Raw genomic sequence first — 72089 nt, 5'->3', positions numbered from 1 at the left:
CATCGATAGGTCGTGTGGATAACCAAAGTGTTTAGGATCTTTGGTAGTGTTAACGCGGGCAGAGGGGAGTCTGGCTGGGGTGGTGCAGTGGAGCAGGTGTGTTGTGTGACGCTCCCGCGAGTTGCCGCGCTTTCGGTGTTGGGCAGCATGTAATTGCGCTCGATTTGCTGTGATAGTTTCTGACACGGTGTCGCGGACGGGAAGCATTAGCTGGCGCACATCAAGAGCCCATTTCGCCTGGTGACCGTGTCGAGAAGAAGGCGCGCCAACATCCAGCTTCTGCAACAGCGATGGCCGACAATGAGTGACTGTCGCCACCTCCTCGATCGACGGCTTCAAACCTTCAATCAACCAACAAGGAAGACTGGAAGCACGTAAAGTTTTAGAACTGTATGGCAGACCTCAGCTTTTCAAATTACAGCAACATAGCATGAACCTTTGTTGATCATTGCCCCAATTGCATTACCAAGCAGGGTCCCTTCCTTTTCCTGAATGAACCCGAGTGTCGTTGAAATTCAAACGCCAGCATCATTCGATTTTATTGCTTTAATTTCAAAGTTCAGTTAAGGTATTCATAGCTGGCTACAATATTTAGATTACACAAGCACAAATTAAGAGTGCGAGTTTTGTTACCGTATTTTAGCTTACCCGTGACTGCAGCTCAGCTTGGTACGTACTAAATTTGACTATTGTTAATTGTTCAGAATCATTTAATTCAAGTTCAAAGTTAAATCTCTTATTTCTAAATTGCGTAGATTCAAGTAGCTTTTGAAATGATTGTTGAGGTAGTCCAAGAATAACCGTATTTTACTGAATTTCGATGTGCTTCAGAAAGAAAGCTCACTATTAACTTCAGTCACTAAATTAACTTTCAATTTTCCGGTTTTATTAATTCTTTTGCTAAATTAAGTCAGAGTGTAGCGAAATTTATTACTTCTGACAAATTTTCAGTTTTAACACTACACGTGTCAACCTTCAGTTGCCACGCTTCTAGTGCGAATTATATGTGTAATAACCTTCCTTTTTCAGTTACTATAGTAATTGTCCATAGGACTGGCGACCGTAATTTCCCCCAAATCTCAAATATCTAATTACCGCTAGTTAATTGTTAACGTAACGGCCGCACATTTACTTTCTTTATTAACTTTACCCCCTATCAAAATTAATTTCCACCAGTTTCATTTGCATTTTTCCATTCATTTAGATGTAACCCTTTCCTCCCTCTTTACCGACAGATTAACTTCGGTGACGATTGCTTTTCCCAAATTTCCATTAGGTACACGCGGTTTGATTTTTCACTGTCATTAAGGTCGATAAGTGAGGGGGAGGTTACATGATGACAAAAAAATTGTAAAGTTTTGTTAGGTTCCTGACTTGTCGTTACGCTCCGGTATGTGTATGGCGGCGTGGGACTGTAACACAGGCCTCAGTGTGCATTCCAGTTACAGACTGTCAACATGGATCAGGTCACGATGAGCAGGGCCCTAAACGTAAAACTATCAAAGACTCTCAAAAGTGTTGCTGCACTTGGCGAGTATCGACGCGTTACAGGAATATGGCCCTCTTCCCACACCGGTGTGGAAGAACGTGATTCGGAAGTTAGAATTAACTGGCTGTTCTTTGCTCTTTAAGCAGAGCACAAGTTGTGTCACGACAGCTGGACATTCCACTGTCTACCGTTAGAAAACTACTGGTGCATCCAGTGCGGCTCCAGGCTGTTGTGAATGAAGATGGTCGTCACACTGAGCAACGTTGGTAAATTGGAACGTAAACACGCTGCCCAATTAACGAAAGTTACCGTCTGATGTAGAAATTAAAATCTGTTTGTCTCAATGATTTGTTTGTTACTTCTCTTCGAAATGTGTTTACGAATGTTTCCACAGAGTTTCACTGTCCTACGATCACTCCTTTCTCACGGGCCCCTCTCAAGTAGCGAAAGTTTAAATACAACCAACGTGTACATCCACCACTTTTCAGCTCCGTTTAAGAGGTCTCTCGTAATTTTTTAGTGTGAAGGCTCGCAGTGTGGCTTTACGTGCCAGCGAAGTAGCCAGATATCTACACTCAACGCCGAGGCCTCTCTCTTCCGTCAGTGCCCATTAAAAGTGAACGCTTAATACAGCCCCCGCGCGGCTGTTAGCGAAACGGCGACGAGTGCATTTCCGGGAGGAGAAAAAAAAAAAAAAGAGGGGAGTGGAAGAAGGAAAAAATAATCCTTAGTGGAGCGTTAGAGGTAAAGGAGCTAAGTCGCGCGGAAGGGAGGGCAAACTAATTGCCGGGCTATCCATTGCGGAGGATTAGGGCGGCACCGGCTGGTCCGGCGGCAGACGACGCGCGCCCTCTCCGCTCCCGACTGGCTTAGCGGGCGCTGCCGGCAATTTTGCGCGTAAACACAGCCCAGCGGCGAAAACACACGCAGCGGCCGCGCGTTTATCGCGCTGACAACAAGTGTCTGCAGGGGCGAGGGCACGCAGTCATTAGCTGCGCGGCTCCCCGTCCTCGAAAACGCAGATTCGTTAATCTCCGGTGCTGTTCACAACGTTTAACTACAGGGTTTTAACTCAACCGTGACTTCTGTTCACTTATTTTATTTTCTCTGCTGTAGTTTCAGACAGCTCAACCGAACTATAACCACGACAAGATTTCTGACAGTCAGCTAAGTTATTGCAGCAGGTTTAACTCCGGGAATTTCTTTGATTTGACGCAGCTCTCCGCGATGATGTATCCTGCGCAAGCTTCTACGTTGCCAGTGTGAGCGATCCACTTGTACGTGGAGCCCGATGTTGTAATATAATTCAAGAAAAATGACCTGAAACGATTGTCGCATGCCGGCCAGAGTGACCGAGCGGTTCTGGGCACTACAGTCTGGAACCGCACGACTGCTACGGTCGCAGGTTCGAATCCTGCCTCGGGCATGGATGTGTGTGATGTCCTTAGGTTAGTTAGGTTAAAGTAGTTCTAAGTTCTAGGGGACTGATGACCTCAGCAGTTAAGTCCCATAGTGCTCAGAGCCATTTGAACCATTTGATTGTCATGTCTACAAGACATTGTATTTTTGACACCACTAAACCAAAGATGTTGCTTGAGTGGCAGAATCGATTGTACTGTATGTAGGCGAGCACGGAGCGCAGTCGCAGTTCTGTTATAGGTAGGATGTAAGACATAAAGCTAGTGGCTAGCTGTGAGAAATTTGTTATTGGTCTATGGGCACAGCATAAGACAGTTTTTATAAAATGAAGTGATTAATGATACTGTAACTCAAAGGGAAAGGAACTGGAAGAAATTTGTAAGAACCAGTGTACCGAAGTCTCATTGTATCAGTGAAATTTTGGTATCTATTTTGTCAAACGAAGTCAGACTTTTTCTTATGTAACAATCCAAGTGTTGGTCATAAAGTGAGAATTGTAAAACAGTTTAGAAGTTGACTGATTTTGAAGTTAATGTTAAATGTTCCATATCAGATTTTGTGAAGGTGAAACCTTAATCTGAATAAAATTTTCAAACTGAGTCATTCGGTCTTAGCATATCAACTTACCACTTCCTCATCCTTTTCCATTCCTGTTTATTTTAATTCTATGAATATTTTTTAAGAGAAATGATTTTTCAATCAGAGGAAAAAAAATTAATGTCCCAGAATCAGAAAAGTATTAATGTTTGTAACAGTTCCAATGCGGGGGGCATTGTACAGCACTGAGCCAATACCGAATATTTTCACTGAACATTTACAAGGTTATTCATGTAGCAGCCAATATACTGATATTATTTGTTAGAAGTTATTTTACGGCCGGCAATGCACTTCACCGTGCCAAGATTGAATATTTTCTATGCCCACTGTGGAAAGAACAGAATACCAAGATTACATCCGTTGCTACTCCCGAGCTAAAGAAAATTTAATTGCACAGGTTGCTTGGTCCTTTTTTTTTTTTTTTTTTTTTTTTTTGTACGAGTCATGGAACTCGGTACTCACGAGACTGAGTAAATGTCGGAGGTATTGATTTCATTATGAAAACTGCAGATTAAGTCATTTGCTCAACAACACATCACACAGTAAATTTCCGTAAGACAAACATTACTCATTGCATATTCGTTGGCAAACAAAACCAAAAATTTTTTAATTAACAACGTTAGACAAAGAAACTGCTGCAGCGTATATTCACAGGAACATTTTACTGTAATGAATCCTTGGTCTCCCTCTACAATTGTTACCAGTTACAGTTCTCTCTAACACGTTAAATAACTGTTCCGCACGAATTTATTTACAAATAAGGAACCAACAATAATCAATGAAACAAATGCTTGTTTATCGGTCAATTTCGGTTTGGAAAAAAGCATGTTTAGTTGTGGAACTGAGTGGAATATTTCCGCTTTAGATCCTGTATTTTCATGAGGTGCCGATAGGTGGCGGCGCTTTACGAAGCCTTCAGAAAGGTGTGTGGAAGAGAGGCGAGTTCCAAATTGAAAGCTCTCATTCAGTTTCTTAAGGCGGAAAACCAGAGGATCGCAAATATGTGTAGGCGTTTGCAGAATGTTACGGAAGCATGACAGTGAACGAAAGCACGGTGAAGCGCTGACATAATCGCAACAAGGTGGCGCAAACGTTCCGATCTGCTGCGTGCCGGCTAGCTGCCCACGGCCGTGACTTCTGCAAAGTGTTTGTCGGCACAAAAAGACAAAAGAACTTCTCCTTCTCCATGACTGTGCAAGTTCTCGCACAAGTCTGCAAAGCCGAAAGGGGCCGCGCGAGATTAGCCGAGCGGTCTAGGGCGCTGCAGTCATTGACTGTTCTGCTGGTCCCAGCGGAGGTTCGAGTCCTCCCTCGGGCATGGGTGTGTGTGTTTGTCCTTAGGATAATTTAGGTTAAGTAGTGAGTAAGCTTAGGAACTGATGACCTTAGCAGTTAACCCCCATAAGATTTCACACACATTTGAACACCCGAGAGGAGCTCACAAAACTTCACTGGACTGTTCTTCCTCATGCAGCCTACAGCCCGATATTGCAACTTCAGGCTTTCATCTGTCTGGCCCGAAGAAGGACGGACTCCGCGGGAAGCAGTACGTGGAAGATGGGGGGGGGGGGGTTATTAATGCAGCAAGAACATTGACTCCGACGTCAATCAATGGGGTGTTGTAATCCGGCCATACATTCCCTCCCGGTAAGGTGGCGTAAGGCTGTTCCACCAAATGGAGGTTATGTTGAGTAACAGCTCCTGTATTCAAAAGAGTGGGACATAATTTTGTATACTAGAATGAAACCAACCTACCATTAGGGGAAAAAACGTGTTGCAGAACTTAGTGAACGATGGTTCAAATGGCTCTGAGCACTATGCGACCCAACTTCTGAGGTCATCAGTCGCCTAGAACTTAGAACTAATTAAACCTAACTAACCTAAGGACATCACACACATCCAAGCCCGAGGCAGGATTCGAACCTGCGACCGTAGCGGTCGCTCGGTTCCAGACTGTAGCGCCCAGAACCGCACGGCCACTCCGGCCGGCTCTTAGTGAACGACTCTCGTATTTTAAGTGATGTACTGTGATGTCATACTGTCAGTGGAGATTAGGTGATGCATTGCTTATGTTCTTTTATTTTTTTATATCTAATACCACACAAACAAATGAGCGTTTTCCAGTGACAATTACCAATTTAGACTAGGCAGTGTTCAGCTCAGGCTTTCAGTGTATAAATTTCAGAAACCAAAAATCACCATTAAATGCATAAAATGTCTCATATTCTTTTTGATTATTATGTGGCCAACGACTTGCAAGATTTTATACAGTGTTATTATGATTCTTCGTCTTCTGACTTTCAAAGCTGAAGAGACAACGAATTTTTATAAAATTCATAGAAAATTATCATGCTCCTTTTTATCACTTTGCAGCCAATTATTCGGCTGATCTTATAGACTTTATTACGATTCTTCGTCTCCCCTTTATGTCTATTGGTAATCTGAATATAACTACTCGTATGGTGACTGTAAGCAGGGTGGTCAGAAACAGTCCGAAAATCTGTTAAGGGTGTTGCAAGGAAAATTGCGCTGGGAAATATTTGTTAAGAAAAAAATTCGATACGCTGCGTATTTCCGATTTTATATGTATTGGAGTTAGCCAATCAGGTCGTTGCAAGCTCAAATTGAAGCGGCTGCCAAAGACTTTGTTACGAAACGTTCTCTTCGTTTGGTTTCACAGAACCGTACAAGAGAGCGATACAGAAACTGGACATGGGACGAGAGTAAGGATCGAACACGAGCCAAAGGCTGAGTAGTCTCATGCGCTATCATCTGCGTCATGTGAACAACGGACAATAATTTTATCTGGCGGGCTGCTTGAATCAGCGCCGGGCGCTGTGGCCGAGCGGTTCTAGGCGCTTCAGTCCGGAACGGCGCAACTGCTACGGTCGCAGGTTCGAATCCTGCCTCGGGCATGGATGTGTGTGATGTCGTTAGGTTAGTTAGGTTTAAGTAGTTCTAACTTTTAGGGGACTGATGACCTCAGATGTTAAGCCCCATAGTGCTCAGAGCCATTTGAACCATTTTTTTGCTTGAATCTGCGCTCGCAACGGCTTCATTGCCTAACTTCCCTGTAAACGGAGTAGCTATTTCTCACAACGTATACTGAAAATCTGTTACAAGATTTTCAGATTGTTTCTCACCACACGGTATACAAAAATGAATTTTCTTCACTGTTCTCTTACTGCTTCAGCTAATGAAAATCTCTGTTGAAGCAGAGACTACCTCATATCATAGATAAACCAGAGACAGGGAAACGTTTGGAATCAGGTCATGCATACATTACTTCGTTTGTTAGGAGAGGTAATGTGACGTCAGCGTCAGTTAGCGGAAATGTTCGCCAACTTTTTTGTGAAAACCATCACCATTTGACTTGTAAGTAGAGTAGGAAGACGACACATTCTTGGCGAGTTAAGTGTATCGCACTTTGAGCTGTAGACTTTGCAACAAAAGTCTTCTCCATCAGCCAGTCTGGCGGATGTAAATATTTGGTTTTCTCGCGAAAAGAGTAGTCTATTGCTGTCAGGTGCAAAGCTTCATCAGATAAAAAAAAATGGTTCAAATAGCTCTTAGCACTATGGGACTTAAAATCGGAGGTCATCAGTCCCCTATAACTTAGAACGACTTAAACCTAACCAACCTAAGGACATCACACGCATCCATGCCTGAGGCAGGATTTGAACCTGCGACCGTAGCGATCGCATGGTTCCAGACTGAAACGCCTAGAACCGCTCGGCGACAGTGGCCGGCTTCATCAGATACCATGATGTTTCATCATACACTATAATGTAGCTGTTATACAATAAATGAAATGCTCCATAACGTACCTAGAAAAGGCATATATTGTAACCGCAGTTTTTGAGTTCGCAAATGTATACATGATAGTGAGAAAGCGTCTTGCTTCAGTAGTCGATATAGGAACTGCTTTATATTATGTGATCTGATGATGCCATTGAACTGGTCTAAACTAGTAATGAATGTATCCTTCCTTGCAGTATGGGCAAATAAAAAGTTTTCCTAAAGAAGACTACAACAGGAATTTAGTGAAGGACTTACATTTTATTGAACCTCAAAAAGTTACTACTTTTTGCAAAAATTGTGAGTTAATTTTGCTCTCATCGTTTCCATGTGCAATTACGTGGGTTTTCCGGAGTTACTGTTAGGATTCTTTCGTGCATTACTTTGTTTCGTATGATTCTGAATTATGTCCAGCGGAACAACGAACTGTTGACCGTGTATATGTATTATATATAGATGTCAGTTTTTATTCATGTTGTATCCTGTTGGAGGCCAAGGCATCAGAGTACGTTTACTATCAAGCTCCGCAAACCACTGGCATTGTGACACTGACAGCTATTCAGCCGGACGATGGCATCGGCCATAAGGGAACCCATTAAGCATGAAGCGATGCAGGTGATCCACGATAATGTAACACAGGTTCTTTGAAGCCCGGGTGAATCTCTCAGGTAATGTAATCGTAGCCCCACTGATCTGTGGCCGTGGAGCCTGGATGACAGCTTATGCAGACACGGCCATGCGATTCATACGGATGTAGATGAAGCCGTGGTCATTGCAGTCATAAATGATAATGTTGCGGACTATGGCTCTGAGCACTATGGGACTTAACATCTATGGTCATCTGTCCCCTAGAACTTAGAACTACTTAAACCTAACTAACCTAAGGACATCACACAACACCCAGCCATCACGAGGCAGAGAAAATACCTGACCCCGCCGGGAATCGAACCCGGGAACCCGGGCGTGGGAAGCGAGAACGCTACCGCACGACCACGAGATGCGGGCGGTTGCGGACTCACAAGTTCAACATTGTGATCCTAACGGTGTCCTCCAAACCAACTGTGCGTGCATCAACATTATAACCTATCATTAGATATGAAGCAGGTTGGCGCCTTTACTACTTTCATGGGCGGGAAAGCCCCGGATCATCACGTTCTGCTATGGGGAGTCGACCTCTAGCAACTTTTCGCCTCATAGTATTTTCCCTATCTTCCTATTCTTCCCACAGACCATCACGACGATTGATGCAGCCGAAGAACTTCGATGGTTTCCATATACTCATTCCCAGGCGCCAGACTGTCACATTCAGTTCCTTGTCAATCAGCGGGATTCCCAATTTGTGGCCATTAATTCTTCCATCTTCTTTAATTACGGAGTTTGTACTGATAATCTCGAATCGAAAAGAATGCTACAGCTCGCAAAGGTAGAGTCCTTCACACAGATACGCATTAGTTATACGTTACATTTCGCGGGAAATTAATGTAGTGAAATTAAAGTCCACGTAGGTTAGTTACGTCATGTGCCATAAGCCATTTACAGAATATATTCGTAAAATAATTTGCAAACTGAGTCATTAGAAAAGCGTAAATCATATCGGTGAATGACGAATTCGTTAATAAAGACTCGTTAACAGGATAGTGGCCTAAAGAAAAGTTACCAAAATAGGTGTACAGCAACAGAACTGAGTTCAGAGCGGTTTCCTCTTTAGTGCTGTCGCGGTTATTCCACGTTCATCCACGCTGAAGAAATGAAGATTAAGGCAGAACATCGTAATGATTAGAGAGCACGGACTCGAGACTGAGGAACTAACTCCACCGTCCTTTTGCATGCAACCATCCCGGCCGATCATCTTAAGTGATTTAGGGAATACAATAAGAAACGTAAATAACGATCTCCATACGAAGATGTGAACCAACTCCACCCGAATGGGAGCCTTTTGTCAAATGCAGTGCAAAATACTTGAAAATAACAATTTCAGATAATTACCAGCACAAGGTAATAAATGAACTCGCCATCTAACCCCAGTTATAATGTACAAAAACATACCGTATACAGGGTGTTACAAAAAGGTACGGCCAAACTTTAAGGAAACATTCCTCACACACAAATAAGAAAATATGTTATGTGGACATGTGTGCGGAAACGCTTACTTTCCATGTTAGAGCTCATTTTATTACTTCTCTTCAAATCACATTAATCATAGTATGGAAACACACAGCAACAGAACGTACCAGCGTGACTTCAAACACTTTGTTACAGGAAATGTTCAAAATGTCCTCCGTTAGCGAGGATACATGCATCCACCCTCCGTCGCATGAAATCCCTGATGCGCTGATCCAGCCCTGGAGAATGGCGTATTGTATCACAACCGTCCACAATACGAGCACAAAGAGTCTCTACATTTGGTACCGGGGTTGCGAAGACAAGAGCTTTCAAATGCCCCCATAAATGAAAGTCAAGAGGGTTGAGGTCAGGAGAGCGTGGAGGCCATGGAATTGGTCCGCCTCTATCAATCCATCGGTCACCGAATCTGTTGTTGAGAAGCGTACGAACACTTCGACTGAAATGTGCAGGAGCTCCATCGTGCATGAACCACATGTTGTGTCGTACTTGCAAAGGCACGTGTTCTAGCAGCACAGGTAGAGTATCCCGTATTAAATCATGATAACGTGCTCCATTGAGCATAGGTCGAAGAACATGGGGCCCAATCATCACCAACAATGCATGCCCAAACGTTCACAGAAAATCTGTGTTGATGACGTGATTGCACAATCCTTCCTTCAATTGGGCCAACTGGCGGTGAATCGAGGAAGTACAGTACATACTGACGAAACTAAAATGAGCTCTAACATGAAAATTAAGCGTTTCCGGACACATGTCCACATAACATCTTTTCTTTATTTGTGTGTGAGGAATGTTTCCTGAAAGTTTGGCCGTACCTTTTTGTAACACCCTGTATAAATTAGATATCCTTTCTCCCACAATAACACTGATATATACTGCTCGTCAAGCTTTTCGTGGCCTCTGCATTGAGATAATTTGTTCTTAGTTTTTAGGATGCATTATATTACTGCTAAAACTTCTTTCTTCAGTGCTTAAACTCGGGACCTGCAAGTTTCGCAGGAGAGCTTGTGTGAAGTAAGGAAGGTAGTAGACGTTGTTCTGGCGGAAGTAAAGCTGTGAGGACGGGTCGTCAGTCGGGCTTGGGTAGCTCAGATGGCAGAGCACTTGCCCGCGAAAGGCAAAGAAAAGTCCCGAGTTCGAGCCTCGTCCCGCACATAGTTCTAATCTGCCAGGAAGTTCCATATCAGCGTACACTCAGCTGCAGAGTGAAAATCTCATTCTAGTGTGCTGTTGTTTTCCATTACGTATACCGGTGTAAGGCACTGTGTGGTTTACTACCACTGTTAGTACTACTATTACTCTCGCTACTGTTGTTTCTTTTGAAACGACTTTGAATTGAGTCTGAAGTTATGTTCATTTTACGTGCTATGAGGGAAAAATGCGGCTCATCTACAGCATTACCTAAACCACATTGCGTATGTTCACTTCTCCGTTTCCCCTCTAGTAGAGTATCTGTGACAGTGCATCCCGTTCCTGCGTGGTTGCAACCTATTTGAGAGTACTTCCACATCGCAAGCCTGTCTAGACTAAACTTGGAGGCTGAAGATTTATTACGACACATCTTGTCGGAACGAAACCAAAGAAATAATCGATTCAGTGGACTAATTTACATGCCAGTAATGGTCTATATATGATCAGAGTGCTGTATTAATTGTGATCTTCGCCGGCCGCGGTGGTCTCGCGATTCTAGGCGCACAGTCCGGAACCGTGCGACTGCTACGGTCGCAGGTTCGAATCCTGCCTCGGGCATGGATGTTTGTGATGTCCTTGGGTTAGTTAAGTTTAAGTATTTCTAAGTTCTAGGGAACTAATGACCACAGCAGTTGAGTCCCATAGTGCTCAGAGCCATTTGAACCAATTGTGATCTTCGCTGTTTACGTTTCGACATTGTCTATTGGCTACGCTACCAGGAGATGCATTATTACTTTTATGCTGTCCACAGCTTTATGTTCGTAATGTGGTGCAATCCACGAAGCCGGCCGGAGTGGCCGTGTGGTTCTAGGCGCTACAGTCTGGAACCGAGCGACCGCTACGGTCGCAGGTTCGAATCCTGCCTCGCGCATGGATGTGTGTGATGTCCTTAGGTTAGTTAGGTTTAATTAGTTCTAAGTTCTAGGCGACTGATGACCTCAGCAGTTAAGTCGCATAGTGCTCAGAGCCATTTGAACCATTTGCAATCCACGACTCTTCCTCGTTCGTATTGTTTCTATTTGCATCTCGTTTGGTGGTACGACGCGTCGTACACGAAATGGTCCCACATAAAAATGAAAAAATTTACAGCATAGGTGCCCGTGTTTCTTCGACAACCTATGGGATCTCACAACAACTTTCGTGCCTCTGTAGAGATGGATTTCTCTGAACGGCCCTTTGAGTAGTCGCTTTTGACCTTCTACTTCCCTTGTCATTTGTTCTATGACTTGTCGCACTATGTGCGAGTGTTGTTGTGTCCTCAGGGGTGGAAATTCGATTAATTCTCTTACTCTATCCTGGGAAGGCTCATTTCTGATCACTGTCACGGGGCTGTTTCCTGTTGACCCGTGTGGCATGCTATTTACGATGTCCTGAAAGTCACTCACGTACATCGCCCATTCTCTGTGATGCTTGTGGCAATGAATTCTGCATAGCCGTACTAACCCTTTTATAACCCTTTCTGCGGAGTTCGTGTTAGGCATGTATCTGGATATAAAGATCGGGGAAATATCCCGTCTCGCCAGAATAGGTTTCCACAGTCTGAATCTAAACTGCGATCCGTTGTCGGGGATGACTTTTCGAACATGCCCCACTTCTCGAAGGAAATACCGCACAACGGCTTCCGCGGCAGTCTTTGCTGTTGTCTTTGGTAACGGGGTGAAAGTTACAAATTTCGAGACGAGTTCAACAGTCACCAACACGTACCGATATCCATTAATTGACTCGGGAAGTGGCCCGAATATATCTGTGGCGGCCATCTTCTTTGACCATTTAGGAATTGTAGGGTTCAGTTGCCCTTTAAATGAGTATGTGGGTGGCCTGGGCCTCTGGCAAGTCCCCAGTCTGCTGAGGACGCGTTTTATGCGTCTACTCATATTTCGTATGTGCACGGATTCCTTTAGCTTGTCGCAACATTCAGGTGCACCGAAGTGTCCGTGGCTAAGCTGGTAATACCAAATGAGCCTGTTAGTTAACTCATCCGGCACTCATAAAAGCCAATCGGTCCCTGATTCCTTCTGCCTAAACAATACATCTTTCTTTAGCGTATAGTATTTGTGCAACGGTGAAGGCCTTCTTCCGAAACTGGTCTTTAATTGGTCCCCAAATTTCGTCGCTGTCTTGCCCCCTGGCAATGTTAAAGACTTCATTGCTGGCCGTGAATTCATACGGTGCCTGCCTAATGTACAGGAGGTTAAACCGGTGCTCGTTCATTTAATCATCTGCGCCATCCACTAAACCAACGGGATTCCGGGATAACGCGTCTGCTACGACGTCCTCCGGGCCGTGAATGTAAATGACCTTAAAACGGTACTGCTGCATGTAGAGGGCCCACCGCAGTAGCCTGCCGTGCGTCAACTTGGCTGTCAGGAACTGGAGAGCCTTGTGATCGGTGTAGACGTTCGAAAATCGCCCGAATATGTAACATTCGAACTTTGTGAAAGGCCACACGACCGCCAAAGCCTCCAACTCCATGACGGTGTAATTTCTCTCAGCCTTATTAAAACGCGACTGGCGAAAGCAATGGGTCTCGGAATAATTGTTCCGTCCTGTTCGTATTCTTGGAACAAGATTAAGCCCAATCCAGCCCGCGAGCTATTTGCACACAGACAGAATTCTCTGCTTAAGCAAGAGTGCGCAAGAAGTAGGACGGTGAACAGTAACGACTTTAATTGTCCGGATTCGGACTGGGCGACTTCGTCCCAGTTCCTGACAGTTTTCTTTCCTGTGAGAGTGCACAGCCGTGGAGTGGCAATGCATAGTATTTTATGGACTTTTTACAGAAATTACAGAGACCTAGAGAACCACGTGACTGACGTTACACCCTGGGCGTGGGGAAGTCTTGAATTGCTGTGATCTTTTTCCGGGTCTGGCCGAATTCCGTCTGCTGATGCAATGCGTCCGAGAAGTTGTAATTCCGTTCTTCCGAAATCGGATTTATTTAAATTAACAGTGACCCCTTTTTCGCTGAATGCCTTCAGGAGGACGTCAGGAATTGTGTTGTGTTCTTGCCAGGTCGTTTCGGCAATTATTACGTCGTTGACGTACAGGGTCATTCTTTTAAGGAGTGAATCGCGTATCACCGCGTTCAGTGCCAGTACAAATGCAGATGAGGCGATGGAAAGTCCAAACGGCAACTTTCGAAATTCCAAGCACCTCCCGAAGCACAAGAGGACTGTGTACTTTCGGCAGGAGGTGTCCAGTTCCACCTGCCAGAAGCTCCCTCGCAAGTCGACTGAGGTCAACACTCTCACCCCATGGAATTTGCGTAGGAGTTCGTCTAAACATTCGGGTCCGTCTGTCTCCGGCCAATCCGTTATTTTTGGCCACCCTTTTTCTGTATATTGCTGGTACGCCATTAGGTCGTACGACAAACGTTCGCTGCGGTTTTACACGGAACTTGTATTTGAAATCGCGAATCGTGCCCGTTCTGTCCGAAAACACTGCCTTGTTCTGTCGTAGAATCCTACGCAATCCTGGCTACGATTCTATGTGACCTGTTCTTTCTACTATTAGCGCATCTACGTCCTTTTTTGTGCTCTCTGTGTCTAGACGTACTTTTGAAGTGAGTCCTAGATTTTTCGGGTATTGGCCCGCCTCTGTGTCAAGGTGAAACAGATCAGTGCCCTTGTTCGAAATCTAGCCTGACATTCTCTCCTTCGAGAGTTAATGTTACGCAGTTTAGGCGGAAATCTATGCACGCTTGGTGTGCACACAGAAAGTCGATGCAGAGGATTACTTCCACAGCAAGCGACGGAACCACCAAGAAAACTGCTGTGAATGACCGTGACTGGCAGCTAAAGTCGATCTGTACCTGTCGCTTTACACCTACACATCTACTTTGTACTGCACCACGTACTTTCGTTGCGTTGCAACAGCAGTGACGGCCACTCGCGTTCTGTGAATCTTTGTAAAATATCTTCTCGGATGACTGAGCCCTGACTGCCTGAGTGTAGCACAGAGGGTACGGTGACGTTATTTATGTTAATGATCATTACTTGGCACTTTACGGATACTATCTCGTCCCCTTCTTCAAGCTCCCCTAATATCTTCAAAATTAAAGAAGAATATTCCAGTACTGTTTCCTACCTCCGTTCTTTCGCTTTCTATTCGATCCGTGCTTTCTATCAGTCATTGCTGCGCGTTTGTCTTCTCCTCTTGCGTTTCCTCATTGCACCGAGGATCGGGAGAGCGTACTTCGGCTACTTCTCGCGATTCGTGGTTTTCTGCAGGCGCCGCGCGTTCCGAATTTCGCGGTCTGATCCGTGACTCCACGTAATCCGTTTTGGCCTTCCCTTGACTGTTGTGCCTCTGCCAGTGGAGGCCGGGGTTCGTCTCTTCTACTTTGATTATTATTTTCTTGCATTCTAGGCTTACCTAGCTCTTGCAAGAAATGGAGGAAGGAGGTATTGTCGCGCAACCCTCTGCCTGCAATCGTTATCTCCCGCCGAAGTTTCGGAGGTAACTTTGTCATGCAGATCCTGATTAATTCCGGCGCTGGATATGGCGCGTCAAGATACTGGTTCCTTCGCACCAAGTCTCTGAAGAAGATGGTAGGATCAGGGTGCGTACAATCGTTGTAATCCGGTTGCATTTATATCGCGAATTTCGGTCTCTCTTGTTCTGTGGCAGACCAGAACTCTCTAATGAATGCAGCACGGAACTCCGCATACGTCTTACATAAGTTTAGCATTGGTTGCATCCTTATGGCTGCTTCATCTCTGAGATGATTGTACACAAAACGAATTCGGAGCGCCTCTCCCCATGAATCCGGTAGTGTGTGGTCGAATTGCGAAACCCACGCCTTGACATGTTGCGGATTTAAGGGGACGAGGAACGTGGAGTATTTCAGCAGCGAGACAAAGTGCTTCTTGCACTCTTCGTCATTCTCTGACGTGTTTTCGGTAATGCGCGTGGGAGCGGGGTCTGCGCCTGCTCTCCGCAGAGTGCATAAACGCTCCTGTAGTTTCCGTAATTCATCGTCTCCGTCTGTTGAGATCACGCTCGGTTCCGGTTGTTTTGCACGTCTCGCTCTGACATCGGAGCCTCATCTTCTTGAGGATCCACTCATTTATTGTAGTTTGCGTTTCTTTGAAACGCAACAAAGATTGCACTTCGTCGCTCTTGCCGCGCGATCCGAACTCTCTTCCACGCGTGAATTGCAATTTTCGACTGCTGAGGCGAGCACCCCTATTCTTTTTCGCACATCGCCCAACTGATTCTGCAGTGCTGTCTCACATTGTGTGACTTGCTGCCGCATCTCTTCGAGAGCTTGTTGTTGCTCTTCGCAAATAATATTTACTGTATTTTCTATGATCTCTGGGTAACTACAACTTCTTGCGTTTCTACGAGATCATGTTCTACCATGGCCGTAAGCTGCCCTGTTGGCCGTGTGGTCTAACCCACGGCTTTCCGGGCGGGAAGGAGCGCCTGGTCCCCGGCACGAATCCGCCCGGCGGATTCGTGTCTTTTAGATTAGATTAGATTAGATTACTTTTTCGTTCCATAGATCCGTGCTGAGGAGATTCTCGTGGATGTGGAACATGTAAATTTTTTTCTTTAAGCTGAAATAACAATACTAATAGTATGAATATATACAATACATCATTTGTTTCTATTAAAAAATTCGTCAATGGAGTAGAAGGAGTTGGCCACTAGTAAGTCTTTCAGGCTCCTTTTAAACTGATCTTTATTTGTAACTAAATTTTTTATGTTTACTGGCAAATTATTGAAGATGTGTGTTCCTGAGTAGTGGACCCCTTTTTGAACTAAAGTAAGTGCTTTTAAGTCCTTGTGCAGATCATTTTTGTTCCTGGTATTGTATCTATGAACTGAGCTGTTTGTTGGGAAAAGAGATATATTATTTAGGACGAATTTCATTAATGAGTAAATATACTGAGAGGCAGTAGTTAGTATACCCAGTTCTTTGAAGAGGTTTCTACAGGACGTCCGTGAATTTACTCCACAAATAATACGTATTACACGCTTTTGGACTCTGAAAACTTTTGTTTGACTTGAAGAGTTACCCCTAAATATTATACCATATGACATTATGGAATGAAAGAAGTGTCGAGGTCCGATGAGCCGGCCAGTCTGTGGATGGTTTTTAGGCGGTTTACCATCTGTCTCGGCGAATGCAGGCTGGTTCCCTTTATTCCGCCTCAATTACACTATGTCGGCGATTGCTGCGCAATCAAGTTCTCCACCTACGCGTACACCACCATTACCACTCAAACATAGGGGTTACACTCGTGTGGTGTGAGACGTTCCCTAGGGGGTCCACCGGGGGCCGAACCGCAGAATAACCCTGGGCTCGGTGTGGGGCGGCGGAGGGTTGAAGAGGACTGCGGTAGTCGTCGTGGGGTTGTGGACCACTGCGGCTGCGGCGGGGACGGAGCCTCTCCGTCGTTTCTAGGTCCCCGGTTAACATACAATACAAATCATACAATCGTAGCCATTCGTGTCTTTTTTCTTTCTGCGGCCTCGTTCACGCCTTTTCGCTCTTCCGTGAGCTCAGTTCGTACAACTTCATTGCTCATTTGATTAACCAGTACCAGCGCTCCCACTTGACTTTCAGGTTCTTGAAGCTTTCGTGACTGTTCGATCAGTTTTGTCTCGTGCTCGTTAAACCGAGCATCGAATGCTCCTTGGCGCGGGGGGGGGGGGGGGGGGGTTGTCTGTTCCTCCAAGTCATGTTTGATTTTCTTCCCTATCTGCTGTTTTAATTCGGCGAAACGTTCATCGTCCGTTTTGAAGCGTTCATGTTGCTCAGTAAAACGTTTGTCTTGGCGTTCCCCGAACGCAGTGAAACGTTCATTGAGCCGTTTCTTTTGCTCAGTGAGCAGTACCGTTAGTACGTCCATCGTTAGGCTGTTATTCGATGTGTCACGTGTAGCTTCTATGGTTCCTACGACTGTGTTGTTCATCAGTTATTCGTCTGGCACAGGGTTTGCCCAGCCCGCTCCACATTGCTCGTGCGAGGGTGCGGCTTCAGGGTTACCGCTGTTGTCCGAGACTGTCGCCATGCGTGAGGGAGTTCTTCCGGTGTTAATGGTTTCCGGTCCATTGAGGCACTGTGAGCTCTAGCACGCTGCCGGGTTCGGCCAAGCTGATGTTTCCTTAGACACCGTCTTCCATGTTTGCTAAGCTACGTGCTTCGGAGCGCGTCGTACGCACATCCTAATTTACTGTACTCGCTAAATGAGTAGCCACGTTGTAATTTACGCGCCTAACTATCCAAATAAAATCGCCTAATCTTTAACATACCATAATCTATTTGAATATTAATTCATGGCTGGTTTCTCAGAGTCTACCCGTATTTGCAAGAATACTGGGAAACGATACGCCAGATGAAAGTTAAGCGTACTGTGGGAATTAAACAAACTTTCTTACAATAAACCTCGCAGAAGACGCCAGATGAAAGTAAACCGTATTATTGGGGAGGAGAGAAAACTATCGTTTTAGCTGTACTTTCTTAAAACCCTCTGGCAACGCTCGTATTTCTGCTTTACGCAGCCTTTGTGATTTTTTGTGGATTTTCTAGTTTCTATACTGGTCCACAACAAGGCGGAAACCGACACCTGACATCGGCATTTATAAAAGAGGTAATCATTGCAATTAGCTCTGAATGTAAATGGTGTAGCGGATAATTTGGGGGAGGGGAACTTGTGAGCGCTACCTAGAGAAAAGAGCGTGTCCTATTTTGCACGTTACTAAGCAAGGGGTTGAAGGGGTCAAACGCTGATGTGTGGGTCCCTTTGTTGTACATTTTTTTATAACTCTCTTCCTTCTACAAACAAATTCTCTTTAAATTGACTTCACTGTGATTTCAGAGAATGTTAAAGAATGATATTCATTCATAACCTACTTATTTTGAACATAATTATTCCACTTTACAGCAATTACAGTAGTTATTCCACTTTACACAGATTACAGTTTTACACCGCATGGCTTGGCTACCTTGTAAGCTAATCTGCACGCACATTATTGTTTTACGGACAAGACGGAGCTGCGTTTGGCCAGAATGTGTGCCACCAAATTCTACCATTACTTTACAGGGGAGCGTTATTGGCGCGCCACTGAGGAGTGTTATGCGACCATTGCTATATACACTCCTGGAAATGGAAAAAAGAACACATTGACACCGGTGTGTCAGACCCACCATACTTGCTCCGGACACTGCGAGAGGGCTGTACAAGCAATGATCACACGCACGGCACAGCGGACACACCAGGAACCGCGGTGTTGGCCGTCGAATGGCGCTAGCTGCGCAGCATTTGTGCACCGCCGCCGTCAGTGTCAGCCAGTTTGCCGTGGCATACGGAGCTCCATCGCAGTCTTTAACACTGGTAGCATGCCGCGACAGCGTGGACGTGAACCGTATGTGCAGTTGACGGACTTTGAGCGAGGGCGTATAGTGGGCATGCGGGAGGCCGGGTGGACGTACCGCCGAATTGCTCAACACGTGGGGCGTGAGGTCTCCACAGTACATCGATGTTGTCGCCAGTGGTCGGCGGAAGGTGCACGTGCCCGTCGACCTGGGACCGGACCGCAGCGACGCACGGATGCACGCAAGACCGTAGGATCCTACGCAGTGCCGTAGGGGACCGCACCGCCACTTCCCAGCAAATTAGGGACACTGTTGCTCCTGGGGTATCGGCGAGGACCATTCGCAACCGTCTCCATGAAGCTGGGCTACGGTCCCGCACACCGTTAGGCCGTCTTCCGCTCACGCCCCAACATCGTGCAGCCCGCCTCCAGTGGTGTCGCGACAGGCGTGAATGGAGGGACGAATGGAGACGTGTCGTCTTCAGCGATGAGAGTCACTTCTGCCTTGGTGCCGATGATGGTCGTATGCGTGTTTGGCGCCGTGCAGGTGAGCGCCACAATCAGGACTGCATACGACCGAGGCACACAGGGCCAACACCCGGCATCATGGTGTGGGGAGCGATCTCCTACACTGGCCGTACACCACTGGTGATCGTCGAGGGGACACTGAATAGTGCACGGTACATCCAAACCGTCATCGAACCCATCGTTCTACCATTCCTAGACCGGCAAGGGAACTTGCTGTTCCAACAGGACAATGCACGTCCGCATGTATCCCGTGCCACCCAATGTGCTCTAGAAGGTGTAAGTCAACTACCCTGGCCAGCAAGATCTCCGGATCTGTCCCCCATTGAGCATGTTTGGGACTGGATGAAGCGTCGTCTCACGCGGTCTGCACGTCCAGCACGAACGCTGGTCCAACTGAGGCGCCAGGTGGAAATGGCATGGCAAGCCGTTCCACAGGACTACATCCAGCATCTCTACGATCGTCTCCATGGGAGAATAGCAGCCTGCATTGCTGCGAAAGGTGGATATACACTGTACTAGTGCCGACATTGTGCATGCTCTGTTGCCTGTGTCTATGTGCCTGTGGTTCTGTCAGTGTGATCATGTGATGTATCTGACCCCAGGAATGTGTCAATAAAGTTTCCCCTTCCTGGGACAATGAATTCACGGTGTTCTTATTTCAATTTCCAGGAGTGTATAAATGACCTAGTGTTGGAAGTTCGATGCGGCTTTTCGCGGATGATGCTGTAGTATACAGAGAAGTTGCAGAATTAGAAAATTGCAGCGAAGCGCAGGAAGATCTGCAGCGGATAGGCACTTGGTGCAGGGAGTGTCAACTGACCCTTAACATAGACAAATGTAACGTATTTCGAAAACATAGAAAGAAGGATACTTTATTGAATGGTTATATGATAGCGGAACAAACACTGGTAGTAGTTACTTCCGTAAAATATTTGGGAGTATGCGTACGGAGCGATTTGAAGTGGAATCATCATACAAAATTAATTGTTGCTAAGGCAGGTGCCAGATTGAGATTCATTGGGAGAATCCTTAGAAAATGTAGTCCATCAAAAAAGGAGGTGCCTTACAAAACACTCGTTCGACCTATACTTGAGTATTGCTCATCAGTGTGGGATCCGTACCAGGTCGGGTTGACAGAGGAGATAGAGAAGATAGAGAAGATCCAAAGAAGAGCGGCGCGTTTCGTCACACGGTTATTTGGCAAGCGTGATAGCAAAGTCAAGTGGCAGACTCTGCAAGAGAGGCGCTCTGTATCGCGGTGTAGCTTGCTGTCCAGGTTTCGAGATGGTGCGCTTCTGGAGGGGGTTACGAATATATTGCTTCCCCCTACTTATACCTCACGAGGAGATCACGAATGTAAGATTAGAGAGATTCGAGCGCGCACGGAGGCTTTCTGGCAGTCGTTCTTCCCGCGAACCATACGCGACTGGAACAGGAAAGGGAGGTAATGACAGGGCCACGTAAAGTGCCCACCGCCACACAGCGTTCGGTGGCTTGCGGAGTATAAATGTAGATGGAGATGTATGTTCAGAACATCCACTATGTGAGAGGAAGATAACGGATAAGCTGGGGACCAGACACATTAACACAGGGGGTCGAAGGAGTTTAGCGGAGCGATCTCTGTTTTTTCGCTATTTGAACTTGTGCCCTCCGCGCAAAGAACGATAGACCACGTGGAATTACAGTTCATCCAACTACAAAGGAAGTGGAAACGGCAATCAGTTTAACTATGCCGTGAGGCAGCGAATTACGATGTGACCGTTCGATGTTATAATTTGGCTACCAAATGATCAACCACGTTCACTATTACTAGCATGAGGAAAAACTACGTGCTCTAAGACCCCCTTCGCACAAAGAAACATTGTTACTGTTCAGTTTTCGACCAAAATAAATCTCTCACTTTTGAATATACTTCTTTGCACTCGATTTGCGCGATTAAATTTATACATTGGAACTATTGATGAGACTTGTAGCTTACGACACCACTTGACTTTGTACAAAGGATGGGAGCCTACTCTGTTTCCACACAAAATTTCCGAAATAAACGAGAAAGCACTCAGTGGGTAGATTCGTTTCCCTACATAATCTGAAACTGGAAATAAAATACAATCAGTACAAATATTCAAATAACTTTCTTCCGGTGAACACCGAGACAGATGCACTGAGGACACATCTGCTCACTTACCCGTCTTCTGTAGAACTCCTAGAATATGGCGGTCACCCGGAGGTCTTCCTGGGCCCCAGTGGAGGGGATGGCCGAACCACTTGGCCGTGACCAACCTCTCCACCCCAAACCTTATGATACTGAAACGTCTTTGACTTCGACCTGCCTGTGCCGCATTCTGATCTCTACCCAGCAGCAAGGTGGGCACTACTACACTACAGAACTACTTTTGCTGTTTACCAGTTAGTATTTGGCCACGCGTTTTGGAAAGGTGGGAGGAGGATTAGGAATGTTCACGTGCATGATTCACAAACAAGTACAAGTAATACATGATACATGACATATATAAATATGTATAATGAAGCCTAACACGTTCTCCATCAGTCCACATGGGGTTCCGCTGCACCAGCGGCCGGCCACGTCGTGGAATAAATTGGCGGTGGAGCCGCTTCAGTTTGTATTCCAGGTGTGAGCGAGCAGGGAAACCTGCTGCTTATGGAGCGGTAACTACTGTACCGTTTCAATAACGATGAATTAGATGTTAGAAAGGAATTAAGTACCGAACCAAGACAGTGCAAATTAGGCAAAGGTAAGTTAACGTAAGCTGTAAATAAAGCAACTATTAAGTAGGTACCCACTGAGATACACTACTGGCCATTAAAATAGCTACACCAACAAGAAATGCAGATGATAAACGGGTATTCTTTGGACAAATATATTATATTAGAACTGACATCTGATTACATTTTCACGCAATTTGGGTGCATAGATCCTGAGAAATCAGTAGCCAAAACAACCACCTCTGGCCGTAATAACGGCCTTGATACGCCTGGGCACTGAGTCAAACAAAGCTTGGGTGGCGTGTACAGGTACAGCTGCCCATGCAGCTTCAGCACGATACCACGGTTCATCAAGAGTAGTGACTGGCGTACTGTGACGAGCCAGTTGCTCGGCCACCATTGCCCAGACGTTTTCAATTGGTGAGAGATCTGGAGAATGTGCTGGTCAGGGCAGCAGTCGAACATTTTCTGTATCCAGAAAGACCGGTACAGGACATGCAAAATGCGTTCGTGGATTGTCCTACTGAAATGTAGTGTTTCGCAGCGATCGAATGAAGGGTAGAGCCACGGGTCGTAACACATCTGAAATGTAATGACCACTGTTCAAAGTGCCGTCAGTGCGAACAAGAGGTGACCGAGACGTGTAACCAATGGCACCCCACACCATCACGCAGGGTGATACGGCAGTATGGCGATGACGAAAGCACGCTTCCGATGTGCGTTCACCGCGATGTCCCCAAACACGGATGCGACCATCATGATGCTGTAAACAGAACCTGGACTAATCCGAGAAAATGGCGTATTACCATTCGTGCGCCCAGGTTCGTCGTTGAGTACACCATCGCAGGTGCTCCTGTCTGTGATGCAGAGTCAAGGGTAACCGTAGCCATGGTCTCCGAGCTGATAGTCTACGCTGCTGCAAACGTCGTCGAACTGTTCGTGCAGATGGTTGTTGTCTTGCAGACGTCCCGACCTGTTGACTTAGGGATCGAGACGTGGCTGCACGATCCGTTACAGCCATGCGGATAAGATGCCTGTCATCTCGACTGCTTGTGCTACAAGGCCGTTGGAATACAGCACCGCGTTCCGTATTACCTTCCTGAGCCCACCGATTCCATATTCTGCTAACAGTCATTGGATCTCGACCAACGCGAGCAGCAATGTCGCGCTACGATAAACCGCAATCACGATAGGCTACAAACCGACCTTTATCAAAGTCGGAAACGTGATGGTACGGATTGCTCCTCCTTACACAGGGCATTACAACAACGTTTCATCAAGCAAAGCCGGTCAACTGCTGTTTGTGTATGAGAAATCGGTTTGAAACTTTCCTCATATCAGCACGTTGTAGGTGTCGCCACCGGCGCCAACCTTGTGTGAATACTCTGAAAAGCTAATCATTTGTATATCTCAGCATCTTCTTCCTGTCGGTTATATTTCGCGTCTGTAGCACGTCATCTTGGTGGTGTAGCAATTTTAATGTCCAGTAGTGTAATTTGGGATACTGCAGCTCTCACGAGCCTATGACTCACAATTTTTTCATACAAGTTAGTCATAATAAGATCATGGTTTTGCCAGTTGAGATCTGTAGTGTTACTGGAGCTTTCGGAGTACAGACTATCAGATTTCAAATACAAGTGGGCGTATTTGTCAAGGAGGAAGAAGTAAAATGCAACTTCTTGGTCGTAAGAAAATTGGCCTTAGATTGTATCTGAAAATGGATTTTTCTCTGCGAGATGAGAGCAATAATATTCCTCGAGACAGGACATCGTTATGCAGAGGGTGAAGGTAAACGAATAAGACTGGATTTGGTGAAAAATCCGGAGGTGCATCGTAAATAATGCCAGCATATTAATGTACAACGAGTTGGATCTAAGTTGCTACACATCATGACTGATTTTTGTTCGGAAATTCAGGTCAAGAACATAGCGTACGAAATAAGGATAATTTCATTGGTAGCAAAGCAGCTGAATCAGAATATTTAACGCAAGGTCAACAGAAACAGTATACCACTTATTAAGTAGATAAATTGAGGTGTTTGCTGAAAAACCGGGGATAATATAAGACTGACATACTAAAACGTTAAGACCATTGCTCACCGCGAGGCTGAATGTCAACTGGTGGCGTTGCGGGAACGTGACACGGTGAGGGAAGTACAGAAGTGGATCAAAGATACGTTGGGAATAATTCTAGCGAAAACACAGCCTCTTAGTAGGGAAATCTACTGACATAAGAGAGTTTGACAAAGGAATTTTTAAAACGACAGAACTGGTTGAATGTCCACATGCTACTGCAGTGAGCATCCATGGAAAGTCGTAGAACGACAGTGAAACTACCACTGGATGATAAACTGGATTTTGAGGCTTACCGCTCAGTAAAGCACGATAGATGGCATCTCTGCCGAAAGAGCACAATGCTGGCACCCTCATAGTTGTTTCAGAACACATCGTACCTTCTTGGACATGGGGCTCCGCAGCAGACGACGCCAACGTGTTTACACGTTGGCCCAACGACATCGTCAGTAGGGATTGCAGTGGCCACGGGATTATTGAGATTGGACCCTGGATCAAAGGAAATGCGCCGCCTAAAGGTCGTTTCACAAACACCCTCGTCCGCGTAAACGGCGGTTGGAAATCTGAACCGCGTCAAGGCTGATGGGAGGAGTATTACGCTGTGGAGGACATTCTGTTGAGCTCACTTGGACGCTTTGGTAGTAATCGAAGACTTTTACCAGCTGTACACAGCCTGCACCTCTTCACACTTGACGTCTTGCCCGCAGCGATTCTATCTTCGAGAAGGATAACGGTCCATGTCCCAAAGCCAGAACCGTGCTACACTGGATTGGGCAACGTGATAGTGTACTCACGTTGATGTCTTGACCACGAAATCTGCTTATTGTGAACCCAGTGGAACCCATTTCAGTCGTTATTAGGCGTGTTCACCACGTACACAAATCAGTGGCCCGCTGTTTAAGGAAAATACATAATCTGCGCGGGGACATCTGGTGCGACATACATCCACGAAACAAACAACAAACTGACAAATCGATAATACGCAGAATCGGGTACGTATTGCATTCCAGAGGTCGACCGACAAGTTATTAAGCAGGTGATCATAATACACTACTGGCCATTAAAATTGCTACACCACGAAGATGACGTGCCACAGACGCGAAATTTAACCGTCAGGAAGAAGATGCTCTGACATGCAAATAATTAGCTTTCCAGAGCTCACACAAGGCTGGCGCCGGTGGCGGCAAGAGGAAAGTTTCCAACCGATCTCTCATACACAAACAGCAGTTGACCGGCGTTGCCTGGTGAAACGTTGTTGTGATGCCTCGTGTAAGGAGGAGAAATGCGTACCATCACGTTTCCGACTTTGATAAAGGTCGGATTGTAGCCTATTGCGATTGCGGCTGTATCACAGACAGGAGCGCCTGCGATAGTCCACTCAACGACGAACGTGGGTGCACGAATGGCAAAACGTCATTTTTTCGGATGAATCCAGGTACTGTTTACAGCATCATGATGGTCGCATCCGTGTTTGGCGAAATCGCGGGTGATGGTATGGGGTGCCATTGGTTACAAAAAAATGGTTCAAATGGCTCTGAGCACTATGGGACTTAACTGCTGTGGTCATCAGTCCCCTAGAACTTAGAACTACTTAAACCTAACTAACCTAAGGACATCACACACATCCACGCCCGAGGCAGGATTCGAACCTGCGACCGTAGCGGTCACGCGGTTCCAGACTGTAGCGCCTTTAACCGCTTGGCCACACCGGCCGGCCATTGGTTACACGTCTCGGTCATTTCTTATTAGCGTTGACGGCACTTTGAACAGTAGACGTCACATTTCAGATGTGTTACGACCCGTGGCTCTACACTTCATTCGATCCCTGCGAAACCCTACATTTCAGCAGGATAATGCACGACCGCATGTTGCAGGTCCTGTACGGGTCTTTCTGGATACAGAAATTGTTCGACTGTTGCCCTGGCCAGCTCATTCTCCAGATCTCTCACCAACTGAAAACGTCTGCTCAATGGTGGTCGAGCAACTGGTTCGTCACAATACGCCAGTCACTACACTTGATGAACTGTGGCATCGTGTTGAAGCTGCAACTTATGGACTGTGATTAGTAAAGTAAACTTTTATATATACTGCCCACAGTCTGGAGGGCTTTGCAACCACTCATTTTGTCGAAAAGAAATTTTAGTTTATAAATTTATTTATTACACACAGAAAAATTAATTTCAATGTGCATGAAACCAAGATTAATATTAAAGATCATTAAAATCACTAAGAGCCTGTAGGTATAAGGAATATGTAGCTGTAATAAGTACACTGTTTTCTTTCAGTATATATATTAATGTAAGATATAATTTCGGTTACTGTTACTGTCGCTGCTATTATTACAATAACTGCTGTTCATTCTTCTGAAACGACTTTGAATTGAGTCTGATGTTAACGTTCATTGTACGGGCTACGAGGGAAAAATGAACTAGTCTGAAGATAAAATTATTTTCTTTAAAGTAGTTCACGAGATACCTTAAAGTGACCAATTAAGTGAAGGTGATTTCAAATTTAGTTGGGGTGAGTTGCTTCTCTTCCCAATAATAGATATCTCTGGATCTCATTCCGGTACGCTATTCGCCTTTACTTAAATAAATTTCAATTGAAGGTTTAGAAATTTTGTACTCGACCAGCAGACAACAGATATTTAATTCAAATCTGATGCTCTTCCATATAAAGGATGAAAATGTAGCGTTTTATACGTTGGACAGCTTCCTACTGTAGAACTGTTTGTTGTTTAAATTCAGTATCAAAAAAATTCACAAAGACAACGGAATTCTGTCCTCCCTCCGTATAACATTAAAGAAAGATGACGTTATCGAAAACTGTATATCATTGTACAGCTCTCCTGTGGATACAACGAAAATGCAGCGTCCCTGAGATACACAATCGAAAAATGAATGTCTATGTAACAACTTAGAACGCATGCACGAGAGGAGACAGTACGGGCCACTACATTCGGTTCCTTATTGGGTGTCAAAGCAAGCGTCTGTTCACTGTATCGAACCTAATAGCGCTTGCTCATTGAATTAATTGCCTTATTCGTTTTATCCTTGTTTCTCGCCTTAATATACTGTTACAGTACCATGTGTCGTACAGGCAGGTGTTTGTTCTTTTATGATTGACTGACCCAACCTCCACGCATCAATGAAATAATAAATTATAATATCAGTGCCATTAGTCATGTCTTTACCTCGCTTTTAGAGCTTTAACCCACACTTCTTTTCGCACTTTTCCCACCCTTCCTGCCTGCAGTGTGTGGCACCTGATGGTGGAGCAACAAGCTTTCGAAACTAGTCGTGCGGGAAAACGATACATGATTTACCACTTCAGCGGATTTTCTATTCAGTGAACATTTTTATCAGTTGTGAAAGTTGTCAAAATCATATTTTATGCTTAATATCTTACCATACTAATGAAAAAATGTCACCTAATTTTTGTCACTGGGGTTGGTATTCTGAGCCATCAAAAACCATTTACTTTAAAATGAAGCACAGAGCTATCGTTTCTGTTTCGTTAGTCAATAAGATGACGCAGAGAGATTGGTCAATGTTTTGCTATTTAATCTAGTTAAATAATATCGCAAATATCTTTAACGATCAATAAGTTTCCTCGACGGGTTCCATGCTTCCTCGGGCGGTTAAGGTTTGGTTTATTTTCGTTCTATTTCACAATTTGGGCTTTAGGCCAGATTCTAGCACCAAGGAAAAAGTCTTTTTTTATGAAACACTGTTACATCTTTAGCTAACACTTTTTTAATTAAAAGTTAAAAGCAGTTTCTAAACAGGATATGTGTTTAATCGTGGCTCTGTTTCGCAAAGATCGTTTATTAAACTTGATGTCTTCATAGCCTTCAATAGCTTGACTTTGCTGCAAAGATAATACAGTGCCTGACTTTTTTAACCTGCATAAACAGTTCCTGTGATTTGTTTAAAAATTATACCACGCTTCCAGCTATTGTTAATTTGTGTTTTTCAACTATTTTACAATTTCGGGATGAAAGATGAAGTAAAGTTGAAATTGAGCAGTAGTACGAAAATAAAGTAAAAATAACATTACTGGCAGTGTCGAATCACTTGCAAGATTCTTAGCAACTGTAGACCCATAATCAATAAAACTCATAAAAAAAGGGTCTGTAAGAGGTCACAGTGAATTGCTTATTGGTAGCTGTCACGAAATTTAGCTGTGTATTACACGGAGTTGTCAAGCTGCTATGAACTGAAGGTACAGCGGGTAAATATTATTAGGCAATACGCACACCTTTGAGAGGAGAGTATAGCTCGGGGATGAAGCCTCTGGTGGTGGTTCTAGATACCCTCCGACGGCCTACATTTCACGCGGGTGCACGAACACTTTGCATAACGGTGGCGCCAGCGTATATTAAGTTGCCTACCCGCAGCACCGGGCCTTATAAATGCGGACGCTGGCGCTCATAATAAACGTTCAGCGAAATTAACAACAGTAAATAAAGTTGCGCCAGCAATATCGGATGCCCCGAAGCGCTGTCTGGAACACGGCCCCGCACTCTCGCGGAATAAGTCCGCAATCCGTTATCGTGGTTACGAGCCTGGTTTAAGAAAATGCAGCTACGGGGCTTGTCTCACACTTTTTTTTCTGGATGAAGAGATTCGCAAATCCTGATTCCTTATTCTCAGATTACGCTCTATGGACGAGACTATAGAATTACACTTCAGTGCTTCCGCGTATCGTCTCTTTCCCGAGGCAGAATAAGGAGGAGTAGACCGTGGAAAATAATTTTAGGGTGAAAATATCAACACTATGCTGTTTCAAAAGCTGGAGATTAATTTATATTCTGATGGTTTTTATCGTCAAGCTAAAGAAATTTTCTAATTTACATCTGAAAAAAATGCAATTTCTTATTATAACTGCTGCATCCTCCTGAAATCCCATTGTCATTGTTTGTTACTACATGTTCGTCATTGCCTACATGAGGCTAATACCACGTTGCCAGTTCACCTCCTTTCCAAAGTCCTCAGCGAAAACGTATGTAAATCCTAGTGAACTGGGCAGTTGTTTCCATCAGATCAAAAGGCACATCTGTTCCTACTTTTCATCGTATTTTCTTCCTCTTGAATGCGGTTATTTGTCTTACACATGGTCGACGTTTCTGGAGAGTTTCTTCTACTTTTTTCAGTTTCATGAGTCATCCTCTACCAGTTGTTTGTTCCCTCTGGTCCTCTCGAATGCAGCCCAATCATCCATTTTTAGGCCTTCCTCTTTCCCTGGAGCCTTCCAATGCCATTTCCATCACTCTCCTTCAAACATGAGTTTAGTCTCTTCTCATTATATGTGAAACCACTGGAGACTTCTCTCCTAAACTTTGCTGGACAGCTCAACAAACGTCACGGTATCTAAGATTTCCTCACGTTGCATCAGCTCCATTATAGTTACTCAACACATTCCTCTCAACGACACTGGACTCTTATTCGGGAGGACCACGGTTCAATCCCGCGTTCGGCCATCCTGATTTAGGTTTTCCGTGATTTCCCTAAATCGCTCCAGGCAAATTCCGGGATGGTTCCTTAGAAAGGGCACGGCCGACTTCCTTCCCCGTCCTTCCTTAGTCCGATGAGACCGATGGCCTCGCTGTTTGGCCTCTTCCCCCAAACAATCCAATCCAATTCAATCCTCTCAACGATACCATCTCAGCTACATCCAGTCTGTTTCACTGCTTGTGAGTTGTTGCCAATGTCTCTGTTCCATACAATGACGCTAGCCCTAAGGACGCCTTGTATGGTATTCTTTGAATTTGAGGTTACTGATGATGATGATGTCTGATTTGTGGTCAATAGCGCCTGTACAGAGCCCCACTTATTACACAGTCCAATTTTCCTACGCAGTCCAGTCTCGAAACTCTCAGGAATGATGGTGATTAGGAGGAGGACAACACGGATACTTATACATCTACATCTACATACATACTCCGCAAGGCACCATACGATGCGTGGCGGAGGGTACCTCGTAACACAACTAGCATCTTCTCTCCCTGTTCCACTCCCAAACAGAACGAGGGAGAAATGACTGCTTATGCCTCTGTACGAGCCCTAATCTCTCTTATCTTACCTTTGTGGTCTTTCGGCGAAATGTAAGTTGGCGGCAGTAAAATTGTACAGCAGTCAGCCTCAAATGCTGGTTCTCTACATTTCCTCTGTAGCGATTCACGAAAAGAACTCCTCCTTTCCTCTAGAGAATCCCACCCGAGTTCCTGAAGCATTTCCGTAACACTCGCGTGATGATCAAACCTACCAGTAACAAATCTAGCAGGCTGCCTCTGAATTGCTTCTATATCCTCCCTCAATCCGACCTGATAGGGATCCCAAACGCTCGAGCAGTACTCAAGAATAGGTCATATTCGTGTTTTATAAGCGGTCTCCTTTGCAGATGAACAACATCTTCCCAAAATTCTACCAATGAACCGAAGACGACTATCCGCCTTCCCCACAACTGCCATTATATGCTTGTCCCACTTCATACCGCTCTGCAATGTTACGCCCAAATATTTAATCGACGTGACTGTGTCAAGCGGTAGTGACTAATGGAGTATTCAAACATTACAGGATTCTTTTTCCTATTCATCTGCATTAATTTACATTTATCTACATTTACAGTCCGCGGGCAGAGAAAGTCCCCAACCCGGCTGGGAATCGAACCCGGGACCCCGTGATACAGAGGCAGCAACGCTGGCCCCTAGACCACGAGCTACGGGCTCTTGTCACAGGAAATTCAGACAATCTTTTTTAATTTCTCCATGGACAGTCCACTGCGTTATCCATCCCAGAATGCAGATTCCCATTACTCACCACAACTGATCTGAGCTGCTGGAAGCGATCTACTCTCTCCACACACTGTATGTACCACTTTCCTCAGATTTCCTTTCGATCGTTTTAAGTGCTCTGTTCTCCCGTGCCCACATCCAGTCTTTCAGGTTACACCCCACACCATATTTGCAGACGCTGCACCGAGCAATACCATCTGCAAACAACGTACACGCTGGGGCCTTATCTCGAATTCCTTCTGATACGTCGTCCACAACAACTGTCAACATGTTGGGAATAAGTGACGTTCCCTGCTTGTATTGTCTTTGCGGAACTTGTTCAGAGTAATCTATAGTAACTGAATGTAATAACCGAGGGTTTAGGTATAATTGTGCGGTTGTACAGAATTACATTGAAGCCAGGTCTGCGCTCCTCTGTCCCATTCCATAATTACGTGGCGAAACTGAACCATGTTAGCTAGAGACTGGTTATGATGATGTACATTGCAAGAGAAACACGACTACTTGTTGAAATACCATCGGTACTGAATAGACATCAATTAATCTCTACCCTCGCCTGATTATTTACTCCTTCCATCATAAAGAATAGGTGGCAGTCAGTACCACAGTCGAATTCTGGGTCATGAAAGCAAATAAAAGCTATATAATGCCTATTAAGCCCTGTATAAGTGCCCTCTGTAGTGGTTCAAAAAATGCGTTATCCGATGCGTTCAAATTTCTACCGGTTCGTTAAAACCTTCCGCTAGAAATTATTAATACCCAGCAATAACTCGCAGGGGCCAGTAATTTCGTGGACCACACGAATTTAAAAAACCATTTACTACAGACGGTAGCTTGCAGGAGCGGTAGGACGTGTCAAAACGACGGAAATCTACCTACTTATGTGGACTTATACAACCACCAGTACTGGAAGGTTACGTTGCACAATGACTTTAGAAATTCTGATGGAATGTTATTTATACCTTCTGCCTTATTTGTTCTTAAGTCCTCCAAATCTCTCTTAAACTCTGATTCTAATACTGGAGCCCCTGTCTCCCCTAAATCGAATCCAGTTTCTTCTTCTCTGACATCAGACAAATCTTCCCCCTCATATAGGCCTTCAGTGTACTCTTTGCACCTATCCGCTCTCTTCTCTACACTCTTAATATTACCAGCCTTGCTTTTAACGTCACGGAAGGTTGTTTTGACTTTTCTATATGCTAAGTCAGTGCTTCCAACAATCATTTATTTTTCGATTTCTTCACGTGTTTCATCCAGCTATTTCATCTTAGCTTCCCTGTACTTCCTATTTATTTCATTCCTCAGTGACTTGTATTTCTATAGTCCTGATTTTCCTTGAACGTATTTGTATGTCTTTCTTTCTTCGATCAACTGAAGTATTCCGCCTGTTGCCGAGCCGGCCAGAGTGGCCGAGCGGTTATAAGCGCTACAGTCTGGAGCCGCGCGACAGCTACTGTCACAGGTTCAAATCCTGCCTCGGGCATGGATGTGTGTGATGTCCTTAGGTTAGTTAGGTTTAAGTAGTTCTAAGTTCTAGGGGACTGATGACCACAGCAGTTAAGTCCCATAGTGCTCAGAGCCATTTGAACCATGTTGAACCTTCTGTTGCCCATGGTATCCTCGCAATCACCTTCTTTGTACCTATGTTTCTCTTTCCAGCTTCTGTAGCGGTCCTTTTTGGAGATGTCCATTCTTCTTCAACTGTACTGCCTACTGAGCAGCTCCTTACCACGGTATCTGTAGCCTTAGAGAACTCCCGGCTTAATTCGTTATACCTTAGTGCCTACGTGACCCACTTCTCTGTGTTTTGATTTTGCCTGCCTAATCTCTTAAATTTCAGCCTACTTTTCATCACTACTACATTGTGATCTGAGTGTGTATGTGCTCCTGTGTACGTCTTACATCCCATTGTCTTATTTCGGAACCTCTGTCTGCCCATTATATAATCTACTTGAAATCTTAGCCTATCATGTGGCTTTTTCCAATCATACCTCCTCCTCTTGTGATTCTTGAACAGAGTATTCGCTATTACTCGCTGAAATTTAATAAAGAACTCAATTAATCTTTCTCCTCTCTCATTCCTTGTCCCAAGCCCATATTTTCTGTAACCCATTCTGCTACTCCTTCCTCTACAACTGCATTTCAGTCCTCCAACGCTATTACATTTTCTTCTCCCTTTGCGTACTGCATTACTATTTCTATATCCTCACTTACTTTGCTGCGTGAGTGGCCATGCGGTTTGAGGCATTATGTCACGGACTGTGCGGCCCCTCCCCCAGGAGGTTCGAGTCCTCCCTAGGCAACTCTCTTACCATAAGAGAGTTTACGTTAGTTTAAGTAGTGTGTATGGTTAGGGACTGATGACGTAAGCAGTTTGGTCCCTTACGAAATCACACACAGCCGGCCGGTGTGGCCGTGCGGTTCTAGGCGCTTCAGTCTGGAATCGCGTGGCCAGTACGGTCGCAGGTTCTAATCCTGCCTGGGGCATGGATGTGTAATGTTCTTAGCTTAATTAGGTTTAAGTATTTCTAAGTTCTAGGGGACTGATGACCTAAGATGTTGAGTCCGATATTTGTCTATGCCAAGCCAATTCACACACATTTGAACGTTTTTTTCACTAGATCTTCAGCTTGCGACGTCGGCATTTATGCCTGAACTATCGTTGAAGATGTTGGTTTGCTGTCGATTCTGATACGAACAAGCCTATCACTTAATTGTTCACAGTAACACATTCTCTGCACTACCTTCCCATTCATAACAATTCCTACTTCCGTTATAACATTTTCTGCTGCCGTTGGTATTATCCTGTACTCATCTGACCAGAAATCCTTGTCTTCTTTCCATTTCGTCTCACTGACCCCTGCTATATCTAGATTGAACCTTTGAATATCCCTTTTCCGATTTTCTATTTTCCCTACCACGTTAAAGCTTCTGACATTTCACGTCCCGACTCGTGAAACATTATCCTTCCTTTGGTCATTGAATCTTTTGCTCATGGTCACATTCCCCTTGGCATTCCCCTCCCGCAGATCCGAATGAAGGACTGTTCCAGAATGTTTTGCCAATGGAGAGATCACCATGGCGCTTTTTCAATTACAGGCCAAATGTCCTTCGGATACACATTAAGTGTGTTTAATGCAGTGGTTTCCGTTGCCTTCTGCATGCTCATGCCGTTGATCATTGCTGATTCTTCCGCCTTTACAGGCAGTTTCCCATCCCAAGAACGAGAGAGTGCCCTCAACCTGTGTCCGCTCCTCCACCCTCTTTGACAAGGCCGGTTTCAGAATTAGGGTGACTTCTTACGCCGGAAGTCTTCGGCCGCCAATGCTAATTATTAAACAAAGTTTAAGGGGTGGCGGGTTTCTAACTCGGGACCATGATCGTTTTGATTAGTTGTCAAAGACGCTAGCACTACACCACGGGTGAACTACGTGAAATGAAATCGTCTTAACTTCTGAACGGTTTGCGTTCGGACGTTGAAACTGTGCAGTTCATCGCGGGATATGATGGACATTAGTATGTGCATGCATGGTTTCGTTTAGTTACGAAACCCACTTTCATTTGAATGGGTTCGTCAATAAGCAAAATTGGCTCATTTAGGCGACTGAGAACCCACATTTCGCGATTGAGAAATCTCTTCACCTTCAGGGATGACTGCGTTGTGTCCATATCCAGTCATGGAAAAGTCGGAGTGATCTTGCCCGACAGCACGATGACTACCGAACCCCCATTATCCAAGGTGACCCTTATTTCGAAAACTATATGGTTCATGTGAAATCTGGGTTCGCAGGACAGAGCGGATCAAATTATGCTTATGGAAAGGGGTCAAAATCAGTTACTGTCAGTTGCAAAAAACACACAAACTTTGTTTTCCTAAAAACACTTAATCACACACGCCCTTAAAAGGATTCAAAACAATTATGTTCAAATGGCTCTGAGGACAATGGGACTCAACATCTGAGGTCATCAGTCCCCTAGAACTTAGAACTACTTCAACCTAACTAACCTAAGGACATCACACACATCCATGCCCGAGGCAGGATTCGAACCTGCGACCGTAGCAGCAGCGCGGTTCCAGACTGAAGCGCCTAGAACCGTTCAAAGCAATATGGCTGAAAGCCCGAACACAAGTTATTACAATTGCTTTAAGTAATTACTTAAAAAAGAAAATCTTATGTAAATATTCGGTTCAGGACCACATACTGGACACAAAAGAAAAAAAACTTTCAAACGTGTGTGAAATCTTATGGGACTTAACTGCTAAGGTCATCAGTCCCTAAGAATACGCACTACGGAACCTAGATTGTCCTAAGTACAAGCACAAACACCCATGCCCGAGGGAGGACTCGAACCTCCGCCGGGACCAGCCGCACAGTACATGACTGCAGTGCCCTAGACCGCTCGGCTAATCCCGCGCGTCGACACAAAAGAACTGAGGCTTAACACCTGGATAACAAGGATTTGCAATAGAGAAAAATTCCCCATTTTTCTTTTTAAAAAATTTAGTCCAAACAAGAATGTTAAAAGTTTTAACTTAATAAGGCGGAAGGCCTTATTTTAAAATTAAAACAAACTAAATTAATAGGCGGCTGAAGGCATCGCAACGTACTTGAGACAAAAGCACAATCTAAAAAGAACAGAACAATGGTGCTCAGAAGTGTTCCAAGGGTCGGCCTGAGGGGGTAACTAACGTACGGTTAGGTGAGATAGGCAGCCAAGAATAAGATTAAGTAATCAGATGGCAACCTTACCCAGGGACGGCTGAAGGGGCGACAAACAACCTAATCAATTCCGCTGCGCCGACCAACGGCATGACAACGGAAAATATCAGCCGAAGGCGACGATACCTGCAGCACTACGTCTTCAAAATTGGTGTCTCAAAACACCCAAGGCACAATAAACACTCACAAATATGAACAACACCAAAGGCTGTCAAACTACATTCGCTACGGACACCATCAACACGGCAAGGAAAAACACACTGCGGAACACTACGTTAATGCCCTCGCCGCGGAGACTTCCTCGCTGCACTGTCCCAGCCGACCGACTGCCTACTCCAGTACGCAGACAGTATTAGCATAACTGCTCAGACGAAATTACACAAGCTAGACACAGTTCCACGAAAACACTTCCACAATAACTGGAACAATCGTAAAAACAATCACTTTGGAACAGCCAGGACGAATGACAAGTCGACAGATACAGAGAACCCGTAGCGGTCGGCGAACAAATATACGTCGTCCGCTGAGACGACCGACCGAACGACCAACCAAGTTCGTCCCCACCCAAGTCACGTGTGTCAGCAACAGTCGGGCGATTACTGGCCGTCCGGAGCTCACTGACGCTGCGTCCCGATTGAACTCCGACAGACCACTAGCCGGAAATGCTAGTGTAACAACAACGACGCTGTACTATTGTACATATAAATAATTTTTTTTTCATCTGATTTTTCGTTAAACTTGAGTAATTGATGTTCTGATTTCATTTGGTTTCTTGTTTCATGCCATTGTGTTCAGAAAACTGTAAACAATTTTCAATGTGAATATTGATGTTTATGTCAAATGTCAAACAATATTGTAATAGAATTGAAATGTAACAAATGTTGAGACTGTAGTAAGATGTTAAAATTGTAATTGTGCGTCTGGTACATACGTAGGCAATGTGTTAGAATATGTAGAATGCGAAACCTCGGGTGAATACCCTGTCTGTAAGGGAGCGGTAAAAGGTGGATGGCAGGCGAGCGCGGGGAAATGCGCACGGGCGCTGCACGGCACAACGGGCTCAGCAGTAGTAGTTGGAGTTTGGCACTGGTTTGAGCAACACGTTCTGGAGCGAGGAGGCTCTCCTGGAAGACGTAGTTTCATTGAGCCTCGGGTATGCCGTTCCAACGCCCATACAGCATGCAAAATTCCATAGGCACTAAACGGAAAAGTATTGCGACGCTATGAAGAAATAAAGTGCCGGTACGTCAAGAGCTATAGCTGTGGTTGTATGTGTGCTCTGTGCCTCGCCATCTCGCCGCCTGCCAACCGCCGCATCGATACAAACAGGTTGAAACTTTTAGTACTGTATTCGTATGGACCAGTGTTACTTTTGTTCCATACTGTTCAATAACAACTTAATAACAACTTAAATTTTACCAGAACTTTCCTATCATTTAATTATCCTCACAACTAACCTAGACAGGATCCTTTCCAAATGTTGTGCAATCCGAGTGTCCCGAGATGAAAAATTAAAATGTGTGTTAATAATAATTACCTACAGACCTAACTATGTAAGAATGGTGTTTAAAGAACTGTTTTGTTAATGAACTAGTAAATGAATAACGAAAGTCTGATAAAGTTGGAAGATAACTTTAATATTGATTTAGTAATGAAGTTTGATTATTTCTAGACAGATATAAAGGTATTTAAATGAGTAGGAAATAAGATAAAGAGAGTAGTAACTCATATATTGGAAATCTTGAGCGCATAACGGTGTCAGTAATTAAATTTTTTAATACAGTGATCACAACAGTTTCAGGTCCCCCCCCCCCCTTTTTTTATTCATTTGAATTCTGAAGTTCTCTAAATTGGTTTGACTCGCAAAAGTTAAAGTCAATATATATGTCAAAAGTTATCAGTGTTTTATCTTTAACAAAATTGACATTGTGTGTGTGACTCGAATGTGCTGTTTCTAGGGTAACCTATGCCCGATTTTAATCAGATCAATATACAGTACGAAGTTTTGTAGTATACATTATAGTGTAGTATTATGTATTTATGGTTTTTCCATATCAGTACAGAACGTGAAACTATCAGTTCAATAGATTTTCTGGTTCTAAAATTCTACTATATTATGCAGTGTTACTACTTGGGGCTTTGCACGAATATCTGCCAACTTGTACAGGGAAGAAACTCAGTTAATGCCTAATTAGGCTGGCGACCGTATTATTAACAAATTGGTAGCATCTTCTGTGTTGTTTTCTTGTCGGTCCTGACGTGTAGTTGCATTTCGGACTTACTTTACGTATCATTGTTATTACAGAGTGGGGTAAGTCTGATTTGCCACCATTCAGGTACACGCGGTCAATATCTATACAAAAATCCCGTCTCGTAAGGTGAACCCCACTCACTTACCATAGTACAGGCTTTAATGAGTATTGTGTGCCCCGCGCGCACGTTACACTAGCGGTCGGTCCAGAGATAGTACGACAATGCACTTATCGATAAGCGCTGCTGCTGCCATTCATGGGCAAGAAAACCAGACAACTTAGTGCGCCAGTTCAAATGGTTCAAATGGCTCTGAGCACTATGGGACTTAACTTCTGAGGTCATCAGTCCCCTAGAACTTAGAACTACTTAAACCTAACTAACCTAAGGACAACACACACATCCATGCCAGAGGCAGGATTCGAACCTGCGACCGTAGTGGTCGCGCAGTTCCATACTGTAGCGCCTAGAATCGCTCTGTCACTCCGGCCGGCTAGTGCGCAAGTAAACCGAATAAAAAACGAGACGGTAGCACCGCAAAGACAATCCGTCAAGCAATAGACGGCATGAACCCGAGCCGCGCACGGCTCACCATGTAAGGCGAAGCTCGAACTCATTAAAGCAGGAGAGTGTTTTATGTCCTGCAGGAGCACTTTGGCGACCGCAGAGGCCACTGGCATGTGCCTCGATTGGCCACCATATTCTCCGGATCTGAAAGCATGCGACTCCTTTCATGGGACTGTATTAAAGACAAGGTGTTCAGCAATAACCTCAGACTCATTGCTGAGCAGAAAACAATCATTTAGGAAGACATCGACATCACCGATGTTCCGACACATCAGCGTGTCATGCAGAATTTCGCCATTCGTCTGCACCACATCATCTGAATCCGAATATGTGTAGTGCCGTTTACATGTTGAATGAAGTGTGGGTACGCCATAGTTTGTAAATAATTTGTGTTTTTTTTCACAAAGTGCAGTAACTGTAACCCAGCAGGAACACTCACACATAAACTCCCAATGAGTTTCCGGATGTGTGCTGTACTCGAAATGTTCTGTTGGAGTAGATGACATTTCTAACAAGATATTAAAACAGTGTGGAGCAGTAACAGCTGACGTTCTAAGTCACAAATGTAATGCATCATTAACTCAAGGAATTTTCGCAGACAAGTTATAATATGCCATGGTCAAGCCTCTCTACAAAAAAGGGGACACAACAGATGTTAATAATTACTTGCCAGTATTCTTGCTTACAGAATTTTCAAAAACAGTCGTGAAGGTCCTGTCCTCGAGAGTGGTTAGCCGTCTCAGCAATAATGGGATACTTAGTAAATCATATTTCGGATTTCAAAACTGCTGCTCCACTGATACAGCAATATAGAATTTCACTGCCCACATAATAGAATCTTTAAATACTAAAATGTCACCAATAGGAATTTTCTGTGACTTTTCCGAAGCATTTGATTGTGTGAAACATGACGTTATGTTACAGAAATTACAATTCTGTGGTATAAAGAGACAGCATAATATAGTTTAAGTCATATCTACAGAACAGGAAATTCATCTAACAGGGGTGAATTAGGTGTTCTATAGGGTTCGATCATGGATCCCTTTCTGTTCTTGATATATGTGAATGACCTCCATTCTTATCTGAAACAAGAAACTAAACTGACACTGTTTGCTGATGATACCAGCATCATTATTAATCCAGTAAAAGAACTACAATAGAGAAAGATACAAATAATGACTTTCGAAAAGTTATTCATTAGTTTCTTTGCGAATTGGCTTGCTCTGAACTTTAAAAAACACAGTACTTCCAATTTTCTGCAGCAAGCAGTATAGTTCCTTCAGTAAATGTAACACATCAACAGAAGTCAGTAGAGAGAGTAGCGCAAACTAAGTTTTTGTGTGTCAATGTAGATGTAAATCCGAATTGGAAAATTCATGTTTTGGAGCTACTAAAGCGACAAGGTTCAGCAACTTTTGCAATCAGAATAATTGCCAATTTGAGAATATAAAAATTAGTAAGTTAACATTGTATTGTATTGTATGGAACTGGGGACCTAGAAACGATGGAAAGGCTTCGTCCCCACCGTTGCCCTCAGTGGTACACAACCTCACAACAGGCTACAGCAGTCCACTCACCCCACCGCCAACCCACAACGAACCCAGGGTTATTGTACGGTTCGGCCCCCAGTGGTCCAACCCGGGAACGTCTCACAACAGACGAGTGTAGCCCCAATGTTGGTGTGGTAGAGTAATTATGGTGTACGCGTACGTGGAGATAGTGCTTGCGCAGCAATCGCCGACATAGTGTAACTGAGGCGGAATAAGGGGAACCAGTCCGTACTCACTGAGGCAGATGGAAAACCGCCTTAAAAACCATCCACAGGCTGGCGGTCACACCAGCACGCCTTCCCCCCCCTCCCCCCCTCCCCACCGGAAAGCAGTGCTTTAGACCACACGGCTAACCAGGCGGGCTAAGCTAACATACTTTGCATATTTTCACTCTCTGATCTTATACGGAATAATATTTTGGGGTAGCTCAACATCAGGTAAAAGGTATTCACTGCTCAGAAGAAAGTGGTTACAACAGTGTCTGGGGCTAACAGTCACACATCCTGTAGGCATCTGTTTGAAAGGTTAGGAGTTCTTACAACAGCCTCATAGTACATACCCTGAGTTATGAAATTTGTTCACAACAACATGGACCAGTTTAAAAACAACCGTGTCATTCATGATTATAATACCAGAAGAAAGACAGACTTAAACTATCCTCTACTTAACATATCTTTGGCACAGAAAGGGCTAAATTATGTTGCTGTAAAACTTTTCAATAAATTGACAGATGAAATAAAATGTCTGACAGACAGCAGTAATAGTTTCAAAAATAAATTGAAATCATCTCTCCTTGGCAACTCGTTCTATAATATAGATGAATTCTTGAAAAGGGATAAATAATGTAGGTACAATTTTGGATTTTGCTCCTTTTAAGGGAATGGGGTAGGTAATAAAAATTTTAAGCTTAAATAAATAAGGACATTGATTCATGTGTGAATTTCCTAGGCACTTGACAAATTCCACATCATAGCGGTTACAGTGAGATTCATCAATAGAACACATAAATAAATGTTTGTAGAGACATCCAAAACACTTCTTTCATTCGTCACGTAAACAGAGAACAGGGCAGTGAAAACTTCATTTGCATTTTTGTGATAAATCTAAGAGTATGTGACTAAGATATGATAAGGCCAACTCGTTTGCTTCTTCCAAGAGTACATGTTATGGACTGGAAAAATGACCGTGAGATACCCGGTGTTAGCAATATTGTGCTAGTTATAAGCATAAACTAAGGACTACGTATGAAACATCAAAGTGTTAAATGTCATTTGACTGCCGTAATATAAGTAACACGCTTATGTAATAGGGTAAAGATCTATTTGCTATCGTTAAAACTGGGTAGGTGTCTAAAGAGGAGAACGTGAAATGCATTGTGTATACTGGGGAGAAAATAATGCCACTGTGCGTCAAATGTGACACTGCAACAGAAGTCTTCCAGTTTGTGACGTCTGAGTTGTGTATGGAATGTATACGGTGAGTGTTTGGGTCTCGTGCAGCTATGCATCGCATTAAGTTTTGAAGAGTAACGTCATGAATTTTAAACAGCAATTGCAGGAAAGACACAGTAATGGCACTTGTAATCAATATGAATTGCGCTTGAGAGAGACACATCCTAAAATGTTAGCATTTACGAAGTCGTGTTGAAGCTTTTGCACTGTGGCATGAAAAAGTAAAACTTTTTTGAGTGCTGTCAAAAATAGGACGCATATTGTTGGAAGGCTATAATTAGACTCTATGCTACAGCAGAGAATTTAATGATGACGTAAAGGGGGACGGAGGGTAATAAGAGGAGAGTACCCCAGCAAATATTCATATCCTCACCGCAAACCAGTCTGCAAGTACTGCATTACATAGAGAAAGATCAGAATGCACTAAACCTCATTTCCCGACTACCACAATGCTTTGACCCTGAAACTAAATGACAGTGAATTCCTTTTATTAAATACCTGTCATAGCACAGTCATAAAATTAAAATGTAGATACTGATAAGTAGGTCTCACAATCTTTTAGATCTTTACAACATTAGGACTTTAAATTGCATTGCAAATGCGAAGTAAGCTTTTGAAGCCGAAAATGAAGAAATGCGGTAGTAAAAGTGAGTGTAAAGCAACGAAAATCACTAGTTACTTTTCACAGGAGGGAAAGCCTATAGAACAAATAATAAGCATTTCCGTTTATTGAGTTGCAAAACGGACTAACCACTATAATCCAAACATTTTGAAGGGATTCCGCACAAAAGGAAAATAATTTCTACCTGTAAGAGAGTAGTTTGGTTATTTATAAAACAGGAATATTGTTCCTATAGATTTTCAAACGGGCTTTTGTTCGGATGATGTTCCGAAAGTTTGAGTTTCATGTTGGAAATGTTATTTGTGTGTAACGAATCAAAGAATGTAAAAAGATTTGTTCTTAAAGTATGCACTTGTCTTTAAGTGGTCAGACCGAACGAGGTCGCGCGGTGGTTTTCACACTTGATTCGCATCTAAGAGGACGATGGTTCCAAACTGCGTGCGGCCATCCAGAGCTAGGTTTTCCGTAATATCCGCAGGTTTTCTGAGATATCTCTAGTCATTACAAGCTAATATCGGGATGGGATGAAATGGGATTGTTCCTGTGAAAGGACTCGGCTTTCGTCCTTCACCATTTTTGAAAGAATTCGAGCTTATGCTCCGTCTCTAATGACCTCGACATCGATGGGACATGAAACAGTAATCTTGCTTCCTTCTTTTAACTGACCACTGAACTTTCTTTTCCGCAGCTAAGATACGGCGACCCACAAAGAAAAGAAGAGCTTGCTATCGTTATTTCATCGAGCGAGAAACACTTAAAGAGAACAATATCTCGGAAGAGACCAAAGTAGATGGGTGTGATGAGGGTTGCACGCAAAGCGCCTGATAAATTTCTGAACGAACGGAAGTGTTGCTTTAGTTGTTAGCTGAGTTAGAGACATTGATAGAGAAATTAGTCAAGTGACCTGGATGAAGATTTTTTCACGTCTTCTGTGACTAAATCCGATACCTCCATGCAGCATACCACTTTGGCCAGTCAGAACTATAGTCGTAGAAAATAGAGTCCCCTATGGGATGAATTCGTAGAAGGGCTTCCCATATTACATATCTAACAACTAAGGTGTGCGGTGTCGACAGGCACATTCGTTTCGCCCTGGCCAGAGTTAGGCTTGGAGCTTCTAGCACCGATGCCACCATAGGGTGGGCTGCCCACGCACTTGTTTGATGAGAGGGGAGGTTCTGTGGACGAGTGCAGTCAGTGGGTCCAGAGACAAGCTGGTACAAGAAGAAGATGTCTATGGGACCTCACTGATTCCACTGGAGACGGACGAAGAGGTTTGCCGATTACAAGAGGAGCATAGACTGGGTCCTTTAGTGGCTAGAGCACTATTTTGATCGGTCGAGTGATGCAACGTACTGTACAGTAAAGAGTATGGACGATCAGTAATATTACACCCAGAAGGTCAATTGGTACAGTGCGGCGTATTATGGTTGTGGAGTTGCGCAAGCTGGATATGAGGATGTTTTATTTAAAAATGAGAGCCATATTGATTTTTTTGTTTAAACGGTGCAATCGTGATTTATTTTCTATTTGCCATTGTGCAAAAAGTGAAGTTATTATTGCCCTGTGAGCGTGACTGCTTTTGTTTATGTCACTTTACCGAAAATTATCTTATTACACTCCTGGAAATTGAAATAAGAACACCGTGAATTCATTGTCCCAGGAAGGGGAAACTTTATTGACACATTCCTGGGGTCAGATACATCACATGATCACACTGACAGCACCACAGGCACATAGACTCAGGCAACAGAGCATGCACAATGTCGGCACTAGTACAGTGTATATCCACCTTTCGCAGCAATGCAGGCTGCTATTCTCCCATGGAGACGATCGTAGAGATGCTGGATGTAGTCCTGTGGAACGGCTTGCCATGCCATTTCCACCTGGCGCCTCACTTGGACCAGCGTTCGTGCTGGACGTGCAGACCGCGTGAGACGACGCTTCATCCAGTCCCAAACATGCTCAATGGGGGACAGATTCGGAGATCTTGCTGGCCAGGGTAGTTGACTTACACCTTCTAGAGCACGTTGTGTGGCACGGGATACATGCGGACGTGCATTGTCCTGTTGGAACAGCAAGTTCCCTTGCCGGTCTAGGAATGGTAGAACGATGGGTTCGATGACGGTTTGGATGTACCGTGCACTATTCAGTGTCCCCTCGACGATCACCAGTGGTGTACGGCCAGTGTAGGAGATCGCTCCCCACACCATGATGCCGGGTGTTGGCCCTGTGTGCCTCGATCGTATGCAGTCCTGATTGTGGCGCTCACCTGCACGGCGCCAAACACGCATACGACCATCATTGGCACCAAGGCAGAAGCGACTCTCATCGCTGAAGACGACACGTCTCCATTCGTCCCTCCATTCACGCCTGTCGCGACACCACTGGAGGCGGGCTGCACGATGTTGGGGCGTGAGCGGAAGACGGCCTAACGGTGTGCGGGATCGTAGCCCAGCTTCATGGAGACGGTTGCGAATGGTCCTCGCCGATACCCCAGGAGCAACAGTGTCCCTAATTTGCTGGGAAGTGGCGGTGCGGTCCCCTACGGCACTGCGTAGGATCCTACGGTCTTGGCGTGCACCCGTGCGTCGCTGCGGTCCGGTCCCAGGTCGACGGGCACGTGCACCTTCCGCCGACCACTGGCGACAACATCGATGTACTGTGGAGACCTCACGTCCCACGTGTTGAGCAATTCGGCGGTACATCCACCCGGCCTCCCGCATGCCCACTATACGCCCTCGCTCAAAGTCCGTCAACTGCACATACGGTTCACGTCCACGCTGTCGCGGCATGCTACCAGTGTTAAAGACTGCGATGGAGCTCCGTATGCCACGGCAAACTGGCTGACACTGACGGCGGCGGTGCACAAATGCTGCGCAGCTAGCGCCATTCGACAGCCAACACCGCGGTTCCTGGTGTGTCCGCTGTGCCGTGCGTGTGATCATTGCTTGTACAGCCCTCTCGCAGTGTCCGCAGCAAGTATGGTGGGTCTGACACACCGGTGTCAATGTGTTCTTTTTTCCATTTCCAGGAGTGTATTTTATCCCATGTGAGTGAAGTACTTTGTGATGCACATTGTACAGGAAAATGTATTGATAAATTTTGCGCAGGTAGCCCAGTCAGTTGTGTGCTGAGGTAAGTACCCTTAATTAAGTGTTAGTTGACCTGCTGCTAATTGCAGAAACTAACTTTATTGCCGTTCTCCGGGCAGTGAACATGGGCTAGGCATTGTGAAATGCGTACGAAGTATAGCAAAGTATGGAAGCGAAACATGGACGATAAACAGTTTAGATAGAAAGAGAATAGAAGATTCTGAAATATGGTAACACAGAAGAATGCTGACGATTATATGGGTATATCATGTAACTAAAGGGGAAGGTACTGAACTGAGCAGCAAAGAAATTTATTGCTCAAATTGACTAGAATAAGAGATCGCTTGGTAGAACACGTTCTGAGATATCAAGGGATCAGAAATTTAATACTGGGTGGAAGAGTGGAAGATAAAAATCGTGGAGGGAGGCCAAGAGATGAGTATAGTAACAGAATTCAGAAGGATGTAGGTTGTAGTTGTTTCTCGGCGATGAAGAGGCTTGCACAGGATAGAGTAGCATGGAGAGCTGCATAAAACCAGTCTTCGGATTGAGGACCACGACAGTAACAACAACAACAACAACAACAACAATAGCGACAAAATGATTGTCGTTTGCCCTATTCTGTCTGCCCTATTCTGTCTGGACAGGGATTTCAGACAATAAGATAGTGATTTGCAGGTTGGACTCACAGTTCCAAGTATATTATGAATAAAGCATTTCACAGTAGAACACTTTTCTCTCAGTACAACCCGAATACTTGATATTTCGTCGTTTCACAAGTGAGCCACCTTTATGCACAGATACATAATACGTAGCTACAGTCGCTAGTTTCTTTCCAATGTACGAGGGCTATTCCGAAAGTAAGGTCCGATAGGTCGCGAAATGGAAACCACGGTAAAAATCAAAAATGTTTTATTTGCAACAGTTAGATACACCTTGCAGCTACTTATCTCCATAGTCGCCGACCCGACTTAGACGTGTATCGTAGCGTTGTACCAACTTTCCCATACCCTCGCTATAGAAGGCAGCCGCCAGTGCTCTCCGCCAATTCTCTACGCTGGCCTACGGCTCGTTGTCTTGTGCCGAAATGTTGTCTTCATAACCAGCGGTTCATGTGACCTGAGCTGAAACTCAGAGGGAGACAATTACGGGCTGTATTGTGGGTAATCTCACATTTCCATTTTAAAACGATGCAGGAGCATCTTCATTGCCCCTGCAGAATGCGGCTGAGAATTGTCTTGAAGACGAAACAGCACGACAGTTATGTAATGTTAGCTGCATAGCTTCAGGGGAAATTTCTCACCAGGCCCCCGTACTTGGCGGCAGACACTATTTTCTAGACATATTTACGCACTCACTGCGAGCTCAGAAATGAGAAGAGCGACGTGATGCTAACTGGGGTTATACTAGAGACACTACCCAACACATCTGTGCAAAGCTTTATCGGATTTTCATAGTCGTTTCCATTTCGTGACCGATTGGACCTTACTTTCGGAATAGCCCTCGTATATACATCTGAAATATGCGTATTGTCGAAATCTTATGCAAACTAACATTAAAATTAAGCACTGCGTCCCTGAGAGATAAATAACTATTCCCCACGTCAAGGTAAGTACTGTTACGAAAGTGAAGAAAAAAATTTTGCGTAATTGTTTCTACAACTTAAGCGCATTAATATTTGCAGATAATCATAGACTGTCTGAAATGGCTTCAGTTGTTACAGTATTACTAGAGAGTAAATAGATTGTGACTGAAAGGGGTGGAGGGGGAGGGCTCGGGACTGGGGATGCATGGCGCAATCATCTCTGACGAATTCAAACAACCCGCTGGAAATATATTAAAAACGAATAAACTATAGAAAATGCTGCCATTGCATACCCCTTCTGCTCTCCACAAACCCCTTCCCGTCATTCCGTATCGGAATTGCATAATCAAGTTCCTCCCAGACGACCAGAATGGGTATTTTGACATTTGGGCCACTAACGACAGAATTTCGAGCAAATTTTTTAAAGAAATGTAACTACCGCCATTTCGGCGATATTTTTATTGACCAATAGCTCAAATGGAAGTGTGTTTTTATGTTCGAGGTTATTTTATTTCTAGTAATATTAATCACTCCTTGTGAATTACTGAAGTATCGCAACACCAAAGTTCTACAGGTCTCCAAGTAACAACTCCAGTGTTTACACTGTTGTTATTGATAGCTAATTAGGCTGTTGTAGTATTGTGTACATATTTTTAACTATCATAATGCAAGTGCATGAATCAGAATGGGTTTCCTTTTCTTTCTTGTTTAAAACTTACCTGTATTTATGAACTATCACAACATCACATAGACACACAGAAAAAAAGCCAGAAACGGCAGCACGTATGTTAAATTCAACTGCAAGTAAGATCTGAACCGAAACTTCCTGGCAGATTAAAACTGTGTGCCGGACCGAGACTCGAACTCGGGACCTTTGCCTTTCGCGAGCAAAGTGGTAGTGCATTCAAGATCTGAACCGATTACCAAAACAACAACTGAGCTCAAGTAAGGCCAACAATGTGAGGGAGTAGCTCTTGACTAATGTAAGTATGTGCGATAGCTGATACTGCTATCGATATGTCGATTTAAATCCATCGATTGCCTCGTTGACTATCGACAACACGCATCCCTTTTTCGACGTATGATTGAAAATCGAAATATCTTTAAATTTCGCTACACGGCTACTAGATCGTGTCTAATTTCATTTCGGTGATACGAGGGTCAGGAGAGCCTCCCCCTCCCCCCCTCCCCCAATAAACTTTTGTTATACAACTACAGCCTTTGTGTCTCGTCTAACGAACTCCACACCTTTCGCTCCTGACGTAGTAAATTTTTGGTCTTAATAAGCGTAGGTATCCTAGATTTTAAGAAATTTTGTTGTGTCTGGTAGTATCTATAACATTTGGCACACAACACATTGTAAGTTTTTAATCATCGTATCATCCACTATTTTATGAGTGTTTTGTGTAGTTGGTAGTAATTACCACATTAGGTACATAACGCATTAAGTTTTTAAAATTCGCATTTGTGTCATTTTAATACTGTGATGTGTTTGGCACAAGAAATAAATAGAAAGAGGAATATTAATGGTGGTAGCCTATTTTCTAAATTGTTGGGGAAACGTTCCACTCGCAAGTCACCGTGTTGTCCTTGTATACTGGGAGACCAACCCGGTCGCATCGGCAGTAGACTTGCGAGAATGGCTTCGCTATTTTGCGCGGCTGGCTGTCCTTCCGTGACAAGCGAACATTTCGACGAACTCCAAGTCAGTGCTGGATGTCTTTTCTTGTACATCAAGGGAATGAGACCCGTGTTGTCGAGAACAATGGACGCCCAGGGTGGGGCCAGACAATGCCCCAATGCTCTCCCTGCCTAAGCAGAGCCTGCAGCCGGTTGTGCCGTGTTCCTTCGTTGCAGAACCCTACCCTGGGGCAGGTGAATGATGCAGCTTTCTCATCTGCTCTCGGAGATGTTAGTTAACACTATACAACGAAATTTATCTTATTCCCTGGACCAGAAACGAGTCAGTGCATGTACTACTTATTTTGTAGAGACGAATTAGTAAGTTACAAAATACGCATAAAAATATCACTATCCATATAAAAAAATTATAAGCTAAAGGTGGCAAGATTGATTTAACTATGTGTTGCCTCGTGACGTTTCTACTTAATACTACGTCGGTGGCGAAAACCACTTGCTAATAGCAAAACGACTTTGGGAACTGGCTCCTCACGAGAGCTGGAAATTGGCCAGATGGTAGATTTTATATGACCGAAACCAGTAATCACTAGTAAGATTGAAGTCAATGCTTTTTGATGCAAAATTTTTTGTATTTAATTTACAGATAGCGTATTATCTTATTTACTGAATTGTTTCACACATTGGAAGCGAGCACCCTCAGTTCTTATTTGCGTGGCTGCAACATGTTAGAGATATGAATAATCGCTCAGCAGCAGCTTAAAGAAAAAATTGTATGAGTTTTTTTTCTTTATACAACCGGCTGTTGCTCAGTGGCTCCTAAATGGAGAAATCAGTGTAAGCATCAACTTTTTCTACCATTCATTTGTAGCTTTTAAATCACTTCAAACAAAATCTGTGGAAATGTCCCTTGAGTGCCAAGGGTATGATTAACGGTCTGTCAATATAATGAAGAATAGGCATGCCTACGTCAAAGCTATACTTCATGATTTCCTCCGAGAAGAGAGATTTTTTAAACTGGAATTAGAGTCCACTACGTTCTTAGTTCTGAATTCCTCTTAGATTGCATAATTTCCACACCATTTTCGTCAGTCGTAAAGAAAGTTTCCATATGCTTAAACTAGGAAAGTTCAAGGGAAATACGTGTTTATGAAATACATGTGCAACTGCGTACAGCAGGACTTAAAATTGTTTACAATATGACAAAAATAATACATACTCAGCTGCTCGGAGAGAAAATCTTAGAAATTAACAATGATGCCTTAGAAGCAGTTGATGAGATTTCATAACTAGGTAGATGAAGACTATGACTTAATGGATACCATAACAAAAAATAGAAGAGTAATAATGCCTTGGAGTGATTCTGGTAAATTAAATGCGCTTTTGTACATATATCTTGACATACCTACTCAGTTAGCCACCACATGGTGCATGGCGGAGTGTACCATGTGCCGTTGTTAGTCATTGTTTCAAATGTTCGACTAGCAAATAGACCAGAGAAGCTATTCCGTATGCTCGGATATTTATTATTAACAGTCTGGAGTGTGGAGCTGTGTCAAATAGTTTCCGGAAACCTAGGAACATCGCATGTGCCTGCAAGAACAGGCCAAACTGAGTTTCACACGAGCGGTACTTTCTACAATACGTGTTGATTTAACGGGAAAAAAATATTACCTCTTCCGGAAATTTGTAACTTCCGAACTTAAAATCTTCTCAAGAGTTCTCGAACAAGAGACATGAAATATGTTGATCTGTAATTGTACGGTACCTTTTCTACACTTCTTATATATGAGAGTAAACAGCGCCTTTATCCAGTTGCTGGGGACTTTCCTTTGGGCGAATGACTCACGATAAATGCAAACTAAGTATGGGCTTTCAAACTTCCAGTGTGTCTTCAGATGAATGTTTTGCAATCTGCGAGTATTTTATGCTGACTTTCAGCAGAGAAACAAGAATTTTTAATGTGAAAGTAATGTAAAAACTGACTGTTGGTCAGCAGACAAAGAAGAGGTACATTATGCGAATTATTACGGGAAAGAAGACAAATAAATGTGTCACAGTCTAAAATAAAAGAGGCAGTTATCAGTACAATGAAAGTGTAGTGGTTGTGGAACGTCTAGGTTTACTGACCTGTTTATTTCGGTGTCTCATAAACATTCCATACCGTCTTCTCGACACGCAGAGTACCAAATAAATGCTTTGAATGGTGCAAACATACATACATACATTAATCCTTGTTAGACAGATCATGAATATGATACTTCGTAATGATGTGCAACGTGTCACTGCAACGTAAGTTTTCTTTACGGAATATATATCAAGTAACTTGAAGTAATATATTTGATTTTAAATTTTATGTCGTTTAAATTTATTTTATATCAAACAGACTTACGATAATTGAAATTACAGCTTCCTTATACATTCACTGACTATCTAGAAGACGTAGAAACTAGCTAAAACGCAGATTCCGTTCAACTGAAAACTGCATAATCCCAAAATGACAGAAATTAATACTACACTCTTACGACGCGTAATTGTGTCTGTGGAAATTGACCATCGAAACTCTCCAACATTTCAGTCGCAATGTGGAATTTCTAGTGTGAATATTTCTTTAATTCAGATGTTGTTTTAGTGAATTTATTTTTATTCGGATTCGGAAACGTAGAGGCTACAGTACGATGACAATGATTTTTGGAAAGAGTAGCATTTATAGATTCGAACATTCTAGGCACTAAAACTTTGAATAAGAATAACTTTTGAAATATTACACAAGAGTTTTTCAGAAGGATGTGAATTAGGTCTTTCGAAGAAGTTATATCAATGTGTAGAGAAACAATTTTTTATTGCATTGGTTTTATCAAGTGCACATGGTTTTTGGATGTTGTAAGTGTTGAAACTATCTTCGAATGACATACAGTTACCCGAATAACCAACACTTAAACATCAGTGGCGTATAAACTCCGTATTTGAAAATAAAATTAGAAAGAGCCATCACAGATACGAATTGAGAGATTTCGGACATTCACCTATACAAGGACATTAGAAAAAGGGAAAAAATATATGTATGAGAGGTAGTATAAAACCATATATATATATATATATATATATATATATATATATATATATATATATATACATTGAAGTAGCCACGTGAATTGATGGTAAATAGACCAAGGAAGGTCCTTGGTGGATTCAAAGAGATAAAAGAAAATCGAGTTGACGTATTGGAAAGTGGATGGATGAATCATAAGAGTGCAACATCGAGGTTTACAACTGAACCCCACAGTTTAATCTATACGTCAGAAGAGGCCTTCATCCAAGAGTGGACGCTCAAAGCTGATTATGGTGATATCGATAACAATAACGATATTAATTATAATGTATGTAGGGTCTAAAATAACTGTTCTGCAACGACAATATACATTTTGGGATAATACTTCGTCTGCTGGACGTAATAAAATTAATATCGAGCAATAAAAACTACGTAATATTTAACAAATTTGGAATACTTAATAGCCTTGCGATGGGACCGTGAAGGAACTACCGCTTCGTCTGAGAAACTTATATTCACTTACATGCCGAGTTCTTTGCCTTCAGGAAGGCATATAATGCGGTTCAGCTCTGTCGACTACTGAATAAAATATGAAGTTACCTAGTGTCGGATAAAATTTCTAATTGGATTCAGGACATCCTTGGAGGTTTAACTCGACATGTCATTCTCAACGGAACAAAAAGTTAGTGAAATTTCAGGATACCCCAAGAGAGTGTGACAGAGCCGTTACTACATATTTCGCCACGCGGGGTAGCCGCTGGGTCTTGGACGTCTTGTCACGGTCCGCGCGACTTCCCCCGTGGGAGGTTCGAGTCCTTCATCGGGCATGGCTGTGTGTGTCGTCCTTAGCATAGGTTAGTTTTAGTTAGATTAAGTAGTGCGTAAGCTAAGGGACGGATGACCTCAGCAGTTTGGTCCTATAAGACCTTACCACTATCACTACTATATATTTCAAAATATTTTATCAACGGCATTAATATTGCCGTTTTCATTACACAACATATTAGTAATCTGATTCATCATTAACTCAAATAGTGTGTTCACATGAAACGCTGCTCAATACCACTACAGCCAACAACTCGCTTGGTACAGTAATTAATGCAAAATACTTATAATTATCTAAACCACACAAAGTAGTTAATGATTTTCCTTTGTGGAGGACCACAGTCTATAGAATCTTTTGAAAGATCAGTTGTGTGCTGCTTCTTCTTCGTTTCGTCCTACTTTGGGGTACGTTAAATAATCAATTTATAATTTTCTCTGCCTTTTTATTGCCCCAGTTTTGAATCATTCTCTTTGATCTTGCTTTCCTTTCCTGTCCAAAGACTTGGACTGTTTGTTTCATTTTCTTTTTAATTTGACAGCACCGGCCGCGGTGGTCTCGCGGTTCTAGGCGCGCAGTCCGGAACCGCGCGACTGCTACGGTCGCAGTTTCGAATCCTGCCTCGGGCATGGATGTGTGTGATGTCCTTAGGTTAGTTAGGTTTAACTAGTTCTAAGTTCTAGGGGACTGATGACCTAAGATGTTAAGTCCCATAGTGCTCAGAGCCATTTGAACCAATTTAATTTGACAGCACAGCTCTTTTAAGGTGACTTCTCATTTTTATTTTTATTTTTTACAATTTTATCCGTGAGCATATTTTCTGTGATTTAAATTTTTTAAACCAATTCTTTTTGCGCGGAGTTAGTCACAATTTTGTTTGTTAATCTGTTTGTACATTCTGAGGATGTGTTCATAAAACTCATTTTTTCTTTTCCTCATTGTGTCTGAGAGTTTTTCGGTAACTTGATGTGAATTAGTTAGTTTTGTTGTTGTGGAACCTTTGTTGTTGTGTAACCTGGACGGAAGAGTTTTTCTTAATATCTTCGTTTCTTTGGTATCCAGCCCTTCACACGGACCATGTTTGGTAATGGACGATGTTTCGGTTGCATACGGGGCTTCCGGTATGATTGCTGTACCGTAAAATCTTATTTCTGAATTCTTTATATGTATTATTGGTGAAGTGGAAAGCGAGTTCATCTCAGCTCCCTTTACTTCTTCTGGATCACATATCCTTTTTCTGGAGCGCATTCCAGCTGATCCATTCTCCAAGATAATTGAATTCATTGACGATATAAATTTTTTATTCTCCCACTTTAATATCACTTTAATATATTTTGTTGGGCTTGTTATATTTGTCATTATCTTCGTCTTTTCAAAGGAAATTTTATGACCTTTTTTTATCTTGTGTTTGTAGTTCGGAAGTCTGTTCTGAGGATGCTACCCATGTCTCGGCTAATAAGGGATTATCATCTGCAAAAGCTAAACAATCGACTTTGATGCCTTTGTTTTTTGTTCCTAGTCGGATTCCAGTATGGACCTTCGTGTTCCAGTCTCTGACTACTTTTTCTAGGACGCAGTGAAATAGCAGTAGAGAGAGTCTATCTCATAACCTTACACCAGTTTTCGTCTCAAATTCTCTGATGAATTTTCCTTTGGAGTACATGTTAATGGGGTTTATCTGATTAAGTTTGTGGTTTTGTTGTCTATGTTATGATTCTGTTAGCATAGAGACGATCGATTCCCGGTCTGTTGAGTCTCATGGTTTCTGAAAGTGAATGAAAGGGATAATATACGATTTTGCTCTTGATTTTTGGTAGGCCATGAGGTTTTTGAGGATAACGATTTGTCCTGATCAGCATCTCCCTTTACTGAAAACTTCTTGATTACTTGCAAGTTGATGCTCTAATTGGGTTTCTGCCTTATATTTTGTATGTTACGTCTACGAATGAGACCTCTCTGTAGCCGTTGGGGATCTGTATGGAGTGGGTGGTTCAGAGCCGTCGTCCATTCGTATAGGATTCTTTCATTTGTCCAAATTTCTTCGAAGATTTTTCCCAGAATCTAAGGCATTTTTGTTGACATTTTTCCCGCAGTTCAGCGGTGATTTGGTTTTCTCTCTAGACTTCTTATTTTTTAAGATTTGAAACGGCCATCTGTAGATCCTCACTGGAGAATGTTAGATAATTATGGTTGGTAACTGTTGAGATCCTAAACTCCATTTTTCTATGGGTTCTTCACAATTGAGAATTTTTCTTAAATATTCTTCTTATATTTTGCAGTTATACATGTTGTGGTCAGTATATCCGTTTTTGTCTTGGAGCTGTAGAGTCGGTGACCTGTATTTGATTATTTTTTGTTGAAAGGTCTTATAAAAGTTCCTGGTGTCGTTTTTGCTGTAGTATTCATTGGTCTGAAAGAGGAGCTGATCCTCTTGGGCTTTTCTTATTCTGCTAGTAATTTTGCTCACTGATTTTCTTATTTTTAAGAAGTTTTGTCTGCTGTGTCCATTTGTCTATGATTGCTTCTGTTCCCATGCTTTCCTTATTAGCTCAAGGAGTGTGCCATATTCTTCTGTCCTCCAGGCTTGTTTGTGGGACCTAATTGTTCGGCTTTACATATTTGGTTTCCTTTTATTTGATCCCTTTCTTGTTTTGAATATCTTTAGTGCAAGCGGAAACTCCTAGGAGTTTATTATATTTTCTGATTCACATTTTCTTCTTTTACTTTTTTGGATGATTTTGAGTTTTTTTAGAAATGTGGTGATCGGAATGTAGGTTGGTTCCTCGTCATCGTTGACATTGTTTATTTCGCTATGGGACTTCAGATTTACAGCCACGTGAACAAGTTCGAATTCACGTAGGTGTCGGTTTCATGAGACCCATATTTCATGTTTTCGAGGTAGGTTTTTAAAGGCTGTGGATTTAAGCATCATGTTGTGTGCTTGACACAGTTCTACGGGTCTAATATCGTTTTTCTTAGTTCTGTTACGTGCTGGGTAGTTTCCAACATTTTCTTTTTTTTTTCTTTGTACATCTTCTCCTTCTCTATTTGGACATCTTGCTTCTCTGGGATCTTTTGCACATCATCGAGTTGGTCCCAAAAACGTTCCACCTTTTCTTTATCCCTTTTATTGTCTTTATTTATGTTGAATGTGCGTTCACGATGGTGTATACTTCGTTACCAAATTTTAAGGTAAGTGTAGAGAGTTTTTCTGATTGTGATTCAAAGCTGATAACGGAGCACAAAATATTTTTATCTACTATGAAGCCAGTTCCAAGGTTCTCTGTGTTTTTCATAACTTTTTGCCTACCTTTTCTTTGTATATTCTAAATCCACCAGAATCAAAATTGCTTTCTTGTAGGACCGTTGTGAGACTTAGGTGGCTCTTGAGGGTGTATGTAAGATGTTTTACTTTTCCAATTTTTTGAAGAGAATTTACATTGAATGCAGTTTTGTAACTTGTTTTCTATACGTAATCTTGAATGAGGTTCTCAGACGTTCCGACTCGTCTTTGTGTAGTGCTGAAGGGTCCCCGGAATCCGACTGTCTGCTTGCGCACTTCGGTGTCGTGGATTGTTCACCTGGCGTAATTTGCGTCCATCACCCTCTTCCATGATTGTTAACATTATGTATGGATACGCTGCTACTGTTAGAGCCACTGGTTTACGACCATAGTAGTTAGCCTCGGAGGTTTTCACCGCCCCCACACCCGCTAACCTGGGGAACTGACACTAACCAAAGGTCGTCCAGTCCTGGGAGAGCCGCCTATGGATTTTGATTTCTGTGTTGGTCTGCCGCTGGTATTTTATTTTCCACCTACCCCGCATATCTGCAGAGAAATCCCCTATGCGCCACCTGGGGAACAGAAACCCCAGACCAGTTGTCTACAAGGCCAGAAACTTGTTTTTTTTCGACGATGACTTGTGACAGACAGATCAGACATATTTAACATTTCAACATACACTTGAGAACGCCAATAAACCCGATATTATGACTGTGTAAAATAAACGAACAATTAACTGTCAACTGGCGGAAGTTTCTTAAAAAGACTGTCCACGAAAGCCGTGACACGTTTTTTAGCTGATTATTTGGTATTACTCGCTAGTCTGGCATCCTTACATCTACAACAACATTTAAGTACTCAGCAATCCGCCATTGGTGCATGTCGGAGGATACTTTGCTTCGCAGCTAGACGTTTCCTTTACAGCTCAACTCGTAAAGCGAGTGAGGGAAAAAGGAGTGTCCATATGCCTCGGTACGAGCCCAGAATTCTCATATCTTCGCGGTTCTTAAAGTGAGATTACGTAGGTGGCAGCAGAATCATTCTGTAATCGGGTCGCAAATGCCAATTCTCTAAACTTTCTCAATAGCGTTTCGCTAAAAGAGGTCTTCCTTCCACGTATTCGCGTTTGAGTTCACGGAGCATTTCCGTAATACTCGCGGATCGATCGAACATATCAATAACGAAATCCAGCAGCCATCTTTGAATATCTTCGGTGTCTTCTTTTAATCCGCTATGGTGGGGATCCCAGGTACTCCAGTAGAAGTCAAGATTAGTCGCACAGGTGTTCTACATGCGGACTCCATTATACATGATACGCAGGTCTCCTAGTAAATGGAAACAGACCATTCGCTTTTCCTACAACAAACCTTACGTGCTCCCTTCATTTCATGTCGCCTTCGAACATTACATCCAGATACTTAAACGAAGTGATTGTGTCAAGCAACACATTACTACTTCTGTATTCGAACATTACAGAATTATTTTCAGCTGCATTAGTTTATGTTTTTCAACATTAGAAGCAGGCTGCCACTCCTATAGTCACTCAACAATAACACTTTCTCATACACTGCACCGTCATCAGCACTCACAGACTGCTGCGTACCAAGTCCGTCAGATCGTTTACCATGGTAGATTAATAGAAGAGGTACAAAAGATCTTACGAAGAACTGCAAATTTCATCACGGGGTCGTTTACTCGATGCGAGAGTATTGCGAAGTAGCTCAACGAACTCCAATGACAGATTCTGTAAGACAAGCGTTGTGCATGACGGAGAAGCTTAATGCCCAAATGCTGGGAGCGTACGTTGCTTTAAGATTCGGACAACAGACTAATTCATCCCACAAATGTCTTATGAAATGACTATTTTGGAATAATCAGAGTTCATAAGGAAGTTTGTGTCAATCACTCTTCCTAAGCTCTTTGGTAGAAGGTAGAGCGGAAAATGCAGTGCTATCAGAAGTAACTTTTGGCACATACCGAAATATGAAATAGGGAGTATATGAATGTAGTTTTAAAAGATATTTTACTCAGTTTCAAAGTGCAGTGTACTGACAGCTCTTGACAAACACTCTATAGACTCAAAGTATGTCACCCTGTTGGAGAATATCAGTCTTACCGCTTTTATTTAATTTCATTAGCATATTGAAAAATTTAGAGGCAAAAGTTGAATCAGTCACAAATATTCAGTATCAGTACTGACATCAACATACCAGGAGGAAGCTTTCAGATCCTTAATGTGGGGGAAAATATTTTGGAACCTTTTTCATCTAGGTGACTTCATTGCACTGTCTGTCTCTAGTGGTGCAGATGGGCTTAAACGACTATTGGCTGAATATACACGACCCAGCTACTACCTGTACCTTAAATTTTACTACAGCTTAAGTGGGATGTTTGCAGTCATGTGATCAAATATCGTACTTACAGTAGGTGTAGAACTCATTAACATGAAATGTAAAATGTGTATCGTCAATAAATATAAGTTTACGCTAATAGCTGAGCATGCAAAAATTAAATAGTGTCAACATCTTACAAAACCTTCAAGTTGTCGATGAACTAAACTCGCACACACACACACACACACACACACACACACACACACACACACACAGAACACACACACACACACATTTACTCGCGCACACAAACAAACATAAAATACGAGAGCGAGAGAGAGAGGGATAGAGAGAGAGACAGGAGGTCATACAAACTTCTTTTCCTCTATCTAAATTTAAAACTATATCATTTAGCTCAACTTCCTAGTCCTATTTATTACGGTACCGCCTACCGTCATTCTCTAGCTGACTTTCATTTTCAAAATATCTCTTAAGCATGTGTGTTTCCTCTTGCATATTGAAACTGGAACGCACGTTTCCTACGTTTTTATAAATACGTGGTAAAAAGTGTAAGTAACACATAAGAAACAATGAGAGTGCCTTTTTAATTTTTTTCATCAGTTATCATTTATTATCTGTTGTGAAGCCATTATAGAATTGTATCACAAATCGGTAGTGTGAATGTGGTCGTAAAAGTGTGATTTATTTCTCACAACATTGTCCCATTAACTAAATAAACACTGTTTTTGGTCTTGTTTCACAATTTATTACTAGCGTACTTGAAAGTGGGCTTAGAATCCGAAACCTAGGTTGTGCAGTAACATTAATAATAAATTGTGAAACATGCCGAAAAACAGTGTTTGTTTGCTTAATTTACAATGTTTCACCAAGAACTCACAGTTAATTCAATTAAAATTATCCCATTAACTTAAAGAACTTGTTACTGGGGTAATGAAATTCCGAAACCTATTATGTTAAGTTTATCACACATTTACGACGACTGGTGCGTTACATTCTGAGTACTGAACTATCGTACAGGTTTGATACGGCTCTCTCGCTACGACTTTTGCTACGTACGGCTACATGTACTACAGTGGAAGTTACTCCTGATGTCTTAACGCACGCCTTGTTGACATCCTGGCAAATTGAAGTCCATTTTTGTTGACGAATCTCGCGAAGACTGATTGCTTTGCAAGTGCTACTTTTCTTCCCATGTTTTCCTTGGTTCGTCCATCATGCGTTATTTTGCTTCAAGTTAGCAGAGCTATTTCGACTACTAGGTGGTCTCCGATTTTGCTGTCGACAGGTGAAGTAATTTATGATGATCGTCAACATTCCATTCAGCTGCTCCTGTAATTAATCCTCATTCTAACGGTGCATACCAATGCTATCGGTGAGACATATCTTTGATAGTAATTGCATTTGCATTTTAATCCCAGTCTTCACAGATTCATCATCATCATCATACACTAAACGCAACGCCATTTTGATGCAGCCGTTCTTCTCTGTCCGTCGTCTTCTGTACCTTCTGACTGTGGTTGCTCTAGTTCATTTCACTGATAATATTTCTTAACATGGACATTTTGGGCCTCGTTGTTTACGTTGTTTAGCGAGGATATTTCCTTCCAAGAATTTTTGTCAAGTTGTTATGTGTAATTGGTTGTCCAAATAATTTGTTTTCTCTTCTCTGTACAATATTAATCAATGTCATCTGCTCATTAATTTCTTGTAGTGCTTGTGTACTAGATTTCCGTCACGTTCAGGATACCTTTTGTGGCTCTTTTCCACATTCAGATCCATAGTGTTCTATTTTATTTTTCTTGTTTCCCCTGAGCCCGTCCTTCACAAACACAGCTTAAAATGTTCCGAATAAGGGTTTTGATGAATTTATGTCTTGTTTATCTGTTGAAGAGGATGTTCGTCAGTAAATTAGTCCCATTTATCGTTTAATCATTGCAATTCTGTTAACGTGCATGGCTCTTCTATAGTCATCTGTTACCGAACTTCCCCTTTAGGTAAACGCGTTTACTTGCATCCGCCTTTTATTTCCAACCTTACTGTTTGCTCTTATTGGACAGTGCGGCTTATTCATCGTCATTAGTTTAGTCTTGCTGGAGTTCATTTTCGGTTTGTGGTAACCCATGGTGTCAAATAACAGTTTTAAGATAAAGATCATGTCCTAGTCAGAATCTCTTGAGACTACTGGATCGTCAGGAATGGAATACAGTGATTTTGTTTGCCTCTAACTTTAATTCCTTGCCGGCCGCTATGACCGAGAAGTTCTAGGCGCTTCAGTCCGGAACCGCCCAGCTGCTATGGTCGCAGGTTCGAATCCTGCCTCGGGTATGGATGTGTGTGATGTCCTTAGGTTTAAGTAGTTCTAAGTCTAGGGGACTGATGACCTCAGATGTTAAGTCCCATAGTGCTTAGAGCCATTTGAACCATTTTTAATTCCTTTGGCGGTTCTTTCATTTGTTTCTATTACACTTTCTACAAATAACTTTAAAAAAAATAATGTCAGAGAGGACAGTCTTGTCTGTCACATCTCCTCGACTGTCCCGCTTTTTAATTTGATTTTTATACCGATTGAGAGTCGTTTTGTCTCTTCTGTCAATCCCGATTTTATTCAGTTTTTCAAGCAGTATCCACAGATACCTACTGATGCATATGAACTGCCGAAAACTGGTAAGTATTTCTGGAAAGGTAGATTCTAATACTGTGCACCCGGTGCGGTGATGCATGTTCTATACTAAGCTGTAACTCTGAGGCGTGGCAGACCCACAAAATGTGTACAGAATGAATCCCGGTTGTCGTTTTGGAGAAGCGCAACGGCGAAAGAAAGCGCCGGTGACGACTGCGAAGCACCTGCACCGTATTCGGTTGACGAGTGAGACCGGATGTACGCCGAGCAGGAAGAAGGACAGCTTCATTTGTTGGTCTTCGAGGACAATGAGGTTTCATTTCCGGCAGCACAAAAGGAGTCACCTGCGGGCACGGCCGCACCGCTGCGCTGGGTAGTGGATCAGTAACCCGATAGCGGGCCACTGCTGTGCAGGGCATCCCGATGCCAGCCGGGCCTCTGGCCGCCGGTTCCGCAATCCTGGAAGCCTCTCAGGTGGCAGGAGGGGTGATACTCGGAAATGAAACGGGGCCCCTGTCACGGTCGCCCACATCGCGGTCAACCACTGTAAAACGTCCGGTTCGTTCAAAAGTAATACGGCGGTTATCGAAGTCTCGGTTGGAGAAGTTAGCCTCTACAACAGGGTTTTTTTTTTCTTTCTCAGTGTACAGCTAGAGTCACAACCTCATCATGATTTTAAGGGGTGCTCCAGAAGTGGCGAAGAGAATACACTGTTGAAAAGGCAGCGCAGGGAGTGTTTTATCATATTATTTGCTCATTATTTTGGAGTACACAAGTGTAGTCACTATAGCTACTATGAAAGACTACATCGCAACTGAAAATGTTGCGAATGAGTTCATTAACCACGTGCAATTTCGAATTTATTGTCAGCCAATGATGGGAAAATTGCCGGCCGAAGTGGCCGTGCGGTTAAAGGCGCTGCAGTCTGGAACCGCAAGACCGCTACGGTCGCAGGTTCGAATCCTGCCTCGGGCATGGATGTTTGTGATGTCCTTAGGTTAGTTAGGTTTAACTAGTTCTAAGTTCTAGGGGACTAATAACCTCAGCAGTTGAGTCCCATAGTGCTCAGAGCCATTTGAACCATTTGGGAAAATTCGGTGCTACGTTATCCTGTTTGAGAACAATAACGAGATGAAATTAAAATGCGTGGATAATGCCTTCAATCACGAATAGAAGTCTACTGGATTGGGCATGGTCCTAAATCTGTGGACGAAATTTGTAAGAATCCGCATGTGGCTCACAGCACTGTATGGTTTGTGAGAAAACTGAAAAACAGAGAACGAAACGCTTGAAATGAGGATGTTGCAGAGAGATTCTGAAAATTACGGCGCTGATGAGATGAGATATAAGGAGGTGCTCTGCAGAATCGGTGTACGAAAGACTCAAAAAAGCGGTAGAAAGCTAAAGCATATATTCATACAGGAAGGGGACTTAAAAAAAAAATGTTCCAATGTGTGTGAAACCTTATGGGACTTAGCTGGTAAGGTCAACAGACCCTAAGCTTACACACCACTTAACCTAAATTATCCAAAGGACAAACACACACACCCATGCCCGAGGGAGGACTCGAACCTTCGCCGGAACCAGCCGCACAGGCCGTGACTGTAGCGCCTCTGACCGCTCGGCTAATCCCGCGCGGCTCATACAGGAAGGAATAAATTCTATGATACTGGAGAGAATGTAGAGGGCAAAATACTGTAGAGGGTCATTACGTAATATATCCTATAAATAATGGAGCTGCATATCGGCACAAGAGAAGAAATCAAAGAATTTTTGGTGGCACGCATCAAATAAGAGGTAAGCTGGTCAACAAAAAAAGGTTTCATCGTGCTCTATGTTACAATTCACCTGTGGTTGGGACAGAAGGATTATTAGAAACTAGTAAGTTACGTAGCGACATATTGAAGTTAGATTCTCCCCATATCTTCTTGTCCGTAAGTCTGTCACATAGAAAATCAATGATTCGAGAAAATCTGCCTACCAGTTGCAGGTATAAAACCACTAGAAAAAATATAATAAACAAAAATTACTAGCATATAAAATAACATAATCGTGAAGATAAATTTCAGGGAGAAGAAGCTCTTGTGAAAAAAAGTTGGATTTTTTTTTTGGTTTCAATGTTTGTATCATGTGTAATTTTACTTGTAAGTAGTGTTGGTTTATTACATTTTTATCCAGTGGTTTTGTACATCTGTTACACCTTAACAATTTTTTTCAACTGTGACACAAAAAATGCATCAACAGATCCATGTACTTCTCAAGAAAATAATTTTGTAGTTGATGAAACCATGTTCAATAATTGTTCATAAATCTACATACCTGCTACTGACTGGCTGATATTCTCAGATCATTCATTTGCATTCACCATTTTTGAATAGCAGCATTGTTCAAAGCTAAAAAAGAAAGAAAAAATTAAATAGAAAACCCATTGAAATGATGACTAACTGAAACCCTCAGCCGCCGACAGGTGTTGTTGATATACCTCGATGTGGACAGTTGAAAATTTGTGCCCCGACCGGGACTCGAACCCGGATCTCCTGCTAACATGGCAAACGCTCTATCCATATGAGCCACCGAGGACACACATGATTAGCGCGACAGCAGGGACTTAGCCCTTTAGTTAACCAGACAATAAGCGGTATTCACGCGTGAGTGAATGAGGGTAACAATGCAGCAGATAAGTGAAACATTTATATTTGGTTCTTACTGACATCATAAGTACAACGCAGACAGCTCACAGCATATGAGCCACCTTGCCCACAGGAGTGGGCTGATCTTAACGCTAATCTCAGCCCCATTATTGTTCTAGGCCAGTAGACAAAGTAGTACGCCAATCCGGTTTCACTAGCATAGTGCATTACCAATAGCAACATTAATTGTACCAGGCTTGGTAGAATCCTCGAGTCCATTGTATAATAAACCGAATGTTGAAGACACGATAGCTGATTACTCACCGCTTGACTCTACTACTTAGGCTCCAATATTACCAAGTTATCGATTAAATTTAGATTTCAGTACGAAATATCATGTATAAATCTAGTGTTAGAAAACACCTAACGATACGTCAAAACTGCAATTACCATTTTTTATGGCCTCAAATGGCTCCAACGAAGGTCACTTGACCTCCAACATTTTTTTCAGGGTTTCGTAAGGTGACACATTAGCGGTGAAGATTTCTGACAAACACGATTAGAAATATTTTAACTTGAAAAATCTTGTGAAGTAGATAAATTTGTAATTGACTACCATTATTTTACTCATAAAACTCAATGGGCAATTAAAGGCTATTCCTCTTCGAGAAAATAGCAGAGAATGAGAAGATTCGAAAAAGCGAGAAACTTGGAAATGTCCGTATGATATGCCAAAGAATATCAAAGCGCTGTTTACCACGGAGTTCTCAGCAAAGATAAATATGTACTATTTTGGAAAGAGAATTAAAGAACAAGGAGAAGAAACAAAACTATGCATATATAAGTGTGTGTATGTGTGTGTTTTCGACTGGATATAGTCTCTATATTCGAAACTTCTGTATCGAGATTTCAGATAGTTTTAAAATACGACAAACTTTTTGAATCCTTCCTATCATTGCTGTTACAACAGGTACCAAGACACTGAGTTCCTATCCGTATCAGCAATATCACGACATACTGTTAGTGCCACAGGTCTTTCCACCGTGGGGTGAATTACACTACTGGCCATTAAAATTGCTACACTACGAAGAAATGGAGATGATGAATTGGGTATTCATTGGAGAAATATATTATACTAGAACTGACACGTGATTATATTTTCACGCACTTTGGGTGCATAGATCCTGAGAAATCAGTACGCAGAACACCCACATCTGGCCGTAATAACGGCCTTGATACGATTGGGCATTGAGTCAAACAGAGCTTGGATGGCGTGTAGAGGTACAGCTGCCCATGCAGCGTCAACACGATACCACAGTTCATCAAGAGTAGTGACTAGCGTATTGTGACTAGCCAGTTTCTCGGCCACCATTGACCGGATATTTTCACTTGGTGAGAGATCTGGGGAATGTGCTGGCCAGGGCAGCAGTCGAACATTTTCTGTGTCCAGAAAGGCCCGAACAGGACCTGCAACATGCCGTCGTCCATTATCCTGCTGAAATGTAGGGTTTCGCAGGGATCGAATGAAGGGTAGAGCCACGGGTCGTAACACATCTGAAATGTAACGTCCACTGTTCAAAGTGCCGTCAGTGTGAACAAGAGGCGACCTAGACGTGTAACCAATGACACCCCATACCATCACGGCTGGTGATACGCCAGTATGGCGATGACGAATACACGCATCCAATATGCTTTCGCCGCGATGTCGCCAAACACGGATGCGACCATCATGATGCTGTAAACAGAACCTGGGTTCATCCGAAAAAATGACGTTTTGTAATTCGCACACCCAGGTTCGTCGTTGAGTACACCATCGCAGGCGCACATGTCTGTGATGCAGCGTCAACGGTCCCCGCAGCTATGGTCTCCGAGCTGATAGTCCATGCTGCTGCAAACGTCGTCGAACTGTTCGTGCAGATGGCTGTTGTCTTGCAAGCGTCCCCATCTGTTGACTCAGGGATCGAGACGTGGCTGCACGATCCTTTACAGCCATGCGGATAAGATGCCTGTCATCTCGACTGCTAGTGATACGAGGCCATTGGGATCCAGCGGGGCGTTCCGTATTACCCTCCTGATCCCACCGATTCCATATTTTGCTAACAGTCATTGGATATCGACCAACACAAGCAGCAATGTCGCGATACGATAAACCACAATCGTGATAGGCTACATTCCGACCCATATCAAAATCGAAAACTTGATGGTGCGCATTTCTCCTCCTTACACGAGGCATCACAACAACGTGTCACCAGGCAACGCCGGTCAACTGCTGTTTGTGTATGAGAAAACGGTTGGAAACTTTCCTCATGTCAGCACGTTGTAGGTGTCGCCACAGGAGCCAACCTTGTGTGAATGCTCTGAAAAGCTAATCATTTGCATATCACAGCATCTTCTTCCTGTCGGTTAAATTTCGCGTCTGTAGCACGTCATCTTCGTGGTGTAGAAATTTTAATGGCCAGTAGCGTATTTATCATGGGAATGCTACACTTGTACATAGAATGAACACCTTGAGTCTACTGTGCGGGTCTACCGCATCCATCGCACTGAGTTGCTCAGTAGGAGGCCGCAGGTCTGCGATTCCGGCGGTCCGTTTCAGCATCACAGAATCCGGTCAGAAAAGCCACTCCTGGCGCACCCGGTGTATTTGGTTCTACGGCGAGCGCGAGGTGGCTGAGAGCTAGAAAAGAAAATAACGCAGGCCTGGGGATGTCAGTGTGTCTCAACTTGCGACGACAAACTTTGCCGGGGGACCCCTGGCCAAGTTGGCATGTCAGCTCGGCGCGAGTTCTGCGCACTTCGGCGCCGCCACCTGTCCGCCGCCGCCTCCGGACTTCCTGCACTCGGCTGCTTCCTGCAACTCCGTCCACATCCCTCCCACCCCCTGCCACCCACAACCCGTACCACGCCTCCCCCGCCTCGGCAGCCGCATCTCCTGATAGCGACCCCGCCGCTACGTCGCCCGGGGCCGCTTCGTGCCTTGTACAGTAGTGCCATTCCGCCCTCGTCCACTGCCGTCCTGACCCGGATTTATGTGCCATGACACGGCGTCTCCGAGAGAGAGAGGAAAAAAAGAGCTGACACACTGGTGAAGCGGCTGAGCGCACTTTTTGTCAGGCGTCGCCTAAAACGTGAGACTACTCGTTTTCGCCCTGTTCCTTCACATGCATTACACTGTTTGCGTTAGTGACTATCCGTCCTCAAAGATGGAGCGGTTATTTCATTTCTTGTCCACTTTGAAAATGAGACGATTCGATTTCTTCTCAGGGTATCTATTTCACCCGGAAAATACCTCGCAATCCTTTCACAGTTGTCGTGATTAACTTCGGTGATTCTTGTTACCGTAATCTTCAGTCTAAAGCCTGGTTTTATGATCCCCTCCACGATACTCAATCATGTACAACTGTCTCTGTATCTAAGTTAACAGTGCACACTGCATCTAATTAACCTGCTTACTTTATTCATACCCTTGTCTTATTTTACAATTTTTACTCCTCACAATTCCTTCCATTCGACCTTTAGGATATATTCTTCCAATAGATTCCTTATTTCAGTGAAGTTGTGCCATAAATTTTCTTTCTTCTCCAGTTTGATTTAGTACCTGCACATTAATTACTCGAGCTCACCATCTACTCTTCAGCTTTTTTTGCGAATGTGAATGTGAGTGAAATCTTATGGGACTTAACGGCTAAGGTCATCAGTCCCTAAGCTTACACACTACTTAACATAAATTTCCTAAGAACAAACACACACATCCATGCCCGAGCGAGGACTCGAACCTCCGCCGGGACCAGCCGCACAGTCCATGACTGCAGCGCCTGAGACTGCTCGGCTAATCCCGCGCGGCTTTCTTCTGTAACAACACATTTCAAAAGCTGTGCTAGTCTGAACTGCTTATTGGCCACACTTCACCTCATTATCGAGGCTACACTCATGACCAATATCTTGAGAATAGTTATCAGAACTTTTAATTTGTATTTGATGTTAACAACTTCTTCTTTTTGACAAACAGTTTCGTGCTACACCTATTATGCATCTACCTTCTTCTCTATTTCGGCCATAATCAGTTCTAATGATTTTTATGAACTAAATCGGCAATTTCTAAGTAGCATGTTCTTACTTTTTTTGGTAACAAGGTTTTACCGCGTTTTGTGGTTTCCAAGGCATTGCTGAATGGTACAGCACTGAAGATGCTTCTCCCTCGCAATTGATGTTCATGCAGGAATCCATCAACATTTTCATTGACTACTAAAATCCACCTTGTAAGGCATAAGAAGAAGACGCTTAGCAGCGAAATGTCGTCGTAAATTGTAAGGGCAACCAATAAGCCACATGGCAAATAAAGGACAAAAATTAAATTTTAACAGGTGGTGGCTGAATTTTTATATGAAAGGCACACTCTCAGTGCAATCGTGAGTAAATTAACTGGAACGCTAATCAAGAGTGGAATTGGTCGCAGCTATCAGACTTCAGGTGCAACTTATACAATACATAGGTGGTGACCACGTTTGATTTCATTGGTGGACTTGTAAAGTTCACTTTCCAGTTTCCTTTACCAACAGGAAACCGTGTGACTCTTCCACGGCGTGCATTGTAAAACGGAAGTGTTATTCAGTATGTACAGCTCTACGAACTCCATCATGTACAAAATGAACATACGCTGAGAGTAAATGTTCATGGGTACTACTTATTATAATATTAATTATTTATTTACTGGGCAGTAGGTGTACAAGCATATATTACTGTTGGTGTGAACTGCAACGTATTTTATAATGTATTATTCTGAAATAGCCTAGAATCAGTTTTCAGGAATATAGCCCCCTTAAATAATTTCAAAGCATGTACAGTGTCTCAGAACCCAAAAGCGCATCATTTGTCACTATAAATGATGACTAACTGAAACCCTGAGCTGCCGACAGGTGTTGTTGATATACCTCGATGTGGACAGCTGAATATGTGTGCCCCGACCGTGATTCGAACCGGGATCTCCTGCTTACATGGCAGACGCTATACCCATTTGAGCCACCGAGGACACAGATGAATAGCGCGACTGCAGGGACTTATCCCCTTGAACGCTTCCCGTGAGACTCACATTCTCAACTGTCCACAATTCTACCTTGTAATGTACCTTATAGACAGATATCTACAGAATCTGTTTCTTTCGAGAACAGTTACTGTCGTCATATATACATTTGTCACTATTTCGTATCCCATTTCCTTGTACGTTCATCCTACATGACGTATCTCTAAAAGCTGAGAGCACTCATCATCATCACTAAATTGTGAAATGAACCAGTTTTTCCTATTAGAAACGTTTTACAATGTAATATTTGATTTCTGGAACTTTGCCTGACAATTATGTGCTTTGTATTCTATCTCTGTGTGTCTCCTGTTCTTTCCTGACAATATCTCGTCTTGCGACTGAGCGGTGAATTTGCTATTACTACCACAAATATACTGCAATACTCTAGCAGACCTTTTCTTTTCTAACCCTTAATGCCAAGCGTATATTCTCACGTAATTTTTCCTTCAATTTTTTCCAGTATATTTGCGTTTCATTTGGCCGCAGCATCGATCATTTCTCAACGAAGTATTCTTTTTGCCTGTAAAGGTGATCATAGTTATTCACCTTGAATTATTTTTGTTTTCTATGAGAATAATTTTCTTAATAATCCACGATGTATCAACAGAGATTGTTAATAACATCTTCAACTGCGGACGTTCCCCATTGTCTTATTCATAATGAAGACTACTGTTGTTAATAAAATCTTCAGATTTTACGAAAGACTTTTTTATATTACATTGCAAGTGTATTATATCTTTAGCTTTCGGACTCTTGAAACGCCTCAGCGAAATGTTGGGCTGATGCGTTCCATATTTATCGTCTATTAAACTATTCATGAGATATCTGTATGATGCTGTAACAATTAATGATAATAACTGCAAGGATCCACTGAAAGCCACCTCACTTTCTTTCATTTAATTATTTAGTTGCATTTCCTTGATTTAATGAATTACAGCTCTCTGTGGCATTTTAGGAGTTGTGGTGGTAAACATAAAAGTGACTACTTTTGTTTCGTAAAAACCATTGTTTTACCATTTTCTGAGGGTGATCATCTGACCATATATCTTTGTCTTGTTTCCTTTCATTTCACTGGCCTATAGAATACACAGAGTCAGCTTTTTCATTTTCCTTTTTCAATTTTATAACTTCTCTATCAAATATGGACATATTTGCGAAGTGTTCCCATTTCCTTTACATTTTTGCCACAAGAGTATTGTGCCTAATGCTTTGTCTCCTTATGCTGGAGACCTGATCATGACCTGTAACGATTCAGATATAAGTTTCAAACGCAAAGAAGCTCAGAAAGTTTGGGTTCTGGATAATCAGTGACGTCAAGTGGTATCTATGGGGTCCATTCGGATCAACAAACGACACGTGTCAAGGAATACATTTTTTGGAATGGCAGACCAACTAAGAACATAAGAACTGTAGCTGTAAATCCATATAATAACACAGTCTCGAAGAGGACCGTTGAAAATTGCCCACCAGATTCCCATATTTTCCATTCTGCTTCGAAGAACGTTTGTTGGCACTCCACCATTTTCTGTCTATTTTTACTTCACTTATGCGTCATTTATTAAGATGTTCATGTTCCAAAAGTTTTTGTAACTTCGGACGAACAAAATTCAGTCATTTATTTCTTACATAGGTAAAAAAACCACAATGGATAACTTCCACATATCATGTTGTTCTTCCTTCTTTAATTATGTTGCATTTTCCGGTCTGAAGTGAATTTTGCATTGATAAGCGTCCGCTTGGTGCAATGTATCTTAGTACAACTGTCGCAAAAACACAAAATACACTGTATTTCACGTGACAATGTTGTAAGCTAATCTCTGTGTGTCAGATTAATGTTACTGGTAATACACCAGTCAAGGGTTTCCTATTTTACAATGCAAAACAAGCGTCTTTCATATCGGGAGCGTAACCAATTGGAGCCTGTACTTGTCCACAAAATTTTTCTACGCTTATTTTTTACTTACTGTGCATGGTCCTTCGAAATGCTCTCGCCTATAATTGATACACCGCTCCCATTGCCATTTCCACGTCGGAAGCAGTCTTGGTACGACTATTGCTGGGTTGCGGCAAGCACCGCCTGCGAATTTTCTTTTATCTCGTGTATCGTTTCATATCTTTCCCTTTTCAACGGGGTTTTCAACTCTGGAAATAAAGAAAAGTCCGCAGGAACAATGTCTGGAGAGTTCAGAGGACGACAGAGCGCAATGGTTTCGTTTTGTGGAATAGTCACGTACCAACAGGGATGGATGTGCGGGTACGTTATCACCATGAAAGAGCTATGAATTCTCTGGTGACGTTTCAGGCCGTTTCCCTCCCACATATTCTCCCCGGCGTCGCAACACGTCCCGATAGTAGCACCGATTAACGGTTTGTGTCTGCGGCACGAATTCATGATGAACTAATGCTTCAAAGTCAAAACCAGAAGATGATGGGTACGAAACTCATTGAAACGTAGCGACAAGACGACGCCAACACTCGGCTGATAATCCGAGAAGAATTCATCAAAGTCAAAGAAAACTATCAGTATGGCTTTGAAATTTTTCCTGACCTGACGAACTTTCTTTGGTCTTGGAAAATGATGATGAAAGACACACAACACCCAGTCATCTCGAGGCAAAGAAGATCCCTGCACCCGCCGGGAATCGAACCCGGGACCCCGTGCGCGGGAAACGAGAACGCTATCGCAAGACCACGAGCTGCGGACAAAGCCTGTGGTGATTCAGGGAAATGGACAAGTCGATTGATCTGGCTGTCATTTGCATGTGACTTGAAAGGTCTATGCAGTTGTGGAAGCAGGAATGGTTGGCAGTGACAAACAATGAGCTACTGTTTCCAGAATGAGATTTTCATTCTGCAGTGGAGTGTGCGCTGAGAGCAGTTGCCCGCGAAAGGCCAAGCTCCCGAGTTAGAGTCTCAGTCCGACACACAGTTTTAATCTGCAAGGAAGTTTCAATGAGTTACTGTTGTTGAAATCTTTTTTCCGACTTTGACATTCCTTCTGCCAGTCACTGAGGCGAGTGAAGTGATGGTAATACGTTTCCAAATTGGGCACTGGCCCTTACACATCGTTTCTTTGTCTTGCGGGAGGACCCCGCCAAAATTCTGTGATGCCTGTAGCGCGCAAACCGTGCCTTATGTTAACTGAGCGCATTCTCTATCGTGATGAGAGGGCGGAATGCAATATCGGTGGGGAACTGCCCTCCGTTTCAGCTGATGATGAGGGGAGTGTGGTCTAAGTTATACTGTTTTATGATTTGTCTGGTTTCCAGCCACAGCTTTTAGGCTGCAGGTTTGATTCTGTTGCAGAATGGCATGCTCATTCCTTTTCCTCCTGCGATCGGTCAGCCACAGCCATCTGATATGTTGTTTTAACTCCATCTACCAGTTCCACCTGTTTCAGTCAAAGTTTTAATCTTGACGTGATTTCTTCTTTTCCTGCTGCATAGTGCGTGCACTCATGGTTTGCCGCAATTTTGTTGCTTTTAATTTCCGTTGCTGGTTTCTACTCCTATTAAGTATATTTTGCTGCCACTCGTGTCCTACTGTTTTCGACCGGGTGCTAAAGACCTTGCTGCTGGGCACCAAAACCAACCATACATCCATCCAAATCCCATGTCGTCATCTTGATGAAATCAAAACAAAACAAAAAAAAGCTTTATCACGCAATTACCAAGTCATCGACTTAATAGAAACCTATATATTATA

This window comes from Schistocerca nitens, chromosome 1, assembly GCF_023898315.1.
Source record: "Schistocerca nitens isolate TAMUIC-IGC-003100 chromosome 1, iqSchNite1.1, whole genome shotgun sequence".
NCBI lineage: Eukaryota > Metazoa > Arthropoda > Insecta > Orthoptera > Acrididae > Schistocerca > Schistocerca nitens.
This window is presented reverse-complemented; position numbering follows the sequence as displayed.